This window comes from Staurois parvus, unplaced genomic scaffold (assembly GCF_062004578.1).
Source record: "Staurois parvus isolate SC_StPar_1 unplaced genomic scaffold, SC_StPar_1.0 ptg000193l, whole genome shotgun sequence".
Classification (NCBI taxonomy): Eukaryota; Metazoa; Chordata; class Amphibia; order Anura; family Ranidae; genus Staurois; species Staurois parvus.
Genome location: NW_028317989.1, coordinates 1 through 64,450, shown reverse-complemented (window position 1 = coordinate 64,450; position 64,450 = coordinate 1). Strand labels below are relative to the sequence as shown.

The window sequence follows — 64,450 nt, the reverse complement described above, 5'->3', positions numbered from 1 at the left end:
GAGCCTGATTTGCATTCTCCAGCTTTAGTAAATAAACCCCCATGTGTTCATCAGCAGCGCTGTACTAAATAAATAAAGTGTTTAAAAAAGTGTTCACACCAAATAAGTTTCCAAAGCAATGCTTCCCAATCTTCCACTGATACACCCTTACAAAAGTTGGATATGACGAAATGTACGTTGGGGCATGGCTTTGCGGCAAACTGGAAGTGACGTCCCGACAGTGTCCCCTCGATGGGAGCAGGTTTGTTACAAGCCTTCTATTGTTTGTCATTTTGTAAGTAGCATTCTCTGGTATGAATGTATTACAATATTGGAGCCTTTCTTGCACACTCCCTATGTGATAACCAGAGTTTGGAGCATGAGCAAGGAGGGGGTGATCACGTACGTTATGGTGGACGGCATTGTTTCAGTATCTCTAGCCTCAGCGACATGGGGCTGTCTGTTAATAACAGAGGCATATACATAAGGTGAGTTTTCCATCCACTGAGAGAGGTTTTTCACAGCACGGATGTATCAATGGAAGTCTGGGAAGCATTTCTTTGGAAACCTATTTGGTGTGAACACTTTTAAAGCGGTAGTAAACTGTGTTAAAAAAAAACCAAAAAACAAAGTGGTCCCCCTGCAGGTTCATGTCATAATGTACTAGTATGCACTACATTCTAGAACATATAGACAGACTTGCCTTAAATCAAACCACCCTCAGCGGTGTACTGTGACCGCTGACACGGCTTTCATCTTCACCTGGTCTTTCTTCTGGTTTCGAGGGCTCCAGCCTTTTGAATGGCCAAGCCACAATGTCAATCCCTTGCATGTGCACAGAAGTCATGCCTGCGGCACAGCTCTCTCAATGGATGGCATGCCATCCATTGCGAGCGCAGTTTGCATGCTCCAGTGATGTCACTGAGCTTCACATTGGAATATCTCCTAAACAGTGCACGTTTAGGAGATATTTATTGTACCCACAGGTAAACCTTATTCCAGGCTTACTTGTAGGTTCAATAGAAAATACAGACTTGCCACTTTAATATATTGTGGATTAACGTTTGGACACTTTTGTTTGGCGCAGAGGTGCTGATGAACACATTGGGGGGGGGGGGAATTCAATAAAGCTGCTGCCCCACTTTTGTGGCGTTAATCGCTCTTAATTCATGAAGTATTTGTGACACTTTGGGTTCTGCCAGTGACTCGTGCACCAAATTCAGATAGTTCCAAAATGCGACACTTTTACAGTGTCTTGAATGCACTAAATGTGGAGCTAATTAAGACCAACTTTGCCATAAAGAGAGAAAGATTTTGCAAAAGTGTCTTGTGCACTCTAAAAGGGGTGCAGCATCAGCCAAATCCAAGTGCTAGTTCTAGACAGGTACATGAATTTGGCGCAGTCTTTACCGCTTTTAGAATGCATGAGAGAGACTTATGCAAAATCTCCCTTCGCCAGTCTTTATGAATTCCAGGGATTGTGTTAATGCACTTACAGTACACATGTATCATTTTTTTACACTGGGCGATTTCATCTTTGTTTATAACACGTCAAGGCACCTCCGCACAGTGTTGCCCCTAACTATCTGATTTCCTAACCAGTGAAATACATATAACGATGCATGCATTAGGAGCAGGTATGCCTTGGAGGTAGCCCCATTACTCTTAAAGGAACAGAAACTCAACAGAAGCTGCGACAGAAGCTCAAAGCCCCCCAGTGTCTCTATCAACTCCAACAATGCAGCCACCCAGATCAATTTATAACTTGCACAGAAAAAGTGGAGATTGATAGGAGTCAAAGTCACGTTTATAGCTCAAATTGCAATCAGAACATAAAATCTGGTGCCATCAAACATATCAAAAGCCAACTTTTTTTTCTCGTTCATTTTGAATATAATAGTGGTGGGTTAAAACAGCTTGCAGTTTTCTTTTTGCCATCTGTGACTCATTACAAGATTTACTTGCTGTCTGGTAACGAGAGAATCTCTCTCCAATGTGAGGGGAATTTTCTCTTAGACAGTCATCACTTCGACAATTGGAAGAGTTCCTTTTCTGGTGACAACTCAAACATTTGGCCTTACCTTCACTTGAAGGCCCCTTTCACATGGGGGGGGACTCTGATTTACTCAGCAGGGGATCAGATCAGAGCAAGCAGATGACAGGTCTGTTTACATGGCTGCCCTTCAATCCGATCCACCTACATGGAAGAGAACAGATCCCCTTCCATTTGTTTTAGTAGACCGGTTTGGATGTAGGCAGGTGTAAACAGACACAAGTACGTTTATACCTGCTCGTTCATAGAGCTGAATGGACGGACCGATCAGGTCCACCTGAATAACTGATAGGCAGACCAGATCAGAAGAGTTGTGTTAAAGGGACCTTATTCCTGGTAACTTTGGTGATTAGACAATTTGACAGACTGTATCTCCCTCATAAGGACACAAACAGCAAAAGAAGCCTGATAATGTTTCTAACCCCTCACCACTCCAAATCTTTAAAAAAAAAAAAAAAAAAAGAGTCTAGTTACACCTTAAAGCAGATGTAAAGGCTCAAGGTTTTTACCCTATGACAGGGGCTCTGCCTCTATGACCAAAGCCACAGTGGTCTTGTTACTTAAGCCGGACAAGGTGGCTACCGAACCTAACTCCTATAGACCTATATCCCTATTACAGTCTGATGTAAAGATTCTGGCCAAAGTATTAGCATTTCGATTAAATAAAATCATCACCACTATAATAAACCCTGATCAGGCCGGATTCATGCCACAGACATCCACCGCTGTTAATTTACGCAAATTGTTTATCCATATGCAAACACCAGCTGACAACACGGGCTGCAGAGCACTTCTGTCGCTAGATGCCACTAAGGCGTTTGATAGCGTAGAATGGGATTACTTATGGAGGATTCTGGCGAGATACAGCTTTGGAGACCGGTTTATAAATTGGGTAAAGCATCTATATTACTATCCCTGTGCTGTTATCAAGCAAGGCGGAGCAACTTCCTTAACTTTTCACCTAGCCAGGGGCACCCGTCAAGGATGCCCCCTTTCCCCGCTTTTTTTCACACTGGCCATCGAGCCTTTGGGGGCAGAAATTAGGGCTAGTGCGGATGTTGAGGGTTTCAGATATGGTAATCACCAAGAAAAAATATTGCTCTATGCAGATGATGTATTGCTTTTGCGTGGTGATACAGGATCCTCTTTGCGTACAATTATGCATATCATCTCACAGTTTGGCTATTATTCAGGGCTAATAATTAACTGGTCGGCTCTGTTGCCACTGGATGGGGTCACCGATCCCCCGGTGCCTACTTTTTGTCCGGTTCTGATTACAACTTCCTTTAAATACCTGGGTATTCTCATTAGCGCTGATTTACTAGATTATTGTCGCTTAAATGTAGCTCCCTTGTTTACCCAATTTAAAGATAAGGTTAAGATATGGTCCAAATTCTGGTGATCTTTGGCAGGTAGAGCGAATCTTATAAAAAATTATATTAATGCCCCATTTGTTGTACTTTCTTCATAACTCACCAGTCATGATTCCGCTGAAAACCTTTTCTATCATAAATACCATTTTTCGCTCATTGCTTTGGGGGGGCCGTCCTCCTCGGTTTAGACTGGAACACTTGCAATGTCCCAAGGATAGAGGAGGGATAGCTTTGCCTAACCAATGGCTATAATACTTAGCTTGCCAACTGCAGCACCTCCATAAAGGTATTGCGGAAAGGGGTGCTGACTGCTCCGGTTGATGATTCTACTCTAATTTTGATGCTGCATTGCACGGCCTCTAGCTCCCTACTGCAGGTTCTTGAGGCTCAATCTTTTTGTAAACCAAATAAATCCTTTCCTACATATTGCCTAATGCATAAAATTTGGATTAAAGTTAAGCAATTACAGCAGATTACGGGCCATAAGGCCTATAGTCCCATATGGAATAATGCAACATTACCTGAACTAGCCAAATTACAATATGTCTCTAAATGGAAAGCTTATAGGATAACTCACTTAAAGCATATATTTAGCAATGGTCAACTTATCTCCTTTGATATATTGCAGTCCACATATAATTTACCATCTACAATGTTATTTTACTACTTGCAGTTAAAACATGCAGTCACTGCTCAGGGCCCGTCGAACTTCTGGCACTCCTCTCCTGTTCCTATTTTTAATTACTTGCACTCTACTACAACGACTAGGGGGCTCATCTCTGGCTGCTATAACTTTCTTCTAACAGACTATCTTGAAAAATACCCAAATAGGTCTAGTGAGCAATGGGAGCAAGATGTAGGGACTTTTGAGGATCACCAGTGGGAAGCTGCCGTGGAATCAATCAATCTTAGTTTGTTGACAGTTTCCCATTGCATTTCTCAATTGTATATTCTACTTAGGGCTCATTACACTCCAGCAAAATTGTGTGTGATGGGGCTACTCCAGGACCCCCCTATGTGGCAGATGTAAGCCGGACCATGGGGACTGCTATGGCGATGCCCAAAACTTCATAGATGTTGGGAGGAGGTGGTTACTACTCTTAATTTGGTGTTTCAAACTAATTTAATTCTGGATCCTAAGCAATGCCTCTTGGGTATCTTAGACTCGGTAATGCAGGATACATTTATATTAGAGGCCCTTTCCAAGGCCTTGTTCCAGGCGCACAAGGCGATTATTGTGCGCTGGACCTCAGATACTTCTCCCACTGTAGCTGACTGGAAGCAAAATATGGGAATCATTTTACAATATGATCGTTTAATTTACCAACATCGTGGATGTTCGGGTAAATTTGAGAAACTTTGGGACGCATGGTTGAACACTCCAGGTTAAGCCCCCTTTGATCTGATAAAGCATAGGCTGTTCTAATTGATTTAAATTATAATTTGATTGTTACTTTATAATGCCATCCTATGACCCTTCTGCATTGATTGGTGGGGGGAGGGGTTCTCTCTGTTCCCAGTGGGTCCATTGTTGTGGGGATACTTCTATTGTTCCGAATGTGTGGAAATTACTATGTGATCTGATTGCATACTACTACGATAACACTGTAAATTTTCAGAAACTCTTGGATTTCTTGTATAACTGGTAGCACTGGAAAGTTTCCTTTCTTACGTTCTTTTTGTTAATGATTGATTCTCTGATACCATTCTTTATGTGATCCTGTATTTTGATATTTGTATGATTTTAACATTAATAAACGTCATTCCTGATTTTAAAAAAATGTAAAAAACCTAATTTCGTTATAAATTTAGGCCAAAATGTATTATGCAACATTCCTTTGCTAGAAAAAATCCCAATATGTGTAAATTTATTGGTTTATGTGAAAGTTATAGGATTTACAAATGGTGGTATAGATACTGGGATTTTTTTTTCTACTTGTAATGAAGGCGATCAGCGACTTATAACGGGACTGCGGCGGACATTCTGACAGTGGATGGGAACTGACTTGGTGTCACTGACATCCCCATTGACACCAATACAGTGATTAGTGCTAAAAAAAAGCACTGACACTGTACAAATGGCTCTGGGCAGGAAGGGGTTAATATGAGGGACAATCAAAGGGTTAACTATGTGTAGGGAGTGTTTTATTAGGGGGCGGGGTGTGTGTGCTTCACTGTAAGCACACTGCTCTGGATGGCTGTGGATGTGCTGTAGATGGCTATCCAGAGCAGTGTGCCCGAGCCGACAAGTAGGAAGACTGTAAACAAAACAGTCTTCCTCCCCGTCGGAGATGTTCGGTAATCACTGGGCGCTGGTGGGTAATTACCGGCCGGTGATTGACAGCTACGGCCGCGAATGGCGATGCGAGTAGGGCGCGCATTCCCCCTACCCAGAACTGCAAAACCACGTATATACACATGATTTTGCGCACCCCTGCCACCCTGTAGCAGTATATCTGCTATAGGGCATCAGGAAAGTGGTTAAAATAGCTTCAAAATAGTTATAGCAGGTCTTGGATATCTACAGTCAGGTCCATAAATATTGGGACATCGACACAATTCTAACATTTGTGGCTCTATACACCACCGCAATGGATTTGAAATGAAACGAACAAGATGTGCCTTAACTGCAGACTGTCAGCTTTAATTTGAGGGTATTTACATCCAAATCAGGTGAATAATGTAGGAATTACAACAGTTTGCATATGTGCCTCCCACTTGTTAAGAGACCAAAAGTAATGGGACAGAATAATAATCATAAATCAAACTTTCACTTTTTAATACTTGGTTGCAAATCCTTTGCAGTCAATTACAGCTTGAAGTCTGGAACGCATAGACCTCACCAGACGCTGGGTTTCATCCCTGGTGATGCTCTGCCAGGCCTCTACTGCAACTGTCTTCAGTTCCTGCTTCTTCTTGGGGCATTTTCCTTTCAGTTTTGTCTTCAGCAAGTGAAATGCATGCTCAATCGGATTCAGGTCAGGTGATTGACTTGGCCATTGCATAACATTCCACTTCTTTCCCTTAAAAAACTCTTTGGTTGCTTTTGCAGTATGCTTTGGGTCATTGTCCATCTGCACTGTGAAGCGGCGTCCAATGAGTTCTGAAGCATTTGGCTGAATATCAGCAGATAATATTGCCTGAAACACTTCAGAATTCATCCTGCTGCTTTTGTCAGCAGTCACATCATCAATAAATACAAGAGAACCAGTTCCATTGGCAGCCATACATGCCCACGCCATGACACTACCACCACCATGCTTCACTGATGAGGTGGTATGCTTAGGATCATGAGCAGTTCCTTTCCTTCTCCATACTCTTCTCTTCCCATCACTCTGGTACAAGTTGATCTTGGTCTCATCTGTCCATAGGATGTTCCAGAACTGTGAAGGCTTTTTAGATGTCGTTTGGCAAACTCTAATCTGGCCTTCCTGTTTTTGAGGCTCACCAATGGTTTACATCTTGTGGTGAACCCTCTGTATTCAGTCTGGTGAAGTCTTCTCTTGATTGTTGACTTTGACACACATACACCTACCTCCTGGAGAGTGTTCTTGATCTGGCCAACTGTTTTGAAGGCTGTTTTCTTCACCAGGGAAAGAATTCTTCGATCATCCACCACAGTTGTTTTCTGTGGTCTTCAGGGTCTTTTGGTGTTGCTGAGCTCACCGGTGCATTCCTTCTTTTTAAGAAATTTTCCAAACAGTTGTTTTGGCCACACCTAATGTTTTTGCTATCTCTTTGATGGGTTTGTTTTGTTTTTTCAGCCTAATGATGGCTTACTTCACTGATAGTGACAGCTCTTTGGATCTCATCTTGAGAGTTGACAGCAACAGATTCCAAATGCAAATAGCACACTTGAAATGAACTCTGGACCTTTTATCTGCTCATTGTAATTGGGATAATGAGGGAATAACACACACCTGGCCATGGAACAGCTGAGAAGCCAATTGTCCCATTACTTTTGGTCCCTTAACAAGTGGTAGGCACATATGCAAACTGTTGTAATTCCTACACCGTTCACCTGATTTGGATGTAAATACCTTCAAATTAAAGCTGACAGTCTGCAGTTAAAGCACATCTTGTTCGTTTCATTTAAAATCCATTGTGGTGGTGTATAGAGCCACAAATGTTAGAGTTGTGTCGATGTTCCAATATTTATGGACCTGACTGTATTTCTCATAGGAGGAATGTGGCCTAATCCACTCTGCTACCTCCTAGCATAGAGATGTTTGGGTTCAAAATGCTGCCCAATAACTGTGGAAGGTAAATATGTCTATATTCTGGCTGTGCTATAATGATTTCATGAGTTATGAAATATACTGAAGTTTTAGAATCTTGGCTGATAAGCCATCTATCAGAAATGTGTATTTCAGTAAAGTATTTATGACCTAGGCTGTGTTAGGTCTCCGGATTGTTCAAGCTTGTGAGGGTGACATTTTTATAGGGTTTTCAGACTGGAATGGGGGATTGGATAAGGGAGAGGTCTGTGTCTGATCAATGGATTGACACCAAGCTCCTGGCATTAGCTAACAGTTTATATAGTATAAACTGACGGATGGGGGGGACAAGATGGTATAGGAAACTTGTGACATAACAAAATGGCTGCTACACACGCAGCTGTTCGTGTTCCCTATTTGCACGGGCATTACAGTACCTACAGGTGAGCTAATATTATATATAATATGGCAATTAAGGTAGTCTGCAATCATACTAAACCAAATTAACCTGGTATACACAGCCTTGATAAAGTACATAGTATGAACAGTGAAAGGATATTAATGGCAATGAAAAGTGTGAGGGACCGCCTATCGGCACCACTAGCACTCCACTGGTCAGGCGTGCCCAGAGCGCGGAATCTAAGCCCCAGGGTACGTGTTCACCAGAGCCCCTGATGGTGGGGATGGACTTGGAGTACCCCGAGACCAGGTCGCCACTACTGAGCACACCCGTCAGTGGTAGGGGTGTTCGCCAGAGGCTCCAACAGGGGAGAGCCTGATATGAGGAGGTCGGGTGACCCAGATGGGATGGATGGATGGCTGAGCAAATGCGAGGTCAGACAGGCCGAGTCAGTAACATAGAGGACGGTATGGTACAAGGGAGCGGGCAGAGAATCGTCGGGTCACACACCAGGTCAGCAACAGCAGGTCAGATCTAATGAGGGGCATTCAGAAGAGAGGTCAGGCAAAGCAAGGGTCTGGGCAGGAGAAATCAGCAGGTCAAGAACAATCCAGGTCAAACAACTTACTAGGTACAGGTCGCAGGATACAGGATGCAGGTAAGACCAGAATGCACTGAATGACAGCTCAGGGCCATTTAAATATCCCGCCCTGCGCTGCCATTGGTGCCCAGCGGGCGGCCGCGGCTTCTACTGCACATGCGCAAACTCGAACGCCGCGGCCGGCCCGGACCTAGTGCCCAAGTCCCTGCACAGGGCGGCGCACTGCGCCTGCGCCGGGACCATCGCTGTGGGGATAGTGGAGATCCCTGACATTGCCCCCCCCCCCTACGGGCAACCTCCGGATGCCCACCCGATCTCTCCACCACGGGTGGTCACGAAGAAACCTCCGGACAAGTCTGGGTGCATGGACATTATGGGCTGGTTCCCAAGAATTGTCCTCAGGGCCATAGCCCTTCCATTTAATAAGAAATTGGGTCTGGCCCCCCCTTCTTCGGCACTTCAGGATTGTTTCCACCTCAAATTCTTTTTCGACCGTTATGGCCTCCGGGGTTCTGGATTCTCGTTCTGGGAAGGCATCTGGGATTACCGGCTTCAGCAGGGACACATGGAAGACCAGGTGGATCTTGAGTGTCTCAGGGAGAACAAGTTCATAGGCCACTTCATTGACCATCCGCTTAATGCAAAAGTGTCCCAAGTTCTTTGAGGGGCAGAGCATCTTCAAGTTAGACGTAGCCAGCCAAACCTTCTCTCCGGGCCGCAACACCAGATCTCCTCTTCGTTTCCTGTTAAATGCCTTTTTGTAGTCTTCTTGGGCCCGACTGATGGCTTCCTGTAGTTTCTTGTTGTTTGAAGAGAAAAATGTGTTGCTGGAACTGGGCATTCCGGGACCAAATCCGGGAGGAAGACAGGGTGAAACCCATAGTTGGAGGAGAACGGAGACTGCCCCGTTGCTGAATGGCAAGCGTTGTTGTACGCGAATTCCGCCAAAGGGAGAAGTGGCACCCAGTCGTCCTGAGTAAATGACGTGTACCATCGCAAGTATTGCTCCAGGGTCTGATTGGTCCTTTCGGTCTGTCCATTGGTCTGAGGGTGAAATGCCGAGGAAAGGGACAGTTTGATATCCAGGGCTTTGCACAGTGCCCTCCAGAATCTCGAGGTAAATTGAACCCCTCGGTCCGAGACGATGTCTTCAGGGACCCCATGCAGTCTTACAACCTCTCGAATGAATACCTGCGACGTCTCGGCTGCCGATGGAGCCTTCCGTAATGGTACGAAATGGGCTATTTTGGATAAACGGTCCACGACCACGAGAATTGCTGTGTGGTCTAGTGAAGGTGGAAGTTCGACTATAAAGTCCATTGAGATCTTCTGCCAAGGCCGTTCAGGAATGGGTAACGGACGCAGCAGACCCCAAGCCTTATGCCTTGAAGGCTTGTTCCTCTGGCAGATGACACAGGAGCCCACGTAGTTCTTACAATCCTTGGCCATGTCTGGCCACCAGAAGGAGCGTCGGAGAAGCTCCAGGGTCTTGACCGGGCCAAAATGTCCTGCCATTGGGTGGTCGTGGCAATGTCCCAAGACTAGGGTTCGGGCTTCCTCTGGCACCACAATCCGATCCTCTCTCCATAGGAGTCCCCCCTTGTTCTGGAGGGGCGCCCCAACTGGGGTTGACATGGCTGTGGATGCTCCCATTATCCTGGAGCGAAGGTTCGTCTGGAGGGCCAAGAAGTTCCCTGTGGACAGAATAGTGTCAGGTACTGGGATCTCCTTGGCGTCCTCGTACATGCGTGATAACGCATCTGGTTTCGTGTTTTTTGATCCCGGCCTGTACGTGATATGGAAATGGAATCTTGAAAAAAACAATGCCGATCTCGCTTGTCGTGGGCGTAAACGTTTTGCGGTCCTCAGGTATTCCAGGTTCTTGTGGTCTGTGAATATCAGGATGGGGTGTGAGGCACCTTCCAGCAGGTACCTCCATTCCTCTAATGCTGTCTTGATAGCCAGTAATTCTCGATCGCCAATGTCGTAATTTTTCTCTGCAGGGGTAAGTTTCCATGAGAAAAATGCTACCGGGTGGAGCAATTCCTTGGCGCCCTTTCGTTGGGATAGAATGGAACCAACCGCGTTCTCTGACGCATCTACCTCTAAGATGTAGGGTAGGGAGGCGTCAGGGTGACCCAGAATGGGTGCCGAGGTGAATAACCTCTTTAACGCTTCAAAAGCTTCCTGTGCCTCTGGCGTCCATCTGAATCGGGTCCCAAGCTTGGTTAACTGAGTGATGGGGGAGACCAGACCCGAGAAGTTTTTGATGAACTTCCGGTAGAAGTTTGCGAACCCGATAAACCGTTGGACGCCTTTCCTGTCCGTGGGTTCAGGCCAATCCAGGATCGCAGAGACTTTCTGAGGGTCCATTGCGACCCCCGCGGTGGAGATAATCAGGCCTAGAAAAGTAATGCTAGACTGCTCAAAGCAACATTTATCTGCCTTAGCGTACAACCCATGCTGCCGCAACCGCCCCAACACCCTTGTTACATGTATCCTGTGCTCCCCCAGGGAAGATGAAAAAATCAAAATGTCATCTAAGTAGACGATAACAAAGATATCCAGGAAGTCCCTAAAAATGTCGTTTACGAAGTGCTGGAAGGTGGCCGGTGCATTGCACAACCCGAAAGGCATGACCAGGTATTCGAAATGTCCAAAATGGGTGCGGAAGGCCGTTTTCCACTCATCCCCCTCCCTTATGCGAACCAAGTTGTAGGCTCCCCTTAAATCCAGCTTGGTAAATACTACTGCAGCCTTTAAACTCTGGAATAGTTCCGGTACCAATGGTAGTGGGTAACAATTTTTGATTGTGACCCTATTCAGTACTCGGTAGTCAATACACGGTCTCAAGGTCTTGTCCTTTTTTTCCACAAAAAAGATCCCTGCCCCTGCTGGAGAAGTGGAGGGGCGGATGAACCGCTTCCGGAGGCTGTCCTCAATATATTCCTTCAGGGCCCCTAATTCGAGCTCAGAAAGGGGGAAAATTCGACCAAAAGGAATCTCTGAACCAGGTAACAGGTCAACGGGACAGTCATACGGGCGGTGGGGGGGTAGAGTATCTGCTCCCCGTTTACTGAAAACATCAAGAAACTCATGATAGGCTGTAGGAATCACTTGTTTTAAGCTGGCATCCCCTTCAGAGCACAGGAGGACCTGGGGGACCTCCGGGCCCGAAGTTCGGCAAAGTTCCCGACAGTATGGGGAAGGGAACGAGATTACCCCAGTTTCCCAGTCAATTTGGGGGTTATGGGCCTGTAACCATGGGAGCCCCAGAATGACTGGGAAAAGGGGTGATGCGATAGCATCTAGGCGGAGGAGCTCCCGGTGCTGACCGGCGATGGAAGTAACAATGGAAGGGGTCTCCTGGTTAACCACCCCTGATTTTATCCGGGAACCATCGGCCAAAAAGATGTGGAACCCCTTCTCCTTTGGATGGAGGGGGATACCCTGCTGGTGAGCAAAATTGATATCCACAAAACAGCTGCATGCCCCCGAATCAACTATGGCCGTCACCTCCACGGTCCTTTCTGAAAGCTGAAAGGAGAGGGGCACAACTAAGTATTGGGACGGATTCATATTGCCAATAGATAAAGAAGACGAGGTGAACTTACTCCGTTTCTGCGGGCAGGATCGTACCATGTGACCAGCTTCACCGCAGTAGAGGCACAGGTTCTGGGAGCGTCTGCGCTGGTGTTCCTCTGGCGATAGCTTAGGCCGTGCCAGGCCTAGCTGCATGGGTTCGGGAGCATCTTCAGACGGCAGGTTCTGGATGTTTGGCCTAGTTGTTTGACTGGACCCTTGGAATGACCCCCAGGTATTTCCGCGACCCTGACCAGACCTCTCCAACCTGCGTTCCCGTAGTCTACGGTCAATTTTAATTGTTAGTGCAATCAAGTCCTCTAATGTCTCGGGCACCTCAACCCGGGCGAGCTCGTCTTTCAGGGCCTCTGACAGGCCCATACGGAACTGGTGCAAAAGTGCAACCTCGTTCCAGTGTGTGTCCCCCATCCAAAATCAGAGGCGTATTCCTCTGCCGCTCGCCGACCTTGTCGGAGTGTGTATAATGTGGCCTCGGCCGAGGCTGCCCATTGTGGATCATCGTATAAGATGGCCATAGCGTTAAAAAAATTGTCAACCGAAACAAGATGTGGATCATTGTTTCCCCTTAGTCGGTGGGCCCAGTCTTGGGGTTCACCCTGCAACAGGGAGATAACAAACTCCACCTTCACTGATTCTGTCAGAAAGGTCCGTGGTTGCAGTTCAAAATAGAGCAGGCAGGAGTCACAGAACGACCGGAAGCGTGTGCGGTCCCCGTGGAAGCGCTCTGGTAAGGGTACTCGGGGTTCCGCCACAGGGAGTGATGCGGAAGGCCCGGGAGCTGGCTCATGGGCTGCTACGGCCGGGGGTGCAGGAGCCGGGGCTTGTGAAACAGGAACAGATATGGTGCAGACCTGGAACCGGTTCTCAATCTGCAAAGATCTGTCCTGTAACATGTTCACGGCTTGTGTCAGGGTAGCCAGGTGTCTGCAAACTTCCTCCATCGGGGAGGGTCCTCCTCGAGGCTCAGTCATGGCCTTCTGGTACTGTGAGGGACCGCCTAGCGGCACCACTAGCACTCCACTGGTCAGGCGTGCCCAGAGCGCGGAATCTAAGCCCCAGGGTACTTGTTCACCAGAGCCCCTGATGGTGGGGATGGACTTGGAGTACCCCGAGACCAGGTCGCCACAACTGAGCACACCCGTCAGTGGTAGGGGTGTTCGCCAGGGGCTCCAACAGGGGAAAGCCTGATATGAGGAGGTCGGGTGACCCCGATGGGATGGATGGATGGCTGAGCAAGTGCGAAGTCAGACAGGCCGAGTCGGTAACATAGAGGACGGTATGGTACAAGGGCGCGGGCAGAGAATCGTCGGGTCACACGCCAGGTCAGCAACAGCAGGTCAAATCTAATGAGGGGCATTCAGAAGAGAGGTCAGGCAAAGCAAGGGTCTGGGCAGGAGAAATCAGCAGATCAAGAACAATCCGGGTCAAACAACTTACTAGGTACAGGTTCGCAGGATACAGGATGCAGGTAAGACCAGAATGCACTGAATGACAGCTCAGGGCCATTTAAATATCCCGCCCTGCGCTGCCATTGGTGCCCAGCGGGCGGCCGTGGCTTCTACTGCGCATGCGCGAACTCGAAGGCTGTGGCCGACCCGGACCTAGTGCCCGAGTCCCTGCACAGGGCGGCGCACTGCGCCTGCGCCGGGACCATCGCTGCGGGGATAGTGGAGATCCCTGACAAAAAGTCTCATGATAACTCTATGCAATAACCAATCAAAAAGTGTCCCAGAGTGCATTCTGTGGTTAAACTCCTGGATGTATGTATGTGCAGGAGTTCCTGAATGGGCTAACCCTGGAAGGTGTTTATATAATACCTGGCTCCTAACTTTCACATTTAAGCCAGCAAATGTTGGGGCTCGTCTGTATGTGGGTGCACTTGTTACTGTCTCTTTAGAACTACGTGCAGTGAGTGGATGTCAGATACGGTCAGAGACTGCGGACGGGATACAGGAGACGGTCAGGGACTGGGGACAGGATACGGTCAGAGACTGCGGACGGGATACAGGAGACAGTCAGAGACTGCGGATAGGATACGGTCAGAGACTGCGAATGGGATACGGTCAGGGACTGTGGACGGGATACAGTCAGAGACTGCGGATGGGATACAGTCAGAGACTGCGGATGGGATACAGTCAGAGACTGCGAATGGGATACGGTCAGAGACTGCGAACGGGATACGGTCAGAGACTGCGGATGGGATACGGTCAGAGACTGCGGATGGGATACAGGAGAATGCGGACAGCATACAGGAGATGGTCAGCCAAGCCCGCCCCTGCCCGAGCACTGTCTAACTGTCTCCCTCGCCCTTGCTCTGCCATGCCCACCCCCCTACCCGGCTCCTCTAAAGTCTAAAGGACAGGCATGTTGATATACTGACAGGAAGAATCAATGAACTATCATGGCGCTCCACAGCTCCTTGGTAATTCATTCAGAACTACAAGCTGACAGCTCATTCATTCACAGAACACCATGAATGAATGATGCTGCTGGAGCCCCACACAGCCACATTTCTTTAAAGTCAAGTAGGATCACAGAACCTTGTGCGCTTACTTCCCTCGAGGTCTCCTGTGGGGCAAGTGGGATGATGCGAGGTCGCTTGTCCATTGTTTATGCTTTGTTGGTTGATCCCCTAACTAAATTATCTTACATGATTCTATGGGAACGGGATTTAAATAGTTTGTTGGATTTGGATACCTGGCGGACGGCGGCCCATGCCCTATCGAAGATTTCGATTAACACTGATCTTGTTGAATCTAATTACAAAACGCTACTTCGGTGGTATTTGGTTCCTGCTCGCCTAGCCATAATGTATCCTTCCGTTTCATCTGGCTGTTTCCGACGCTGTGGTAAAGAGGGTACCATGTTCCACGTCTGGTGGAAATGCCCAGTCGTGAGTAGGTTCTGGATCCGCATATTTAATTTTCTTTACTCAGTGACAGGAATTAATATCCGTAGATCGCCGGAAGTGGCCTTGTTTAATATACTACCCTCTGATGTTCCCAAAAAATCGATTAAATAATTTTATATATCATATTGGCGGCTCGCATTACCATAGCTAGGAGTTGGAAGCAATCCTTGATCCCGCTGGATAGGGTGAAACAAAAACTAAATTGGATAATGGTTAATGATAAACTGACGAGTATCGTCTCTGATGATGTGTCCAGATTTGAGAGGACTTGGGATCCTTGGATTACTTATATTACTGTATCGTGAGTGTCTGGCAGCTGACCCCCCCCCCCTCTTATATTTTTTTTCTTTTTCTTTCAATTAAGAGTACTTTCCTTTTCATCTCTCTCTTCCTCTCTTTTTCTACTATTTGTTGAAACTTTTTTTTCTCTGTTATTTTTGGTCCATTTTGACTTAATTTTTGTTTATTGATCTATGAAACCTGTATGTTTTGATGGCTATGACATTTTTTATGTGAATTGTAATGCTATTGTCTGCTAATTTTTTTTATTTACCTACCAGTGTTATGCTTATGATTCTGAATCTTGTTCCACCTTGTGGGTGGGCCCTTTCTTTTTCTCTTTTATTGTTTGCCATCTTGTTTTACGTTTTAATATGCTTGTTTCTCAATAAAAATATTGAAATATAAAGTCAAGTAGGAGAAAGTCAAATGAGATACTACAAAGTATCCTGGGATTACCACCCAGCAGAACTATATGTACTAGTCAGCTTTATTTAAGGCAGAGTGACTACACTCACCCCCATCCTAAAAACAAAATGACTTCCATGGAGTCTGAGAAAAGGAAAAAAAACCCTCTCTTCAGAGAGTGGGTATCTGCAGGGTATAAGGAACAGGGAAGGGAAAGGGAAAATAAAACAATACAATACAGAGCATAATGGCAACAACTACTGTACATCAATATTCAGTAGAGATATATTCTTCAGCCAGTAGGTAGCAGTGTTAATAAGTTTGTAGCTGCATCTATGATTAAACGCTACGTCTTTTCTCTATAATATAGTTCCTGTTTCCTGCTAGCAGAAAAGCAGAAGATAAACACTTGAGGACTGTGCACTATCTGTTCTGTACGGCTATATACAGAATCAGCAGAATTTCAAACAAACACAATAAGATAAGAAAAAAAAGCCCCTTAAAAGATAAAATTACAAAACCAGCTTTTGCTGCAATATTTTTCTACAATTTTTCTCTACTGCTTGTAGTTGTAATAAATCATTACGGTAGTATTGTGTGACATAAAAAGTTAGAACTGCCACTATTTTATTCTGTGGGGTGTCTGCTTTCAGAAAATATATCATGTTTTGGGGCTTCAGGCTCAAAATAATTTTTTTAAATGTGTGCAAAAAAATGCAAGCATGGCAAAATGGGTTAAGTTAGCTAAATTTAAGTCTGGTTATTTTGACTAGTGTGATCGCTTGGTACTATGCTAGTGCGCAGTTCAGCATACATGCACAGAGGATGTTTTAAAAATGCCCCTCCATTTGGCAGCCTGACGCTTGTCAAAGTGTCTAACGCTTTTACAAGCATTTAGGAGCCTTTGCAAGTGTCAAGCGCTTGGGCATTGATTAATTTAATTGGCCAGAATAATCATTTATTCTGGCCTTTGAAATGAATCAACACTACATCTAGCGTTAACATGCGTTTAGGGGCTTTAGACAAGTATACACGCATTAATCGTTTTTTTCTGCCACAACGCTGCTGCTCCTGGACACACTGGGCCTGGTTTTTTTTTTCCTGCTGCTACTGCTACTAAATGCTTCTAAAAATCTATGTGTGCATGGACACATAGGATAACATGGAGGGCCGTTTGGAAGCAGTAAAAAAAAACACCTGATGCCCATAAAAGTGGCTACAAATATGCCCTGTGTGCATGAGGCTTTAATGTCAGGCATATCTATACTGGATGAGGGTGCGTTTCCCTACGCACCATCTAGCCAATTGATGAATCTAAAATATATAACCTTTTATTCAAATATATAAAAAATGTATGCTCAGCTGTAATTAATGCCTATTAGAGAGGATTGTACTGCGCACAAAAATATGACTGGATTCCATTGCAATTATTTACCTTATATCCAAATGGTTATTAACACCAAACCAAATCAAATACCATACCTTTTAGATGAAGTGATGGCATAAAAAGAGAAACTGTAGTTTGATCATATGCTGATCAGCTTGAATATATAATGTCTATTAACTAGTTGCCGACCGCAGGTAGCCGAATGATGGCTGCACTTCGGCCATCCAGTTCTGGGAGGCCGACATATGACGTCCTCCCAGAAAGCGTTCTCCTGCACACCCTTGGGGGCGCGCACCTGGCGATCTCCGTGATCGCTGTGTCCTATGGACACAGCTGATCACGTGATGTGATAAAAAGCCAAACACAGCGGCCTTTTACCACGTGATCAGCCGTTTCCAATGACACGCTGATCAACGAGAAATGCAATTGGCGGTTCTCAGCTGCACTTTGCTCACGCTGTCAGCGCGTGAGGAAAGTACTGCCGAGAACAGGCAGACGTCAGAGCAGGGATCGGCACCGATCATCAGGGCACTGATCATCAGTGCCCTGATGATCGGTGCCTAGCAGTGCCACCCAGCATTGCCGCCCACCTGTGCCCATCAGTGCCACCCACCTGTGCCCATCAGTGCCCACCAATGCCCATCAGTGCAGACCAGCAGTGCCACCCAGCAGTGCCGCCAGTCAGTGCCGACTATCAGCACCCATCATCAGTGCCAGTTCATCAGTGCCACCTATCAGTGCCACCTCATTAGTGCTGCCTATCAGTGTCGCCTATCAGTACCCATCAGTGCTGCCTATCAGTGCCCACCAGTGCTGCCTATCAGTGCAGCCTCATCAGCGCACATCAGTGAAGGAGAAAAATTACCTATTTGCAAAATTTTATAATAGAAACAAAGAAACTTTTTTTTGTTTTTTTTTTCCTCTTTTTTTGTTTATAGCGCAAAAAATAAAACACCCAACAGCGAGTAAATACCACCAAAGAAAGCTCTATTTGTGTGAAAAAAATGATAAAAATTTCATATGAGTACAATGTTGCATGACCACGCAATTGTCATTCAAAGTGTGACAGCGCTAAAAGCTGAAAATTGGCCTGGTAAGGAAGGGGGTATAAGTGCCCGGTAGGCAAGTGGTTAAGGAAATGGAGTTACCCCATGGACAATAATCTATCTTGCTACAGATATGTAATATGGGTACACTCATCCTCGGGCTTAAATGTCTGCCTCCCATGGATAAGCCCCATACATCACCATGTCCAGACAAAAATGCACCATGTGTAGCTAGGCACAACTTCCAGCCACTATGTGAGCTGTTTTAATTCTTTATACTCCTGACAAATCTCTGTTTTTTGGAGCAAAACATGTATAGTTTTTTTTCTTTGGGTCTTTCTTTGGGAGCACTTTTTGAATGCATATGGTATTCACTCCTCTCCCCCCTTTTTTTTGGAGAGGTCTGTACTGCGTTTGCATCATTTGTATTCCTCAAGACAATGAGGTATTTTTGTCTGGATAGGGTGATGTATGGGGCTTATCCATGAGAGAATGTAAGGTAAATAATTGCAATGGTATCCAGTCATATTTTTGTGCTCAGTACATTCCTCTCTAATAGGCATTAATTACAGCTGAGCATACATTTTTTATATATTTTAATAAAGGTTATATGTTTTAGATTTATTAATTGGCCAGATGGTGCGTAGGGAAACACACCCTTGTCCAGTATAGATTTGTTATTTGCCAAAGATGATTTACAATTAGGGCTTAGTTCAATACTTAATGTCAGGCATGGTTCAGTTGGCACAGTACATATACTGTATGTGCGATTGCTAACCATCCCTGAACACAGAACTCTCAGTGCCTGTTTGCATTGCCTACACTCTATTCATTCTCATTCATTGCTTCACATGAATGAGGTGTGATTGTGAAGTGGTGCGGAATTCGTACAGAAAACGCTGCGAATTCCGCACTGCATCAATGTGAACCCAGGCTCTATGTAAAACAAAATCCAAAATTTTGTGTTGTCCCTAGAAAAGCAATAGAGGTGAAATCTTCCAATGGGAACACTACTCCTGATGACCTGGGGATCCCCTACGGACACAGCTGATCACGTGATGTGGTAAAAGGCCAATCACAGCGGCCTTTTACCACCTGATCAGCGGTGTCCAATGACACGCTGATCAGAGGGAAATGCAAGTGCCGGTTCTCGGCTGCACTTTCCTCACGCTGTCAGATCGTGAGGAAAGTACTGCCGAGAACCGGCAGTTGTCAGAGCGGGGATCGGCACCGATCATCAGGGCACTGATGATCAGTGCCCTGATGATCGGTGCCCAGCAGTGCCACCCGCAAGTTCCGCCCACCTGTGCCCAGCAGTGCGCCCACTAGCTCCGCCCACCTGTGCCCAGCAGTGCACCCACCTGTGCCCAGCAGTGCACCCACCTGTGCCACTCTGCAATGTCACACACCTGTGCCCAGAAGTGCCACCTACCTGTGCCCAGCAGTGCCACCCACCTGTGCCCACCCACCTGTGCCCACCAGTGCCACCCACCTGTGCCCACCCACCAGTGCTGCCCACCAGTGCCACCCACCAGTGCAGCCCAGCAGTGCTGCCAGTCAGTGCCACCAGTCAGTGCCCAGCGGTTGTGCCAGTCAGTGCCGCCAGTCAGTGCCCAGCAGTGATGCCAGTCAGTGCCATCTATCAGTACCCATCATCAGTGTCACCTATCAGTTCCGCCTATCAGTGCTGCATATTAGTGCCGCCTATGCGTGACACCTCATTAGTGCTGTCTATCAGTGCCGTCTATCCGTGCCACCTCATTAGTACTGCCTATCAGTGCCCTTTAGTGCTGCCTATCAGTGCCCATCAGTGCCGCCTATCAGTGTCCATCAGTGCTGCCTCATCAACGCACATCAGTGAAGGAGAAAAATTACCTGTTTGAAAAATTTTATAATACAAATAAAGAAACTTTTTTTTTTTTTTTTCAAATTTTTGGCAATTTTTTATTTATAGCGCAAAAAGTAAAGCGCCCAGTGGTGATTAAATACCACCAAAAGAAAGCTCTATTTGTGAGAAAAAAATGATCAAAATTTCATATGGGTACAATGTTGCATGACCGCGCAATTGTCAATCAAAGAGCGGCAGCGCTGAAAGCTGAAAATTGGCCTGGTAAATAAGGGGGTATAAGTGCCTGGTAGGCAAGTGGTTAAAGTGTTACTAAGCCCACAACAGTAAAATCAATCTGTGTATGCAGTACTGCATGCTTGTTATAATAACCTAAGGGATTATTGTTGTGTAAAAAGGCTGTTTAATCGTGTCTTCTCTGATCCTCCTCTCCGTCTACTTTTACCATTTTCTGATAGTACAGAGCTCTAGGAGTCACTCTGCACATGCTCAGTTTGGTGTGTATTGCTAGAGAGGTTTTTTTTTTTTCTTTTGGAGAGATCATGTGATCAGCACAGGGCCAATCAGCACTGTCCAAACCAAGGTTCTGGGGTCCTGCAGCCTCATAAGACAGTCAGAGGAGATGGAAAACTCCTCCTGCAAGCTTTAACCAGTGCTCAGCTGGACACTGATAGAAGTCACAAGACTGCTCTAACTGATGATGAGAAAAGGTATTTAGCAGTTTATATTTACTAAAATAACTGTATTTCCATGTTGTTTGTATTGTGGGAGACCAGATATAGTGAATGCAGGGTCCTAGTAACACTTTAAATACTATATTAACATTTTTGACTTTTTTTTTTTTTCTCATGCCATGTTCACATTGTAAACTGCTACATGTAGTCTAACATCATGGTAGCCCACACTGCCATTTAGTCTCCCTGCACACTGGGCGTTTTAATAACGATGGTAATGTTAGCTGTGTAAAGTCACGTTAAAAACATGAGTTTTTCAGCATTTTGTAGTGTTTCTGCATTATCGTTTAGGGGCATTTTGTCACTTTTTATGCATATGTGTTTTTTTTCTGCTCAAAAAAGTCCAAAAACGCTGGTTTGCTGCGTTTTATACTAAGTCCTCATGCACACTGGACATTTTTACAGCGGCTGTTTTTGGTTTTTGAAGCTTTTTCCTACAGCCAGTAAACTCCCCAGCATGTTATCCTATGTGTCCACTCACACAGACTGTAATCAGCGTTTGTTGGCTGGAGAAAAAACCCAGAGCTAGTGGGATTCTAGAGGAGTTTTTTAGCTGTAAAATCGCTCTAACGTGGCAAAACGCGGTAAAACTCAAACTGGCATTTTTGGACTTTTTTTGACCAAACGGCGCTAAACGCTAATGCAAATCGTTAGAAAAAGCTGAAAAACTCAACGTGACTTTACAAAGCTTACGTTATCAGTGCTATCAAAACGCCCAGTGTACATGGAGCCTTTCAGTTTTGCCGCGTTTTTCAGCGTCATGGCGTTTTTATAGCTAAAAAAACTCCACTAGAAACCCACTAGTCCCGTTTTTTTTTTTCAGCCAAAAAACGCTGATTACAGTTTATGTGGGCATGGACACATAGGATAACATGCTGGGGGGTTTACTGGCTGTAGAAAAAAACGCCAGAAGCCAAACACAGCTACTGTATCAACGTCCATGTGCATGAGGACTTGAAGTTAGCTCTGCTGCTTGTGATCCAAGCTGTCATGGGATAGGGATGCAGTCATGGGATGGGTGTATTAATTCCTCCGACCACTGGGTGTCGCAGTGTCTCAGCTGACGCGCCAGACTGCTGTAATTTCTTAGAACAAGGAAGTAGGAGAAAAGAAAGGAGAGAGCAGGTAAGTGCGGCCACAGCTCAGTAAGAGGGGCGGAATATACACAGACAAGGGGTAGGTGGATTCCTGGGGATAGACATTGAAGACTAAGCCTCTACAGAGCTAGGGGAAGCTTCTGTTAGAAAATGAAGCGGCGCTGTGCTGTGTGAATGGCAACACTTTGGAGAACTACAGGTTCCAGCGTGTGCAGGCAGTGAGGACCTGACCCCTGACCTGTCCTTATTGGGGGGTCCTGCTATCCATGCTTCCTCAGATGTCCTGCTGTACTGACATACATGTAACAGAAGTAGGGTTGCTACCTCACCCCTATAAACCTGAATACATATTAATGCATTCAATCATCTGAGGATTATGTCCTGCAGACAAGGCTCTAAGTGAGCTTAATTAGCACATTAATCAGCCCCAGAACCTGTGTAATTCATATGTATTTGGGTTTAAAGGGATGAGGTGGCACTCCTAAACAAAAGTGTTCTGTTACTTTCTTTTCCAATCACAAAGTCATTCCATTTATTTCCGTACTCCTCTCTGGAATATAGAAATCTTCTTTTCTGCCTAACAGTGTATAACAGAAAAGTATTCTAGGACAAGTACCAGCAGGATTAACTGATTAGCCTCAGTGGTGTGACATGGATGATATCGTATGAACTTATTGCTCCGCCTGGCAGTACTAGAGTCGTTGGTTCGAATCCCAGCCACGTCCCCACCTGCCTGGAGTTTGCATGTTCTCCCTGTGCCTGCGTGGGTTTCCTCCGGGTACTCCGGTTTCCTCCCACACTCCAAAAAGAAAACATGCTGGTAGGTTAATTGGATCCTGTCTAAATTGGCCCTAGTTTGTGTATGTATGAATATAAGTTAGAGACCTTAGATTGTACACCCCTTGAGGGTTAGGGACTGTCGTGAATGTACAATATATATATGTAAAAGCGCTGCGTAAATAGAAGGCGCTATATAAGTACCTGAAATAAATAAATACATTTCTCCTTATGTCATGTCACTGCTCTAAAGCAGGGCTCTCCAAACATTTCAAACAAAAGGGCAGTTTACTGTCCTTCAGAATTTAGGGGGGGCTGATTGTGGCCAGTGGGGGTAGAAAATATCCCGGGCCCAGCATCAGTGTGAATAAACATAGACGCAGGGTTGATGTTCAGTAGGAGGTGTAGAAGTGCCCCATCATTGGTAATAGTGGGAGGAATAGTGCCCCATCACTGGTATCAGTGGAACAATAGTGCCCCATCATTGGTATCCGTGGGAGGAATAGTGTCCCATCATTGGTATCCGTGGAAGGAATAGTGCCCCATCATTGGTGTCAGTGGGAGGAATAGTGCCCCATCATTGGTATCCGTGGGAGGAATAGTGTCCCATCATTGGTATCCGTGGAAGGAATAGTGTCCCATCATTGGTATCCGTGGAAGGAATAGTGCCCCATCATTGGTGTCAGTGGGAGGAATAGTGCCCCATCATTGGTATCAGTGGAAGGAATAGTGCCCCATCATTGGTATCAGTGGGAGGAATAGTGTCCCATCATTTGTATCAGTGGGAGGAATAGTGCCCTATCATTGGTATCAGTGGGAGGAATAGTGCCCCATCATTTGTATCAGTGGGAGGAATAGTGCCCCATCATTGGTATCAGTGGGAGGAGTAGTGCCCCATCGTTGGTATCAGTGGGAGGAATAGTGCCCCATCATTGGTATCAGTGGGAGGAATAGTGCCCCATCATTGGTATCAGTGGGAGGAATAGTGCCCCATCATTGGTGTCAGTGGGAGGAATAGTGCCCCATCATTGGTATCAGTGGAAGGAATAGTGCTCCATCATTGGTGTCAGTGGGAGGAATAGTGCCCCATCATTGGTGCCAGTGGGAGGAATAGTGCCCCATCATTGGTATCAGTGGAAGGAATAGTGCCCCATCATTGGTATCAGTGGGAGGAATAGTGCCCTATCATTTGTATCAGTGGGAGGAATAGTGCCCCATCATTGGTATCAGTGGGAGGAATAGTGCCCCATCATTGGTATCAGTGGGAGGAATAGTGCCCCATCATTTGTATCAGTGGGAGGAATAGTGCCCCATCATTTGTATCAGTGGGAGGAATAGTGCCCCATCATTGGTATCAGTGGGAGGAATAGTGTCCCATCATTGGTATCAGTGGGAGGAATAGTGCCCCATCATTGGTATCAGTGGGAGGAATAGTGCCCCATCATTGGTATCAGTGGAAGGAATAGTGCTCCATCATTGGTGTCAGTGGGAGGAATAGTGCCCCATCATTGGTGTCAGTGGGAGGAATAGTGCCCCATCATTGGTATCAGTGGAAGGAATAGTGCCCCATCATTGGTATCAGTGGGAGGAATAGTGCCCTATCATTTGTATCAGTGGGAGGAATAGTGCCCCATCATTGGTATCAGTGGGAGGAATAGTGCCCCATCATTTGTATCAGTGGGAGGAATAGTGCCCCATCATTTGTATCAGTGGGAGGAATAGTGCCCCATCATTGGTATCAGTGGGAGGAATAGTGCCCCATCATTGGTATCAGTGGGAGGAATAGTGCCCCATCATTGGTGTCAGTGGGAGGAATAGTGCCCCATCATTGGTATCAGTGGGAGGAATAGTGTCCCATCATTGGTGTCAGTGGGAGGAATAGTGCCCCATCATTGGTGTCAGTAGGAGGAATAGTGCCCCATCATTGGTAATAGTGGGAGGAATAGTGCCCCATCATTGGTTTCAGTGGGAGGAATAGTGCCCCATCATTGGTAATAGTGGGAGGAATAGTGCCCCATCATTGGTATCAGTGGGAAGAATAGTGCCCCATCATTGGTATCAGTGGGAGGAATAGTGTCCCATCATTGGTATCAGTGGGAGGAATAGTGCCCCATCATTGGTATCAGTGGGAGGAATAGTGCCCCATCATTGGTATCAGTGGGAGGAATAGTGTCCCATCATTGGTATCAGTGGGAGGAATAGTGCCCCATCATTGGTATCAGTGGGAGGAATAGTGCCCCATCATTGGTATCAGTGGGAGGAATAGTGCCCCATCATTGGTATCAGTGGGAGGAATAGTGCCCCATCATTGGTATCAGTGGGAGGAATAGTGTCCCATCATTGGTATCAGTGGGAGGAATAGTGTCCCATCATTGGTATCAGTGGGAGGAATAGTGTCCCATCATTGGTATCAGTGGGAGGAATAGTGCCCCATCATTGGTATCAGTGGGAGGAATAGTGCCCCATCATTGGTATCAGTGGGAGGAATAGTGTCCCATCATTGGTATCAGTGGGAGGAATAGTGCCCCATCATTGGTATCAGTGGGAGGAATAGTGCCCCATCATTGGTATCAGTGGGAGGAATAGTGCCCCATCATTGGTATCAGTGGGAGGAATAGTGCCCCATCATTGGTATCAGTGGGAGGAATAGTGTCCCATCATTGGTATCAGTGGGAGGAATAGTGTCCCATCATTGGTATCAGTGGGAGGAATAGTGTCCCATCATTGGTATCAGTGGGAGGAATAGTGTCCCATCATTGGTATTAGTGGGAGGAATAGTGTCCCATCATTGGTATCAGTGGGAGGAATAGTGCCCCATCACTGGTATCAGTGGAAGAATAGTGCCCCATTGCTTGTGTCAGTGGGAGGAATAGTGCCCCATTGCTTGTGTCAGTGAGAGGAATAGTGCCCCATCAATGATGGTACTGGGAGGAATAGTGCCCCCGTCATTAGTATCAGTGGCAGGAATTATTCCACACTGTTGGTGTCAGTGGGAGGAATAGTGCCCGATCACTGGTATCAATGGAAGAATAGTGCCCCATTGTTGGTGTCAGGAGGAATGAAGAGTAATGCCCCATCATTGATAATAGTGGGAGGAATAGTGCCCCATAATCAGTGTCAGTGGCAGGAATTATGCCCCACTGTTTGTGTCAGTGGGATGAATAGTGCCCCATTGTTTGTCAGTAGGATGAATAGTGCCCCATTGTTTGTCAGTAGGATGAATAGTGCCCCATTGTTTGTGTCAATGAGAGGAATAGTACCCCATTGTTGATGTCAGTGAGAGGAATAGTGCCCCATCAATGATACTAATGGTAGGAATAGTGCCCCCATCATTAGTGGCGGTAATTATTCCACACTGTTGGTGTCAGTGGGAGGAATAGTGTCCCATCACTGGTATTAGTGAAAGAATAGTGCCCCATTGTTGGTGTCAGTAGGAGGAATAGTGCCCCATCATTGATACTAGTGGGAGGAATATTTCAAGTGACAGGAATTATGCCCCACTGTTGGTGCCAGCGGGAGGAATAGTGCCCTATCACTGGTATCAGTGGAAGATTAGTGCCCCATTGTTGATGTTAGTGGGAGGAATAGTGCCCCCATCATTAGTATCAGTGGCAAGAATTATTCCACACTGTTGGTGTCAGTGGGAGGAATAGTGCCCCATCACTGATAGTGGGAGGAGCAGTGTCTCATATGATTGTGAGGAAAAGTGCCCCAAGGGCCAGATAAAGGCTAGCAAAGGGCCGCAGTTTGGAGACCACTGCTCTAAAGCAAAAACCAGGGGTGTAACTACAAATCATGTGACCCCATAGCACAGTGGAAGAATAGTGCCCCATTGCTTGTGTCAGTGAGAGGAATAGTGCCCCATCAATGATGGTACTGGGAGGAATAGTGCCCCCGTCATTAGTATCAGTGGCAGGAATTATTCCACACTGTTGGTGTCAGTGGGAGGAATAGTGCCCGATCACTGGTATCAATGGAAGAATAGTGCCCCATTGTTGGTGTCAGGAGGAATGAAGAGTAATGCCCCATCATTGATAATAGTGGGAGGAATAGTGCCCCATAATCAGTGTCAGTGGCAGGAATTATGCCCCACTGTTTGTGTCAGTAGGATGAATAGTGCCCCATTGTTTGTGTCAATGAGAGGAATAGTGCCCCATCAATGATACTAATGGTAGGAATAGTGCCCCCATCATTAGTGGCGGTAATTATTCCACACTGTTGGTGTCAGTGGGAGGAATAGTGTCCCATCACTGGTATTAGTGAAAGAATAGTGCCCCATTGTTGGTGTCAGTAGGAGGAATAGTGCCCCATCATTGATACTAGTGGGAGGAATAGTTCCAGTGACAGGAATTATGCCCCACTGTTGGTGCCAGCGGGAGGAATAGTGCCCTATCACTGGTATCAGTGGAAGATTAGTGCCCCATTGTTGATGTTAGTGGGAGGAATAGTGCCCCCATCATTAGTATCAGTGGCAAGAATTATTCCACACTGTTGGTGTCAGTGGGAGGAATAGTGCCCCATCACTGATAGTGGGAGGAGCAGTGTCTCATATGATTGTGAGGAAAAGTGCCCCAAGGGCCAGATAAAGGCTAGCAAAGGGCCGCAGTTTGGAGACCACTGCTCTAAAGCAAAAACCAGGGGTGTAACTACAAATCATGTGACCCCATAGCACAGTGGAAGAATAGTGCCCCATTGCTTGTGTCAGTGAGAGGAATAGTGCCCCATCAATGATGGTACTGGGAGGAATAGTGCCCCCGTCATTAGTATCAGTGGCAGGAATTATTCCACACTGTTGGTGTCAGTGGGAGGAATAGTGCCCGATCACTGGTATCAATGGAAGAATAGTGCCCCATTGTTGGTGTCAGGAGGAATGAAGAGTAATGCCCCATCATTGATAATAGTGGGAGGAATAGTGCCCCATAATCAGTGTCAGTGGCAGGAATTATGCCCCACTGTTTGTGTCAGTAGGATGAATAGTGCCCCATTGTTTGTGTCAATGAGAGGAATAGTGCCCCATCAATGATACTAATGGTAGGAATAGTGCCCCCATCATTAGTGGCGGTAATTATTCCACACTGTTGGTGTCAGTGGGAGGAATAGTGTCCCATCACTGGTATTAGTGAAAGAATAGTGCCCCATTGTTGGTGTCAGTAGGAGGAATAGTGCCCCATCATTGATACTAGTGGGAGGAATAGTTCCAGTGACAGGAATTATGCCCCACTGTTGGTGCCAGCGGGAGGAATAGTGCCCTATCACTGGTATCAGTGGAAGATTAGTGCCCCATTGTTGATGTTAGTGGGAGGAATAGTGCCCCCATCATTAGTATCAGTGGCAAGAATTATTCCACACTGTTGGTGTCAGTGGGAGGAATAGTGCCCCATCACTGATAGTGGGAGGAACAGTGTCTCATATGATTGTGAGGAAAAGTGCCCCAAGGGCCAGATAAAGGCTAGCAAAGGGCCGCAGTTTGGAGACCACTGCTCTAAAGCAAAAACCAGGGGTGTAACTACAAATCATGTGACCCCATAGCACAATAGTCATGGGGGACCCCAGTAGCAGTTCGCAGTGTCAACTGTGTCAGTACAGGGGTTGAGCATTGACATGACTCCACATTGGGCATGGGCAGCACAGTAGCTAAATGGCACTTCTGCCTGGCAGCACTAGGGTTGTTGGTTCGAATCCTAACCACGGCACCACCCACCTGGAGTTTGCATGTTCTCCCTGTGCCTATGTAGGTTTCCTTTGGGTACTCCAAAGACATGCTGGTAGGTTAATTGGCTCCTGTCTAAATTGGCCCTAGTATGTGTATGTATGAATGTGAGTTAGGGACCTTAGGTTGTACACCCTTCTGTTTGTTTTTTTTTTTTTAACTGCTTCTTACAACACAGAGTGGAATTTGTGACTAGTGACCATTCTGAGGTCTGACTTCAGGCATTCTATACTGGAAACTTAACAGTTTAGTTTTCCTTAACAAACTCCCTATTGGCCCTATCCTACTCCAGGCCCCATAGCAGCTGCATGGGCTGTCATGGATGTGCTGCTGGCAACGACAAGAGTAATATCTTTTCCATTCAGATGATTATCTGCCTTAATGGAGAAGTGTGGGATTCTAAATAAAACCACCATACATACCTCCATGCTGCAGCTGCCCCCTCCATCTCTAAGGTCAAGAACTGCTAATCACTCAGTTCTTGGGTCGGTTGTGAGCAAAGAGTGGTGACTGTCTGTCACTGCTTTCTGCTCTGCCCCTCCAGTGCTCCCTGGAGCATCGGGCTGGGGAGGGGCGGGAGTGGCTGGCTCAGGCTCTCAGAGGCATGCTGAGAGGCTGAGCCAGCTGCCAATCGGGCATCTGGGTGGATTCTGTCATTATTGTCAAGAGCCTGGAACGGCTCTGTGATGTCAGCCAACAGTGGGTTTTAGCCCTCTGCTGGCTGATTCTGGGTCCCAGGAGAGCACAAGTAAGTGTGTTCCTGAGACCCAGAGGAGAAGTATTACTAAGCAAGCTTTGGCCATACTTCTCTTTTGATAAACCCTAAAGAATGGACTGCCACCTTTTTAAATACAAAAGTGGGCTTTAACCACTTCCAGTCCGGACACTTTCACCCCCTTCCTGTCCAGGCCAATTTTCAGCTTTCAGCGCTATCACATTTTGAATGACAATTGCGCAGTCATGCAACACTGTACCCATATGAATTTTTTAGCATTTTTTTGAGACAGATAAAGCTTTATTTTGGTGATATTTATTCACCAATGGGATTTTTATTTTTTTGCTATATAAATGAAAAAGTCCAAAAATTTTGAAAAAAAGTGTTTTTCTTTTAAAATTTTGCAAATAATATTTCATTATAAATCTTTGCCAAAATGTATTCAGTTATCTTTTTAGTAAAAAAAAAAAAAATAACCCATATTAGTTTATAACCAAAAATTATAATTTGTAAAACAATTTGTTTACATTTTTATTTTATTTTTTTATATTATTTATGGGGTTTTTTTTTCTACATACTGTCACCCTAGCAATACAGTGTCACCATGGTGACACTGTACTACTTGTGGGGGGTGATGAAGAATTATTTTTTTTGCACTGATTGCTTTTACTCCCATAAAGTCTCTGGCTGCATTCTTGCAGCTATTGAGAACTACTGTGTGAGCTGTGATTGGTCACAGCTTGTCACATGGTACAAGGCTGTTGTGAATAGCCCTGTACCATGTGACCTCTGTGATCATTCAGATTTCACACGTAGTAAGCAATGATGTCAGAAGTGACATCTTGCTTGCTACTCTGCATGTGATCACTGATTGGCCAATCAGTGATCACATGATCGTGACCTCACACAGAGGTCCCATATCATGATCGGTGTTCCACTGTATCCGGAGGACACAGTGGGCACCGGATCGTGGTACTGCACGCTCCCAGGGAGCGTGCACAGTCCAAAATGGCGGGCGGCGTTTATAAACGGCAACCCGCCCCTGGACTGCCGCCATCCGCCCATTTATATACAGCGGCCGAACGGCAAGTGGTTAAGAAAGTGGGGTGGATTTACTAAAGGCATAGAGGCTGTTCACACAGCAAAGCAAATGTTAGTAAATATTGTGAAGCTCTGTCCACTTTGGTAAGTAAACAATCTTTACTCAACCACATCTTAAAATCAGAAGTTCTAAATCTTGCTTGAGATTTCAGGAGCAGATCTGTATTTTCATCTGTACTTTTAGGGTGTATAACATCCAGTTAACCTGCCCTGTAATTATGTGTGTATTAAAATGGAACAGGGCTTGACAAATTTGCTTTGAAACTAGGAGCCAGCTAAAAAAATTAGGAGACGTTTTTCTTTTTTTTGCGTATCCTTGGTTGTCAGCACCCAGGGCATGGCAACTTTTGGGCGACAAGCTTCACATGATGCTATTTGCTGACCAACAGTCACAGCAAAACCACACACGTTTTAGGTGCCATTAAAAAATAATGGCACCTAAACCTGCATTTTGCAATCACAGCGATTCTGCCACTCCCAAAATGCCCAGGTGTGAATTGAGCAACCCTGGCTCACAAATAAGTGATTCTGGATGCATTTTTAAACTCACAGATTTGCATGACAGTCTAGATATTGTGTGTTCCTATTGAGGTGGTTCACACTGATGCGATCTTCACACATTGCGTTTTGAGTGCCATTACAAAAAGGGTCCTGTGTTAGTTTGTAGCAGTGTGTTCCAGACTGGCAAGTGATAGAGTAGAGTGGAATGTGGAGATAAGTGTTCACATAGGATTACTATTGGAGTTTTTGCATTGACGTCAATTGGAGGCGTTTTTGCATTGATGTCAGTGGGAGGTGTTTTTGCATTGAAGTCAGCGGGAGGTGACCTTGCATTGAAGTCAGTGGGAGGCAGTGTGTGAATCCAGGTGCCTGGACGCAATTTCTAGTCGACATGGCGACCTGATGCCTGGGGTTTGTTGATCCCTGAAACAGAAATATATACACACCCTGTGTAAAACCTTCATATGAGCAGATAGCGGTATGTTTGCCTGGTATGTGCTGTGCATTTTATTGAATTCAACATATTATTGGTGGTATAATTATAGTAATTGTTAATAATCGTACCACCATTTACAGCTTTATACATTAAAAATGTATGTAGTTATGCAGAATGAGACTTCTTTCAAACCATAAGTGCATAAAAACCCACAAAAAAGCTAAAAATGTGTACTACCGTGCAGATAGTGTCAATTCCGGCCGGGGGTGCCTTTTACTTTTAAAGGGCACTTCTTTGTGACATTTCCTTTTATGTGCCGCAGCTGCATTGCAGTGCATAGAAACACAGAAACAGAACTGTTGCGCAAAAGAATGTGGACACGTTGCAGAGTTCCGCATTGCAGTTCACCTGCAAGCTTTATTTAATGTGAACAGGGCATATAGAAAACAATTATTTTAGCTGCAGGCGAAGGGCACAGGTGTCCCATCCAGCTCCGCTGCAGGTAGCCTGTCAGACTCTATGAGAGGTGCAAAGCTGCTGTGTTTGGATGGGGCACCTAGTGGTACGAATGTTTAGGGCAGTGTGTGCTGTAGAACGAATGTCGGGAATGTAACAAGTCAGCTTCCTGGTCATTCATCCCTGGGTGCATACTGCCCTACAGATAAATACTGATAGGTGCACCATCCAGCGTCCTACTGTTAGTGAGGGAGATATGGGAGGACCCTATGAGCATGCTCTAGCAGCGTGGAAAGCCTAATGCAGACAGCGCTGACATAATGATGTCAGCTCTGCCAGTATAGAATCAGATGCTTCTTGGAAAGTAAATTAGCAGAACACACTGGTGTTTGTAGCAAGAAATAGTGGATGATCATTGGTTTTGTGCTGCACTGCAACATAATTTTTAGTGATTAAAATCAGTTTGTGTATGTAGTAAAGCATGCTGGTTATACTCACTGTGGAACCTAAGGGGTTAATCCTCGTGTAAAAAAAGGCTGTTTGATCCTGTCTTTTCAGATCCTCCCCTTCTTCTACTGAATCCAATCCGTCTGCTGATAGTACAGAGCTCTAGGAGTACAGAGCTTTGCACATGCTCAGTAAAGTAGTGTATTGATAGAGAGTTTTTTTTTTCTTTTGGAAGGGTGCATGTGATCAGCACAGGGCCAATCAGCACTTTCCAGACACAGGGTCAGGGGTCATGCAGCCTCATAGGACAGTCAGTTCAGAATGAAAACTCCTGCAAGATTAACCAGTGCTTGGCCAGACACTGATAGAAGTCATAAGACTGCTATATACTGCTAATGAGAAAAGGTATTTAGCAGTTTATATTTACTAATATAACTGCATTTCCATGTTCTGTATACTGTGGGAGACCAGTTATTAGTGAATTCAGGGTCAAGGGTTTAGTAACACTTTAACTGACTTAGGGCTCATGTACACGGGGCGTTTGGAAAACTCTTCTGAACGATGGAAACTGACTGCTGCGTTTGCATACTGCGTTTAGCCGCGTTTATGCACATTTGCGTTTAGAAGCTTTTTAAAAGAAGACCTCAGAAGACCTTCCCAAATGCCCAGAATGCACTAAAAATAGTACATTTACTAAAAAAGTCTACTAAAATACCGCAGGAGGTATTTTATCAAGTCATGCGGTATTTTAGTAGTGAAAAGCATGCATTAATGTTTCAGCTGTCAGCGGGATTCCCACTGACAGCTGAATGTAAAAGAAAGAATTGCCGGCAATTAAAATATAATAAAAAAACCGGCGTGGGGTCCCCCCTCCCATCCATACTAAGCCCTTCAGGTCTGGTATGGATCTTGAGGGGAAGCCTCACGCCAAAATTAAATTAAAAAAATGGCGTGGGGTTCCCCCCCAAAATCCATCCCGAGCATGCAGCCCAGCAGGTCAGGAAAGGGGGGAGCGAGCGAGTGCCCACCCCCCCTTGAACAATAACAGACCACATGCCCTCAACATGGGGGGTGCTTTGGGGTAGGGGGGCTCCCCCCCCCAAAGCACCTTGTCCCCATGTTGATGGGGACAAGGGCCTCTTCCCCACAACCCTGGCCGGAGGTTGTGGGGGTCTGCGGGCGGGGGGCTTATCGGAATCTGGCAGCCCCCTTTAGCAGGGGGGCCCCCAGATCCCGCTCCCCCCTCCCCCACATGAATGAGTATGGGGTACATGGTACCATTACCCATTCACAAAAAAAAGCTGTAGTGTGAAAAAAAAAGACAGGAATTAATTTGGAGAGTTGGAACTTGTAGTGTTCTGGATTGGTCTGACTGTAAGATTTCATGAAGGGGTTGTTAGGGGGGTTGGGAACTTTTCTTGAACGGCTATAGGAGAGGGCAGTTGTTTAGTGGCTATGTTTACTATATTTTTTTTGTTTGTTTTTTTGCATTGGATTTCCACATTGTGGCATTATGCATTTCTCTGGATTGTGACAAGTCATTGCCAATGTGGGAAGAAGAGTGAGGTATGACAGAGACTACAAATTCTATGCCAGGCAAGCCTTGTGAGGTTTTTGAAACATCTCTCAGGGCAAAAGTTCATTGTGGAAGTGAAGAGCATAGGCTAAATTAATATGTGGCGACATAATTTGATCAAGAGAAAAATCTGTATACAGTGATGTGCCATGAATCCAATCCCTATTATATCTCATGAGAGAAACTATTATTATACAGCATTTATATAGCGCCAACAGTTTGCTCAGCGCTTTACATTATAAAGGGAGACAATACAGCAACAATACAGTTCAATACAAGAGGGTTAGGAGGGCCCTGCTCCTTGGAGCTTACAATCTAAGAGGGAGGGGCTAGTGGTACAAAAGGTAATAACTGTGGGGGATGAACTGATAGGAGGAATAGAAGATTCTGTTATTAGCTGAAGGCAGGATAGGCTTCCCTGAAGTGATCGCCTAAAGGTTGGCAGAGCAGGCGATAGTCTGATAGATTAGGGTAGAGAGTTCTAGAGGACGGGGGACGCTGTGGAGAAGTCCTGGAGACAAGCATGAGAGGAGGAGATAAGGGAGCTAGAGAGCAGGAGGTCGTGGGAGGAGCGGAGAGGGCGGTTTGAGTGATATTTGGAGACAGGATTGGTGATGTAATTTGGGGGCAGAGTTATAAATGGCTTTATATGTTATTTGTTATTATTTTGAATTTTATTCGTTGGGCAATGGGAAGCCAGTGGAGAGTGTTGGTAGATATGGAACGGTTAGTAAGGTGGATGAGTCTAGCAGCAGCATTCATGATAGACTGAAGAGGGGATAGCCTGCCATTAGGTAGGCCACTGAGGAGGGAATTACAATAGTCAAGGCGAGAGATAACCAGGGAGTGAATAAGTTGCGTAGTAGTTTCAGAGGTTAAGAACGGGCGAATGTTGTGGAGGTGAAGTCTACAAGATTTTGACAGTGATTGGATTTGGGGCTGAAAGGACAGATGGGAGTCTAGGATTACACCTAGTACCCTGGCATGAGGGGAGGGACTGATGGTTGTATTATTGATCTTGATGGAGAAGTCGGGGGAGGGGGCACGGGCTGGAGGGGATAGTATGAGCTCAGTTTTAGAAAGATTGAGTTTGAGGAAGTGGAGTGACATCCATGCCGATATGTCACTTAGTAGGTTAGTAATGCGAGAGGAGACTGAAGGGGTGAGGTGAGGAGTAGAAAGATAGATTTGTGTGTCATCAGCATAGAGATGGTACTTAAAGCCATGGGAGTTTATCAAGTGACCAAGGGAGGAGGTGTAGATGGAGAAGAGAAGGGGTCCAAGGACAGAACCTTGAGGGACCTCTACAGAAAGAGGAAGTGGTGAGGAGGAGACAGAGTTAAAGGTAAGGCTGAAGGAGCACTGCCATAGGAAGAGAACCAGGAGAGAGCAGAGTCTCGGAGGCCAAGAGTGTTTTGAGCAGGAGGGGATGGTCAACCATATCAAAAGCCGCAGAGAGGTCAAGTAGTAAGTATAGAGTAGTGGCCATTGGTTTTAGCAGTTAGTAAATCATTAGTGAGTTTTAGTAGGGCAGTTTCAGTGGAGTGTAGTGAGCGGAAACCAAACTGTAAAGGGTCAAGAAGGTTGTTGTCAGTGAGGTAGGAGCTCAAGCGATTGTAGACTAAGCATTCTAAGAGTTTAGAGGTAAACGGGAGCAGGAAGATGAGTCTTAAGTTCAGGTTGGTGGGGTCCAGTGAGAGCTTTTTAAGTATGGGAGTGATGTGGGCATGCTTTAGAGGGGTGCTGACAGCACCATTAGAGAGAGAGATTGAAGATGAGTGAGGGAGCATAGGACATAAGAAGAGGGTGACTGTAGTAGTTGACAGGGGGCAGGTGGTGAGACGGGCTTCTGAGAAACCTTTAGTGACCTCTTCAGTAGTAACAAGGTCAAAAGAAGAAAGTGTTGAGAGATATTTAGTAAAAGGTATGCTAAGTGGGATAGATGTCTGTGCAGTGGAAATGCTCCTACGAATTGTATCAATCTTGTTTTTAAAATGATTAGCAATCTTGTAAGCAGTGAGTGAGGTACTGGGTGGAGGTGGAGAAAGTATAGAGTTAAAAGTAGAGAAGGGACAACGAGGACTGGATGGCTAGGTATTAATAAGAGTGACAAAGTAGGCTTGTTTGTCAGCATAGAGGGAGGAATTGTATGTTAAGAAAGCAGATTTATATAGGGTGAATGCTTGCTGAGATTTGGTTTTACGCCACAATTGTTCCAGTGCACGCTTTGCCTCTTGAAATTTCTGGTGTCGTCAGTCTGCCACGGTTACCCCACGAAAGTAGGGTAGCCAGGCAGAGAAGTCATCAAGAAAGCGGGACACCGGTCCAGGAGGCCGGTAGATCACTGCAATCCTCAGAGTAATGGGAGAAAACAGCGAATGCAGTGAGTCTCGAAAGAAGAGAAGGATAGAGAGGGAGGGTTAGGGAGGACTTGAAAGGTGCTCAGTGGGGATAGAAGCCAACCAACTCCACCTCCTTTCCGACCACTGGGTGAGTGAGTCCAGAGAAGGCCTCCATAGGAAAGTGCTGTGGGTGAAGCAGAGCTGCTTGAAGCCAGGTTTCTTTAATTGCTAGTAGTTTAAGGAAACAGGAGACAAAAAGGTCATGGACAGAGGTGAGCTTATTACAGACAGAGCGGGCATTCCAGAGCACACATGAAAAGGAGGGTGGTTTTTAGGAGCACAGGGATTGAGATTAAATTGAGTGGATTGCAGCTATTCCTGGAGGAAGGAGGGTGCCTGGTGTGGGGTGAGATACTGGAGGACCAGGGTTCGGGGAGATATCCCCAAAGGTTAGGAGAAGGAGGGTGAGGAAAGTAAGATTGGAGCGGGATGTATATGAGTGCACATGCCTTCCTGTCCTGATGTTTGGTCAGCAGGTGAGTAAAGTATTAGCAGGAGGTGATGAGAGCAGTAGTAGGGAGATGGCAGAAGTGAGGGTGATATGTGTAAACTTTGGGGTGGAGTAGAGAGGTAAAGAAATTACATTTTGAGAACAGAGGATAATAATATTAAAAGGAGGAGTAGAGGGGGCATATTAAAAAGTACATGGAGTGGGAATCAGACTTGTAGGAGACGTTTCCCAGGGTGTTTGCTTGCAGTCCATGAATTGTGCAGTAGAGTTCTTGTATCGTCTTGAATTATCCTGCTTTAGTTAAACTGCTGTGTTCAACTGCTGCTTCGCACTCCAGCAGAAAATGTACTTACGCTGGACAATGCCCCCCTGTCTGCGACTATACCCCCCATCCGTGACCTCCCCCATAAGCTGGTCTAAATTTATAGGGAGATTATCAAAGAGCAACTCTTCCCCGCCCCAATTAGGAACTGATAAGGATCACATGAATTTTGGGGGGGGGGGGTCAACGACAGAACACACACTTGATTCTCTGATCACAGAAAGGCAAAAGGGGGTGAGAATCAATCACCACACAAAGATAAATAGATATAGACTAATTATCCTGAGTATTGCAGGGAGACAGTTTAAGGTAGAGATGAGATAGTAGCATTTACCCTAAGTTTTCAGAAAGCCAGTGCATCAGAAACCAAATTTCACAGTTAGGCAAATTCAGTCCATCATTGGTAGGGTGCTGCTGTAAAGTATGAAAACTATTAGTCGCTCTTCTTCCAGCCCAAATTAACTCCCTGAAAGACCTGTAGAGACTTTTAAGGTTAGTATGCTTCAATAAAGTAGGAATGGCTTGTGATGATGAAAACATTTTGGGAAAGCCACTGTTTTAAACTAGCCCTTGTAATCCTATTTCTTAGGTCTCTATGTTGACTATATTGACAAAGCCATGGCGATGGAGCAGCTCAGAGATGTTTTGGAACTTGCTTTAATTAACCACCCAGACACAGTAACAACTGACCTGCTTGACAAGATGTTAGAAGTTCCTTTCAAAGAGCGATATCTTAGGCTGGATCTACAGAGTCTTATTCCAGGAGGAGCTCAGGTAGATGGTAACTCCATCCTTTTGTCCTTTTGATATAATATATACCAAGAAAACTTGAACCTATGAAGACCTTCCCTCCCTGCATTTTTACTGTAAGTTGCACCCATGAAGCTGCAGTTATTATCCTAACCGTTGTTTGTTTCCCTCTATATGGACTCAGGGACCAGCTCTGCGGTCTGTAATCACAGCTCTCAACATACTAGAGAAATATGGGAAAAACCTCCTTTCACCAAATCGACCCAAATTCTGGAGAAGTGTCAAGTTTAATAATCCTGTATTCAAGACAACAGTGGATGCTGTTGAGGTGATGTTTCTTTTTTTTTAAAGTGTCCATAAACACACATCATTAAAAAATAAATAAATTATTACATGCCATTCATACTCAGTCACTATGAGATTTGTTTTTTGTATTCTGCAAAAAATGTGGTTGATCCTGTTGTTCTCTATCTCCCCCTGCTGCCCATATCCAACTGCAGTTAGGGATTTTGCAGAGCAGTGTTGGCAGCTTGTTCACATGCTCACTTTTCAGTGTATTTCTACCCTGAACATTTCCTCCCTACCACATCTGGGCAGCCCATGTGACTATAGAGTCACACATGTGGGTGTATACACAGTAGTAAATGACAGCCCACTACCTCCTTCATGCCAACTAACCAGTTAAACACAATGGGGGGGGAATGTTGCATCGTAATTGATGAAGGCTTCACCTCCCATGTATTCTAAGGCACGGGCTAGAGGAGCGTTACACAGCCTGTGACTGGTAGAAATCTACCCTCACCATGTTATTGACAAAAATAAAATTTGATTTCTTTTTTTGTTTTATTTTGTTGTTAAAAAAAAGAGGTACAAATACAGTGTACAGGCAGATGCCCAAAGTCTGGGTAACCAACGAATCAACAAAATATCCATCTTGTCAATGCAGTACAGACCGCAAGGTATCATTAGTAACATACGGTCAGTAGTGCAAGACTATGATAAGAGCTGTGGCCACAGGGTGGGTATGGCAAAAATGGCCTTGGAATCTAACACGGAATCAATTTGTCATGGAAGAACTAGCTTTCATAAAGAAAAGGGATAACAGAAAAAAAGAGAGAGAAAGAACAGTGTAAAAATCCCCCCCCCCCCAGGGAAAAAAAGGGGCGGGGTTTAGGAGGAGGTAAGGAAGAGGGGAGTATAAGGGGGTAAAGGAAGGGGGAGTGGGGGTGTAGGGAGTATCCGGTCCACTACTAGGCCTCTTACACAGCTGCCAGGCTCGCCAAGGAAATCCTTGGGTATCGATATGTGAGCCATAGACTCTCAAATTTTTAGGAATTTGGCATGAGTGCTAGTAAGATTACTGGTCAGTTATTAAAGATGCTATCTAGGCGAGATTCAACTTCTGAGAAATGGGTAAATTGCTTCTTCCATGCTTTAGCAATTGTGAGCTTAGCGGCTAGCTAGCAGTTCAAAATGAACCAATTTAAATTAAAGTTCCAGTGAAAATAAAAAAAATAAAAGTCGGCACATGCAAAAACTGTAGCTGCTGACTTTTTAAAAATGGACCTGTCCCTCGATCCTGTCCTCCCCCCCAGTCTGGTTCACCGGCCGCCCTATGTTCCTGGCGCAGGCATCTTCAGTATGGGCACACGGCTGTGACCGCTTGCGTCTTCACAGCCAGGTGCTCACTGCACATGCTGAGTAGCGCTGTACTTTGTGAATGGTCCCATAGTCTTTTGGGACCTGTCACATTTCCCAGAAAACAACGGGAAGGGAGGGGCAGAGGACAACTTCCCCTTCTGATTGCCTAGGTGATCGCAGCGGAACTGGGAGCTGGTACCTGTCAGTTTCTGGTACCTGCTCCCCAAAGGTGCCAATCCTTAACGGGCAGAACTTCCCTTTTTGGTAGAGCTCTGCTTGAAATTGGTGTTTATAAAGATTTGATTTCAAATATATGCTTGACAATATAAAACAGTTTTGATATTAATTGTTTATTTTACTCTTCTTTTCTTTTGAACATGTGACCAGCAGTGGAGGACTAGAAGCTCCTCCTACAACTGTCTCCTTGCTGTCATGTGACAGCTGCATATTGATTAGGGAAGAAAGGTACTTTAAAAAAAAAAAAAAATTATATATATATACACATACATACATACATACATACATACACATATATATATATATATATATATATATATATATATATTTATATCATACACTCACACATTATTTTATATATATATTTTTTTTATTTAAAAGAAACATATTGCCATTGTCCACATACAGAAAGAGAAATGTAACAGTGTGTGTTTAGTATTAGTTAAACTTCTTTAACTCTCATAACTTTATACCTTTTTAAAAGGTCATTTTTACTTTTCCATTCTGAGCCTGTTTATTAAGCTATGCCTTTGTCATTATTTAACCACCTCCAGTGCGGGCCATTTCTTGCACTTTTTGTTTAAATGTAACAATCAGTATTTTTTGCTAGAAAATACTTAGAAATCCCCCAAACAATAAATATATATATATATTTTTTTTTTTATTTTTTTTTTAAGCAGAGGCTCTAGAGAATAAATTGGTGGGTTTTGCAATTTGTGTAATGTGGTATTTGAACAGCGGTTTTTCAAAGGCAATTTTTTGGGAAAAATACACTTTTTGACTTTTAAAGCCAAAAAACCCCACAATATGTAACCCAATTTTTTTGTAAAATATAAAATATGATGTTACGCCAAGTAAATAGATACCAAACATGTCACGCTTTAAAATTGCACATGTCTGTGCAAAGGCGACAAACGACGTACATTTTACTATTCATAGGTGACGTTTTAAAAGCCTTTTACAGTTTACCACTTTAGCTTTACAGAGGAGGTCTGGTACTAGAATTACTGATCTGATGTTTGCGGTGATACCTCACATGTGTGGGTCAACCACTATTTACATGCGTGCGGTACCAACGTGTATTTATATTTTTATTTTTACACTGTTGCTTAATTATTTTTTTTTTGTTATTGCTGTCACAAGGAATGTAAACATCCCTTGTGACAGCAATAGACATGTGACAGGTGCTCTTTAGGGAGAGATCTGGGGTCCAAGATCAGTGCTTTTGAATGCTTTTAATTTTTTTTTAAATGGCGCAGTATACTTCTGAGTAAACCGGAATTGATGTCAGGTAATCGCTTCCGGTTTACTATAATGGAGAGATGATCAAAGCCGATCCCAGCTTTGTTTGGCTGTCTGGATGTTTGGCAATCGAACGGTTAGCTAGCTGCTCCAATTGCTAATGCAAGAAAGCCAACCGCCGGCTCTAAAAAAAGATCCCGGGGTGATGCCTGCAGCTGCCGGTATAAGCACCAAAAGTCCAGTGACGTACAAATACATCGCTGGACGGGAAGTAGTTAACTACTTGCTGACTGCCTGCAGTCTGCAGTGCAGTACTGCGGGCGGGTAGCAGCTACAGGCAGAGCAACGTACTGGTATGTCACACTGGCTGTACTAACACAGGTGAGAGCTATGCACCTGCTCGGGCACGCTGCGCCCCCCTCCCCCAACCGATGTGTGCACCAGACACAGCAGAATTCAAAAACCTGTAATCATGTGATTGCTATACGATCCTTCGTATAGTGTCCCCAAAAACGCAATGTTAGCAGGATCAGCCCAGTTCGCTGCCAGCACTAGGATTTAGCCCCTCCGCTGTTTTTCACAAAAAATTAGCATCAATTGATTACGGGCCAAAGCAATTGATATGTACAACAATAGATCATCGCCCACCCAAATTCTGTTCTTGCCTGACAATTCGTATGGAAACCTGTCACAATTTCTGAATTTAAAACTTTTTTTGGTCATAACCCTCAAAAATGGGCATTACAAAAAATAATGAATTGCAGTCCACTGCCCCGATTCATCATTTGCCCATGTTCTCTGCTTTTACATATATACCCAACAAGGACCAGCAACATACTGAGTATTGAGTGGTTATACCAGGATCTTGCCTGCGGATACAAGCATCATCCTGGTATAATTTTTTTTTCAGCTGGTGGTCAGCTTTCATGTAAAAGCAATCCTAGCAGCTAGTTAGCCGCTGGATCACTATTACAAGCACCGTGAAGGAACATTTGCCTCCCCCCCTCTTTGTGTTATCAGATGTTTGAAGGACAGAGGAGAGATCTAGGTTTTAATAGACCTCAGATTTCTCAGAAACCTATCACTGACTGCATTGTACTATGTGGTTTGGTGTCTTCAAATGCACTGCTTTGGTGATCTGCTTTTGGGGTGCCATTAACATTACATTGGCATCCACAACAGATTACAAAGTCAGTATGTTTTGAGGTGTGAACTGGCTCATACAGAGTGTTTGGGGTGAACTTGAGCACATAGTATGAAAGGTGGCCTGAACTGTATAGTATCTGCTCTCCAGTTTTCAAGGAAAGCAGCAAAACATTTTAATTAAATTTGTAATTTTAAGGACAATTTCACTAGAATCAACGTTACCTTTTTTTGAAACAACAGGTTTAATTACCAGTCATGTTCCAGCTCCGACAAAGCTAGAAGGTGGCAAGAGAGGCCACTTCACAAGTATACTTTGTGTGAGAAATGGAGTATCCGGATGCACTGTCCCTTTGCCCTGAATAGGCAGAGTGTTAGAGTTTGTAGATAAAGTTATACTGTTGTTGATCCCAGTATGCAGCTCACTATTGGCTAAAGTGGAGCTAAAGTCTGTGCTTCTTACCTCTCCTTCAGAACTCCAATGTCCAATTTTTCTCTAGTGTCCTTTATCTCTACTAACCCAGTTTAACGTCTTATAGGGTGGACGTCACGTGTTGTCATTGTATGGATACACACACTCTCTTCCGGATGGCCTCAGCTTTCCAGACTCCGTGACAGAGCCAGATACAGCTGATGTTGCTGCAGTAACTGCTGATGTCATTATTCTCCATCGGGAACTTAATCTTCTGATATCAGTTAGTGTTGCACTGTTGTAGCTTAACACTGTTATTACTATTCATTTTGCAAAAATTTGCTAATCACCCCCCTCTCCTCTTTTTTTTTTTTTTTCTGATATTGTTATGGGTTTCCATAACAGAATTCTCACCCACACCAGGATGAAGCTGCTCGAGAGCTATTGGGAGAAAAACTACCACAGGTAGGCTGACATGACTGTGTAGCGTAGATCATGATAATATGCTGTGCATAGGCTTATTGTGTGAGCAAGCAAGTCCTTAAATTTTTTTTGCCCGAACGCTTTTCTGTCATAGAGAAATGCACTGCTGTCAAGTGTAGACACTTTTAAAGTGGATGTAAACCCGACATGCAATATGAACAAAGCAAATCCCTCTATGGTGTGTCAATCCAGAGCACTAAATGTCATTTCTGTCCACTCTCCCTATTTCTAATGCTATTTGCATTAGTTACTTCTGGCGAGTTTTCCTGACACCAAGAGAAAAAGGGGACAGGAATCTCCAGCACACAAACTGATTGACAGCCTTAGCTCTGTTCCTTTGTCCCTTCCCTCCAATCAGCTCTCAGAGCTCTCCTAACTGAGCACTGCAGTGTGTAATTTCTCTGCCTCCTGTTTTCTGACAGTTCAGACAAGCTCTATAAATTCTGAATTTTGAATGGCTGTAGAAAAGAGAAGACTGCAGATAAGCAGGCAAAATTTATGTAGGAGGATTTGTTTCATCTCTGTCACCCAAGGCCAGTCACTTCACTGGGTAAATGTAAGGGTTTACAACTACTTTAAGTGCAGTAGCATCCAAGTCTCCATCGTTGGGCAAGTCACGCCTACTTTTTGGTAGTGGTAAAGCTTGTTATCTCCTTCCTATTTCCCATACATTCATATTGATCCATCACTATGATGTTAAAAACAAGCTTTGGTGCTACCAGGAAGTGTTGCCAGCACAGTGCACCAGTATTTAACATTACATGAAAGACTTGGAGATTGCTTCATCTCTAGATGGCAGTTGATAACAGCCGTTATTTGTTCTTTTGCGTGACATTTGTACTTTAAAGTTCTTTTGAAAATATTTTTTTTTTTGTGTCCCCGTAGCCATCCTTTGTTACAGATGCCATTCCTGTCTCTCAGCCTCACTCCTCAGGTAATCCATGTAGTGTGTTTGTAGCTATAATAATTTCCATCTTTTCAACTTTTGCTGCAAATGCTCAGTGCAAAGTTGCTGAATTCGTAGTAATCCAATTTTATAGGAATCAATTATGTTTTGGAAAAGCTGCTGTTTCCAGTGATTTCTTCATGCTGATACCATAGTTTGTAAAAATCATCTATTAACTTTTCTATCTATTTTTTTATTGAAAATATGGTCGAGGTTCCCTGATTGGTAGAAATGAGTAACAGGCAGCTCTTTCATTATTGAATACCATATGTGCTGCCTAGCTGTGAACATAAAGCAGATAGCCCTGTGTGAGCAGTGAAGAGCATATATTGATAGTGCACACAACATAGTAATTGCATTTGTTCTGTTATTAAAAAAAAATTAATGAAAGTATAGTAAAAAGTTAAATAGGCAGTTTCTGAAAAATAGTGGTCAAGAATATGTGCTGTTGATTCTGTACTAAAGTGATAATAAAGGTTTTTTTTTTTTTTTTTTTTTTTTTTAAATAACACATCATACTTACCTGTTCTGTGCAGTGGTTTTGCACAGAGTAGCCTGGATCCTCCTCTTCTCAGGTCCCCCGCCAGCGCTCCTGGCACCTCCCTCCTGTTGGGTGCACCCACAGTAAGCAGCTTGCTATGTTGTAGGCACACGCTGCTCCATGTGTCCATTTGCACATGGAGCCATGACTTGGCCCCACCCTTCTCTTCTCTTTGACTCACTGTCTGTGTTTGACATCAACGGGAGCCAATGGCTCCTGCTGCTGTCCCAGCCAATGAGGAGAGGGAGTCCCGGGATTGCCGAGACTCCAGTGCACCTCGCTGGATCGAGAGGGGATTAGGTGAATATTGGGGGGGGGGGGCTGGGGATCTGCTGAAGAGAGAAGGTTTTTTACAACTTCATGCATGGAGTGCAACCACTTTAAGCTGGCTATACAGTCATTTTTTCGTTCTGCCATTGGGCTAAATGAAAAAAATCTTACAAATCCCTCCATCCACATGAGGTGGATAAATAAACTGTCCCCCCCATCAGGCCACTGTATTCTGACAGAGGCACATGCCACTTTCGGGATACACTGGTCAGTGTCTGCAGCTAATTAGCTGCAGCTGTTGATCAATGCAACATTTTCAACATGTTAGTTTGACAGAAGACAATTAAACAATTGGCTTCTGTCAAGCGAGGGGAGCCCATACAATGATTGGATTTTGATTAGTTTGTTGAAAGCTTTACTCTGCAGGTGAATGCATAGTCATTTTTTAGATGTCTTCTACCTGTTAAACAGTCAGTTTGTGATCTGTGTTATTGTCTTAGAAGGCATGTCAGCTGGATGCGGCCTTTGTGGTGTGAAGAATGTCTCTGTATTGTGCACTTCATGTAACGAGACCCTCTGTTTAGCGTGTGATCAGCGAATACACTGTCACCCCAATCGATCACATCACCAGCGCTCTCCTTGTGGTATTTCCACTGCTCACAGGTACTGGCCATTTCTTGGTTTTAGTTATTGTAAGTTTGGCAAAAGACCATCTAGCAGACCTATTGTTTTCTTTTCCTTCAAGGGTTAAGGAAGAGGAACTTATTTCACACCTTTCCTCTCGCCCTCCGTGGCAATGTATGACTTGCAGTACTGTAAATAGAGGTGGTTCTGTACTGTGTATCACTTGTAAACGTCCTCGTGGCTGTAACAACATGTCCAGCATGTTACAAGAAGCTTCTTTGCAAAAGGATATGTGGGAGTGCCAGGCATGTACCCTACAGAATCCCTCCTCTGCTGTGCTGTGCGCAGTTTGTGATCGGCCTCGGCTAGCTCGGAAACCATCTAGAGAAAATCATGAGTCCACTGTGTCATCATCCAAAGATGGCATAGATACTAGGGATCGCTACAGAACTATGCCCCTTCCTCAAAAGACTAGCCCTTTCTTGACAGAGAAAGAAACACCGCAGTCATTTGCATTTGGTAACAAAATGGAGAGTGTGGAAAGAGCTAACCAAAAATCAAGGATCTACCTTGCAGGAGATATTGGTGCTTTCCCAAAGGATAGCTTGGATAACACATACACATCTGAGAAATTCATCAATGACCCAGTCCTTTCTTTAAGAAGCAGTCTGGCCAATGTTACTGAATCCTCAAAAGGAAGCATTGAGCAAGGAATAAAAGTGAGAAAATTAGAGGTAACGTATGAAACAGCTAGCATCCAGTTTATTTGCTGTGATCTGTTCAATTTATTTTTCTGTGACCATTGTTGTATAATCTTCAGGGCTGGGAGTGCTCCCACTGTACCTTTTACAACATACATAGTGGACGTGTCTGTGAGATGTGTGACCGCACAAGTGAAGTGTCCAGTCCTGTTGGAGAAAAAGAGATATTGGACACACAGAAGCAATTACTAAAGAAGGAGGAGATAAGACAGAAGCAGCTAAAAGAAGATGGTGCCAAATTAGTGGCCCTAATTAAGGTATTAGTAATTTTGTCACTGTACCTTGCACATTGCATGACTGATTACAGATCTGTACATAGGCACCAGCCACTTCACAAATAGTAAATCTATCACTGTCATACTTATAAGCTGTATGAAGAATACAGATAATAGAAAAACCTGTACTGTTAAATACTGCCCAACAATGTACTTCACTACTGCTGCATCTTTTTTTTTTTTTAATATATAACAGAGTGGTGGATGTGTATTTCTGGAATGCTGTTCTTAAATGGCACTGTAGAAAACACACACAGCTGGTGCGCCCTTGAATGGATGTGATCTGAGCTGTCAAGAGCCTTGGGTCCTGTACTAAAAATCAGGAACTGGGAAGCCTGGTACCTGATCGTTATGGCAGCCTCTGATTGGCTATCACAGTGATCAGTCTCTATGCAGCTTGCCCCTGTGTTTTTTGGGTTTTTTTTTCTCTTCTTGAATGTACAAAAAGATACATTGTCTCCTTCTAGAGTAGAAAAATGTAAAATGCTTGTTGAAAAAAAAAAAAAAAAAGATAAAAATAGGTAGACCAGGGTTTGATCTAAGTCAGTGTTAAGGTCAAAGGTCAGATACAGTATATTTTAGGTGGGATTAAAAAACAAACAAACATTTTTTTAATTAGTATCAGTATGTTTTAGGTAGGATAAAAAAAAGCAAAATGTGCACTTTATTTCTGGGCCCTACTACAGATACAAAGAACACCCACATATGTGGTATTTCTGTGATTGTCAGGAGTAGGAGAATTTATTTTGGGTTATTCTTTGGTAGTTGGCTATGATATTAGCAAGAAATATACAGCTAAATTTAAAAATAAATGATATATATATTTTTATTTGCTATTTTGTGCCAGTTTCCTTTTGATAATAACAAAAATCTAGAGATTGAATTTATCACCAAATGAAAGCCCAATTTGTCTTAAAAACTAGGTATAATACACCTGGATACACTAAGTAGTTGCAATGATATGCACAGTTTTACGAACACATGTCAAAGGTGCAAAACTGTGTTCAAGTGTTAGGATTTGTTTTACCTTTGTCATGAAGGGATTAAGGAGCAAGAAGCCTTAACAACCTGCAAAAACACGTTAAAATCACATGTACATGCATTATTGGTGCTCTTCCATTAAAGTGTTTGGGGAAAAAATTGTGTTGCAATTTACACAAAAATAGCACTGGACCCTTTTCCAAAAACGCACCATGCTGTTTCTGCAATGATGTGAACAGGCACAACAGTAAACCATGTGATTTCCATTGAAATGTGATTCTGTGCATCACGCCACACCTGAAATCACACTACTTTGAACCAGGCCTAAACCAGTCACAGCCATCACAATTGTGAGGCTAGTTTCACACTCTCACCATGCAAAAGGACAGACAAGAGGAGGCACTCCATAGTGTAAGGAAAACTCATACAAATGAGCGCAGAGAGGCCACTCCAGGTGGAAACATGTGAACAGTTAATCATGAGCTCACCACTGCTGCCTTGTTAATCATATGCATGATGAAGAGAACTGGAAAAAAAGGCGCTGTGGAAAATGCTCTCAGACAAGCACCTTAGTGGAGGTGCATCTTTATTGGGTGAGATAAAGTAGCAAGTATAATAAAATTAACCAGCCTGAAGTGGACAGTGTGATTCCAATGGACGGCCCGTCCGCTCTGAGGGGAGCTGAGATCAGAGAATGCTCCTGTCGGCTTCAAATCACGTGGTGTCAGCGTACCAGCGTCCTGGGTGGTGTCACCATGGCAAACGAAGGCAGTGTCCGGCGTTGGCTTCAGCTGGGAGCATATGTGGGGTTACCAAGACGACATGTTTCGTGCAGTTGCGCTTTGTCAAGTCTCGACTTGACTTCAGGCTGGTTAATTTTATTATACTTGCTACTTTATCTCACCCAATAAAGATGCACCTCCGCTAAGGTGCTTGTCTGAGAGCATTTTCCACAGCGCCTTTTTTCCAGTTCACTCCATAGTGTAACTCCATTTTATTAAAAACAAACACAATTGGATAACACTCACATAAAAGTTGTATGAAGAGCGCAGCATCCGGAGTCAGCCAGTGATGTCACAATTGACATGTGGATGTGACGTCACCCCAGCCCATGGAGCACACTGAAAATAAAATTTGGTGGCTAGTACATACCAACAAAAGAAAGCTCCTTGTGTCTCAAAATGATAAAATATTATTATGGGTACAGTGTTGCATGACAGAGTAATTGTCAGTCAAACTATCACAGCACTGAAAAATGGCCTGGTAATCAAAGGGTATATACAGGTTGGTATTCAGGTAGTTAACAATTATCTGTTAAAATAGTAGGGGAGGTAATGTGAGAAGCTATCTAGCTTTCTGAGCTGAAGGGTCTGTGTCAACAGGCTTTGAGTTTTTGTCGATGGCATCAGCTTGACAGTGAGATGCTTCGGAAACCATTCAGAATTCGTTGATAGGTGCATTTAACCTGCGATTAGCCTCTGATCTGCAGTTTACGCGCTTCAAGCAGTTTGCGCATCCGCTAGATTTGTATGGGAATGCAAAACCCATTTGATGCAAACACAGGCATTCAGGAATACAGTGAATAGGATATATGTAAATTGGTAAAAAAAATTCAGAGTATGTATTTCCTCTATGTGCTATCATATGTATTTTATGAGCCCTATAAAAGGGTTAGCTAGAACTGTGTTTCTAGCATGAGATGTGTTCGTATTCGTACTCACAGAAAGTGAGGTTTAGGAAGGTGTGCAGGATTGCTTGTGGATTAATATGCATGCTTGACAGTTGCCACCTACAGGTATAAGAAGCTACATATACAGCAGATTACGTCAGTCCGACTTCTAATACATCTTGGGAATCTTACAGCAAGATCTCCCTGCTATAATTTCTGACTTTATCCTTGTCCATCTGGGAGTTTTGGGTGCTCCTGCCCACCTTTATTATTTTTCCGTCATGCAACACTGTACCCAAATTAATTTGATACCATTTTTGGGTCAGAGCTCTCCTTTGGTGGTATTTTAGCAAAACTTTTTTTTTTGTTTTTTTTTTTGTTTTTTTTACTATATATAGTCCATAAACTCTGAAAAAAAGATCTGTTACCCTTACTTTCTAATAAATTAAAAATTCCAGAACAGTACAACCACAAAAATTACACATTTTTTTAATCAAAATTTTTTTTTTTTGGAGATGAAGAATCATGCTGGTATTGAGCGAGTTAGGAGCTTGGTAATGATGCACTATATACAGCACATACACGTCATACGCTTAAGGGAGTTGAGATGAAGGAGTTAATGTACAGGTCACATACAGAGGGAGGATGGAAATGAGGGGTTTAATGTGCAAGCATGTGTAAAGCAAGAATAATGGAGATGAATGTGTAATATACAGCTGACATACAGAGGCAAGCTGGAGATCAGATGTAATGGGGTAAAGGGGGTGAAAGGATTACAAATGCACCCTTATTTGCTGCTGCTGTGATGTGTTTTTTGCTCTGAAGCTAATGAATGACTGTGCACAGCCATCCAGAGCAGTGTGTTTAAAGTGAAGCGCGCCCCCCCCCCCAACCCCCTAGTAAAACACCCCCAGCACACAGTTAACCCTTTGATCGCCCCTCTTGTTAACCCCTTCCTGTCCAGTGCCATTAGTACAGTGTCAGTGATTTTTTTTTTTTAGCACTGATCACTGTATATGTGTCACTGGGGAGGTCAGTGACACCAAGTCAGTTCCCCCCAGTGTCAGAATGCCCGCTGCAGTCCCGCTATAAGTCGCTGATCGCCGCCATTATTAGTAGAAAAAGAAAATATTCCAGTATCTATACCACCATTTGTAAACGCTATAACTTTCACGTAAACCAATTAAATTGCACGTGTTGGAATTTTTTTTTAACAAAGACATGTCGCAGAATACATTTTGGCCTAAATTTATGATGAAATTAGATTTTTAAAAATTTTTTTTACTGGACATGTTTAACCGCTTCCATGCCACCCTATAGTAGAAATACTGCAACAGGGAGGCATGGGTGTGCAAAATCACGTATATATACGGGATTCGCACTCCCCTAGTTTTTGCGCCCCTCCCAGATAGCCCGTCAGTACACCAGTAATCACATTTAACCCCTTGATTGCCAGGACCACGCTCACATACACAATAAACCTCCATTGCTAGTATAGTGTTTGAACGGATCAATATCTTTGATCAGATCAGCACTCTACTAGAGTTGGCATTAGTATAACGTCCCCAAAAACGCAGCGTTAGCGGGATCAGCCTCGGCACCTGCGTTCTTAGCCCCTATGCTTACCCCCCTCTTCTCCCCCAGCAAGCGCAGTGTCAGTAGGAACATTGTCACGTGATACATTGCACACAAAACCACAGAATCAGGCCTGATCTCTGTTAGTACTTGCCAGTAAATGTTTTTGTAGAGGTTCAAGCATTCCCTGACAGCTAGGTGCTCTTTTTGCCGTGAGTCGCACTAGGTACCTATAAATTTAGCGGCCAAAATGTCAATGGAAAGGTACTCTGGTGAAGAGGCCTACAGGATTCTGAGCATGTCAGATGGGAGTGAAGGGGAAAACTCACTGACACAATCAGCCTCAAAATACGAACCTCTAGACAGCAACGGCACCCTGACAGATAGCTCAGACGATGGAGAAGAGGTCCCTGCTAAGATAAGGCGACCATGTTCCCAGGTTGCTGAGATGTTACAATCGGATGATGACTCTCATATGCAGCAGAGTGCCAGTACTAATGCAGCTCTACCTTTTGGTGAACTGGAGAGCACCAGCGGCCTAGTACATCCTGGTCTTTCACATACCAGCACTGTAGTATCACTTGGTGAAGTGGCGAGTCCCATAAGTGCAGTACAAGCTGGTCCCGCAGCCACCAAGAATTCGCACACAGGCCCGTAGAGCCCCTAGTGTCCTTCCGGATGTGGTTGCAAATCCTGATTGGTAGCCCACAAATTCTGCAGAATCCGTACTTCCCCCATTCAATGCCCAACCCGGAATTTAGGTGGAAACAGCAAATTTAACTCCTCCCTTTTGATTTTTTTGGAGCTGTTTTTCAGAGAAGATCTGTATGCATTGATTGTGGATCAAAGCAATTTATATGCACAACAGTTTATCGTCGCCTACCCAAATTCAAATTTTGCCAGACAATTTGCATGGAAACCCATTATGGTTCCGAATTTAAAGTTTTTCTGGGCCTAACCCTCAACATGGGCAATACTAAAAAAAAAAATGAATTGCGGTTGTATTGGTCCACAGACCCGATTCATCATATGCCCGTGCTCTCTGCTGCTATGGCCAGGCATAGATATGAGAGTATAATGTGTTTTATGCATTTCAATAACAACACACTCTGTCGTCCTCGGGGTGACCCTGAATTTGACCGGCTCCACAAAATTCAGCCCCTCGCAAATCACCTTAACCAAAAATTTGGAGATGTCTATTCTCCCCAGAAAAGCATCTGTGTTGATGAGTCCCTCATAAATTTTTTGGCCGCCTTGCATTCAAACAATTTCTACTGTCATCCTATTTCCATATGTGGTACCACTTATACATGGACAATTGTCATCCTTTTTCCGTATGGGGTATCACTTATACAGGGACAATTTATATTCAAGCGTGCCACTATTTAGACATTTGCAGATGTCTATACTCCCCAGAAAACCATCTGCGTTGATGAGTCCCTCATTAATTTTTTGGCCACCTTGAATTCAAACAATTTTTCTCCAGCAAATGTGCCAGATAAGGGGTCAAGATGTAGAAGACCTGTGAGAGGGCATCAGGCTATACAGATAAGTTTCGTATTTACGGGGGAAAAGATGGAGCCCCCAGATGCCCAGACTACATGGGGAGCAGTGGCAAAATAGTGTGGGACTTGGTGTGATCCTTTTTCCATATGGGGTACCACTTATACATGGACAATTTATATTCAAGCGTGCCACTATTTAGACATTTGTACAATCTTGGAATTTGCGCATGTGGTACCATGCGACCTAATCGCCGGGGCTTCCTCCAACGGCTTGTAAATACCCGTATTAGAAAGGGGGAAAAAGCATGCTTGAGAAATGAGGAAGTCATTCAGCTTCAGCACCGACTTGTTTATTCTGACAGCAACAGGGACTTGCTCTCAAAATATACACAAGTAGGTATGTGCAGTGCTGTTGAATAAGAGTTTTCATCCGCAGTTACAAAAAGAGCACATATGACAAAACATGGGGGCCTGGGGTGGCCAGGGGGTGGATGCTTTGGCATATATAGTTTATAATATTTTTTGGCACATTTCATGTGTGCCCACCATTAGAAGTGGGTAGATGCAGGGCAGTATATTCTAATAATGGTGGGCATGCCAAACACTTTTTCTGGCAGAGATTTCTTCTCTTACCAGTACCAGCAACGTACTGGTACATCATTGGACTTTGAGTGGTTAAACCAGAATGATGCCTACAGCTGCAGGCATCATCATGGTATCGTTTATTTTTTCAGCCAGCGATGGGCTTTCATGTAAAAGCAGCGAGAGCAGATTTCCCCCCTCCCCCGCTGCCTTCCACGGCCTTCTCGGGCAGTCCTGTGCCATCGAGGGAACCTGAGAATGCAGCCGGTGTTTCTGCCAGCTGACCATAGAGCTGATTGGAGACCGGAATGGTGCCAATCATCTCTATAGTCTAAGAAATCGGAAGCTATGAGCATTTCATCACTTCAGTTTCGCAGGATATAAACAGCGCCATTTGTAAATTGGGAAAGCATCTGATCACACCGATCTTGGTTTGATTAAATAATGTAAGGGCAGAGGAGATATCCAGAGTCTGATAGACCCCAGATTTCTCAAACAAGATTATATGACTATGCTCATTAAAGTTATAGAGGATATTTGCATTCCATATGATAGCAATTAAAAGTGATAAAAAAAATTGAAAGGAACAGTGTAAGAATAATAAAAAAAATCTAAATAACTTTAAAAAAAAAAAACCCTTGCCCCCCCCCCCCCACCCCACATGTACACCTGCGTACGTGAGCGTTGACCCTGTGCCAGTATGTAAACAGCGGTTGCACCATGCATGTGAGGTATCGCCGTGAACATCAGATCAAGGGCAGTAATTCTAACACTAGACCTCCTCTGTAAATCTAAAATGGTATCTTGTAAAGGCTTTTAAAACGTTACCTATGGATATTAAAAACGTATGCAGTTTGTTGCCATTGCACGGGGCATGCGCAGTTTTAAAGCATTTCATGTTTGGTATCTATTTACTCAGCATACCATCATCTGTTATATTTTATCAAATAATTGGCCAATATTTGTGCGTCTTCTTTCCAAAAAGGGGTCATTTGGGGGGGTTTGGTGCTATCCTGGTATTTCAGGGCCTCCGAACTGTGATAGGTAGTGAGGAAGTGAAGAGAGGAAGTTACGCACCTTCAGGCTTTCAAAGTGGTCATTGGATTTCAGGCTCCTGTATGTGCCTAAGACTCAATATGTCTTTCAGCAGATAGCTTAGGGTGTCTACTTTCCAAAAAGGGGTCATTTGGGGGTGTATGTACTTTCCTGGTATTTTAGCACCTAAAGAAATGTGATGGGCAGTCAGAAAGTAAAAGCTGTGTAAATTCCATTATCTATACCAGGGGTGGGCAAACTTTGTGACTTGAGGGCCGCAATGGGTTGATATATTGGACCCGGGGGCCGGACCAAGAGTAGATGAATGATGTGTATGTGTCATCCATAGTAAGTATAGTAATATTCCCCCATAGTAAGCATAGTAATTAATCCCCCATATAGTAATTCATCCCCCCATATAGTAATTCATCCCCCATATAGTAATTCATCCCCCATATAGTAATTCATCCCCCATAGTAATTCATCCCCCATATAGTAATTCATCCCCCATATAGTAATTCATCCCCCATATAGTAATTCATCCCCCATATAGTAATTCATCCCCCATAGTAATTCATCCCCCCATAGTAATTCATCCTCCATATAGTAATTCACCCCCCATATAGTAATTCATCCCCCATAGTAATTCATCCCCCATATAGTAATTCACCCCCCATATAGTAATTCACCCCCCATAGTAATTCATCCCCCATAGTAATTCATCCCCCATATAGTAATTCATCCCCCATATAGTAATTCATCCCCCATATAGTAATTCATCCCCCATATAGTAATTCATCCCCCATAGTAATTCATCCCCCATATAGTAATTCATTCCCCATATTAAGTCCCCCCCCATATTAAGTCCCCAAGTCCCCCCTGTGTCAATTCACTTACCTTTGCTCCGCGCGTTCCTCTCGCCGTGTTCCCGCGCCGTTCCGGTCTTCAGGGCGGACTGTGAGAGGAGCCTAGCTCCCCTCCCCTCACGTTCGTCACGCTGCCCCGCCTACACACACCCTGACAGCCCATCCGCGGGCCGGATTAAAAGGTCCGCCGGGCCGTATACGGCCCGCGAGCCGTAGTTTGCCCATTGCTGATCTATACCATAGTATTTTCGGTCCTTTTTTTTTAGCGCAAAAAATAAAAAGCGCAACGTTTGAAAGTGTGAAAAAAAGGACGTAAATTTCATTTGGGTACAGCATTGTATGACCGCGCAATTACCAGTTGAAATAGCGCAGCGCCGAATAGCAAAAAAAAGCCTGGTCAGGAAGGGGGGTAAATCCTCAGGAGGGCAAGTGGTTAACTTGCAAGGACACTAATTGTCATTATATGCAGAGCAAAGGTCTCCTCTTAAAAGAGTTATAAAAGAACCAAAGAATTCGCAGTGTGAGCATTCAACTCTTCTTGACATTGTAAACTAGGGGTAGGCAAACTTAGAGTGAACAACATGGGAGAAGTCAAATATCACCGGGCACAGCACACTATTTTTAGAAGCTATATAGCAAGGCCATCAAAAAGTAATGCAGTTTTGAAGAAAACTTGGGGCCAGTTCACTCCAGGATGGCACAGTGATGTGGCACACACTCCTGTGCATTTCCCACGTTTTCCCGTGTGGCGCATTTTGACAGCCCATTCATTTGAATGGGCTGCAAATCATACTCGAATGCAGAAAAGGTAGTGCATGCACTACTTTTAAAAGCACTCTGCACCAAACAGCATGGTACTTTAAAACCCTGCGAAATCTGAAGGTGGTGCTTATGATTTTGAACTCCTCTATGCAACTAGTCATCTAAAATGACCCACGTGTGGTATCTCATACTCAGGAAGCGTAGCAGAATGTGTTTGGGTGTAACCAAAACTGTGACCAAAATCAAATTTAATTTTCCAAAAAGTTGTGCAAAATAATTAGTTCTTCAAAATACTCACCATACCTCTAAATACTAAAGGGTGTCTATTTCCAAAAACAGTTTTTTGTTTTTTTTTCAAAAAGTTCTTTTTATTAGGTAATTTTTTTTAATTCTTTTTTTTTGCAGAAACGGTAGTGCATGCACTACTTTGTAAAAGCATTCTACACCAAACACCATGGTACTGTGGAACCATGCGATATGGTGCCTGCAAATGCATTGTGTTTGCTATCTACATTTGGGGTGGCGTTACCAATACACTGGCACCTGCACGCAGATCACAAAGGCTGTGTGGTCACCCAACAATGGAATACATTTTTGCTGCACCACATTCTGCTGTGAATCAGCCCTTCGAAAAATATAATACAAATGTCAATGCAAAAATGTGAACTTATCCAGGTCAGGAGTAGCTAAAATTCACAAGTCAGAAGCATATAGCGCAGCGTTCACAGGTCAGGAGTACATAGCGCAGTGTTCACAAGTCAGGAGTACATAGCGCAGTGTTCACAGGTCAGGAGTACATAGCGCAGTGTTCACAGGTCAGGAGTACATAGCGCAGTGTTCACTGCTTCTGTGTACAGCTCAGGAAGAAGTTGTTTTGACAACAGGGTCAGCACGGCGGACGCTCGATCTACTTGCTTGCGATCGACGGATTGCCGACCCCTCCTGTAGACATTCTGTGAGTGTCCGTTTACACTGGAGCAGAAAGATCATTGTGTAAATATAAACGTCCTGGCTGTTAAAACTCCATCTGGATATTTCCAGTAAATTCACCTTGAGAGCTGCAGGGGAGTAGGGCCTGGACATACTCCACACACCCAAAATATTTAGAGGGAGATTTGTGGCACACTTAGCAGGCCCATAACTGTTCTTCCTTTTCATTTTTTTTTTCTTCCAACAGGAGGGAGAGGCACATGGTGTGTCCCCTGAAGAGGTGTACAGCGCCGTCCAATACTCTGGTACAGAGGTGCCCCTAGGCTGGCTGCAAACAGAACTTCCCTATGTACTGGAACGGGTGATTGAAGCTGCCCAAAAAGCAGCACCTGACCTGGGGGCTTTTACAGCAGAAGAGGCTCGTTCCGCATGGGTGGCTAGTGGAGGTGATATGGAGGATGCTATGAACTTCTGTATTATACAGCGGAGGAGTAAGGTATAATGATTAAGACATACAATAAGACTCTTTGAGCTCTCGTTTATTAATGTTGAGAAGAATAGACTGACCACCATCCATCTTTTTGTTTATTAATGTCCATCCTGTTTCAGTATACATTACCCAGTTATGTCTACTGTTGTCAGTATCAGGAAACCATCACTGGAGTGCATGCTTGTAGGCAAGAAGTTGCTTCAAAGAAGCTACAGGAGATCACCAACACTAAGATGTAGCAAGGAATAAAAACAAAGTATTTAAAAACATAATGCAAGTTTATGTTACATATTTTGAAATATAGTTTCCTAATAGCTGTAGAATTTGTGTAAGTTTCATCTGGTTTGCATTGTTCATCAGAAGACTTTGTTCAGCATTGTGGTCTGAGATCTTTCTTTATGGACGTCCAGGTGGAAGAACTAGGCACGTTGGGTTTCCAAAACCAAGATAAAGTGGTTGCTGCCCTTTTTGAAACTGCTGGGGATGTTGGAAGAGCACTCTGTACACTACAAAAAACACTTTTAGAGCCCTTTCTTCAGCGTGTGTGGGAAGACTCAGAAGTTCCCTTGCAGCTGGATTCAAAGGATAAGCAGGTATGTCTGTTGTATAACCACGATCAAGTGGTTCTAGAGTCAAGATTTTTTTACATCAATGCATTACCTGCATTAAAGTGTTTTTAAGAAAAGCGCCACACCCTCTAACTCCAAAGCAGCAAATTCCCAACTCAAAATATCAAAAAAATGTTTTGCTTAAACAAATAAATAAAAGGAATGCGCTAATTAAGTAAATAATACAAAGTGAATATAAGAAAAAATATAAAATAAAATAAAAAAAATTATTAAAATAAAAATAAAAAATTATGCAAAAAAAGTGTCCATAAATAATGTCCAAAAAGATTTTTAATTAATGTCCACACTGTGTTAGAACCACCACCAAAAAAATGTTTTTAAATCACCCAACTGAGCTCAAAAAATAAAACAAATACCTTTTTGCTCTGGGCAATATATAACAAATCAATTCTTGGATACAATACTAAATAAATCAACGAACAAATTTTCCTCCAATGAAAAATATTACTGTATGAATCAACGAACGAATTTTCCTCAGATGAAAAACCACCATTCAAGGATATAGCAAGGATATATCGCAATCCGATTCTTAGATCCGAGAAACAAACAAATTTTCCTCAGCTGAAACTCCACCATTCAAGGGTGTAGGTAATTTCCAGGAATATATCTCACGACTCTTTCGTATATTTCCATACCATAGGGACCATGTTTAAAGGTAAGAAAAAAGAATCATGGTGCAGCAAGTTTTAAAATTATAATGAACTTTTAAATGAACGAATAAAACTCACAAGTCAGGTGTCTCCACCGACACCAGTTTTACAAGCATGTGTTTAGGCAATCGTGCACTAACGTATCTTCGTTTGCTCTGGATCTCCTCCTCTCACATCCAAAGAATGTCTCAGACGTCAGCATCCAGCAGGCCAGGCGTTTCATCTGAGGAAAATTTGTTCGTTTCTCGCATCTAAGAATCGGATTGCGATATATCCTTGCTATATCCTTGAATGGTGGTTTTTCATCTGAGGAAAATTTGTTCGTTGATTCACACAGTAATATTTTTCATTGGAGGAAAATTTGTTTGTTGATTTATTTAGTATTGTATCCAAGAATTGATTTGTTATATATTGCCCAGAGCAAAAAGGTATTCGTTTTATTTTTTGAGCTTGGTTGGGTGATTTAAAAACATTTTTTTGGTGGTGGTTCTAACACAGTGTGGACATTAATTAAAAATCTTTTTGGACATTATTTATGGACACTTTTTTTGCATAATTTTTTATTTTTATTTTAATAATTTTTTTTATTTTATTTTATATTTTTTCTTATATTCATTTTGTATTATTTACTTAATTAGCGCATTCCTTTTATTTATTTTATTACCTGCATTAAGATAATAAATCTTCACCTTGCTGTTTGTCCCCTAAAATACGTACCTAAGCCCTTTCTCGGTCAGCACTGTGCCTGCCTGCCTGCAGCAGTGCTGGTCTTTCCCCCAGCTTTCAGAGGACTGATTGATAGCAGCGGGAGCAATTGTCTCCCACTGCTGTCAATCAAATCTAGTGGGGGCATGTTCAATAAATGTGTGTCTATGGATGCATATAGCCTCGCTTGGGAGCGTGCCCTCATGTGTGCCCCTACAGCACATGGCTTGTTATGGGGGCACATTCAGGAGAGGAGACGTGGACAGCACTGATGAGGGACCCCAGAGAAGGAGGTAAGGGGCTGCTCTGTGCAAACTTCTTTTTTCATTTTAGGTTTACAAATTCCAATCTTTAATATCACTTTAAACTATAACTTTGTAGCTTTATAATTTGTTGATATAAAGAGTGTAGTAACTGTTTGTGATCCCATAGGCACTTCTACGAAGATTGCTTGCAGAACATTCTCTACACAGCTGGGGCCGCGCTGAACTGGCTTTGTCGCTGCTGCAGGAAGGTGAAGGACGCTTTAGTCTGCAGGATGTGGTTGAGGCAGTAAGAGAGTCTCAGGACCGTGATTTCATCAAGAGGATGCTAACTCAGGAGTGTGCAGTCTGTGGATGGGAGCTTCCCCGCAACAAGGTGAATTATCCACCTTTTCATGCATGCAGCATGCATTTCCTTAGTGATGACAGCTAAAGTCAGAGAGTATTAGAATGAATGTAAAGCAAATTTCCATTTTTGGACAATAGAGTTGACAGTTGCATATGCAGTGCTTCACTTTTACACATTATTGTATACTAGGACACCTAACAGGAAGCATTTCAGACTTCCTACATTAATAGTAGCATCTGGATGTTAATTACCTAGAGAGATTACAGGCCCTGTTTATCAAGTTCTCTAAAAGAGAAAGACAGATAGTGCTGTCTATAGCTTTAACTAGTGAAGTTTGAAATAAGGAAGTATAGAATCTGCTTGGTTGCTATGTGAGTCTATTTTATTTCCATATCATATTTCTTTGTTTATATTTCATCATTTTATACTGGCCCTAAAACTACAGTGAGGTGGACTTACGAAGACTGGAGTAGCCAAAATGTGGAGCAGCTGTACATAGCAACCAGTTAGCTTTTTTTCTTTCATTTTCAAAGCTTCATTGAACAAACTGAAGTTAGACGCTTATTGGTTACTATGCACAGCTTCTCCAGATTGTCTGTTCCAGTTTTAGTAAATTCCCCCACTGGTTGTTTTTCAAATTGCATATACTTTTACAGCTGCTATGCTAGTTATGCACACTGCAGTTTTTAGGTAACTGCCTTCAACCAGCCTTGTAATTCAGAAAAGACTGAACAAATCAATACAACCTACCACTAACTATTCTGTTGAAATGTAAAACCATCAGATCTATTGGTAATAGGTTGCCTTCATCCATTCAGTAACATTTGCACTTGAAAGTGATTGATATCACTTGATGATTGCTCTGTAGATCACCTGAAATATGACAACTTCTAATGCTTTAGTTGCTGTAAGCTGCAGTGTCCTACATTTTCTAGGAACTGGTACAGTGACCACGTCTGGCTGTCTTTTTACACTTCTGCTTTATTCCATAGATGCGCTCTCTCACTTCATGTGAGTGTTGTATCTGCCCTGACTGCTTTCGGATGCACTTTACAGTTGCAGTAAAGGAGAAACACATCAGAGACATGGTATGTCCAGCATGTGAGGCGCCTGAAATTAGTGATGAGGGTGAACTCCTGCATTATTTCTCTACATTGGACATCCTGGTAAGTTTAAGCAAAGAGCTGTTCTTGTGGGACGGCATATCTGGGGACACTGAGCAATTTTGCTGAATATCTTACTCTCCAGTTAGATGCTTTGTAGAAGATACACAAAACAAAAGTACTGATTGATAAGCTCTGGGTTACATCTGCATTGATAGGCAGCAGTAAAAAAAAATTTCTTCTCATAAAGCTGCATTCAGGGTGTTATATCTTCAGTTGTCTCAATACTTATGTTTAATTAAAAGGAATAAAAAAGCCAGAACATTTTTCAGCTGTTAATAGAGCATGTTCCTTCACATCCTGTCCTGGAGAAGCAATAGGAAATAAGAGGTTATCTCCTCTAAGGTAACAGGAATTCTCATCTTAAGCCGGTCACAGATTCCTCTATTTACATAAATGAGGTGGATGGAGCAATCTGTCCCTGCCAGTAGGATTCTCTGCTGAGTATGCTGATTGGCTGCAGATGTTGATTAACAAAGGTTTTCAAACTTGCCTGTTCAACAGAAGTCGATGTAACAAATGGGAAAGGCCACACAAGGATCAATATTAGTACGGTTCCTGCTGAACTGGCTGACTTCGATCCGTCTATAGGCCAGCTTGAAACTCTGTCACTAGAGTAGGTGTCCCTATTAGATGATTTACCCTTCTCATTCTTGTGACAATTTCCCCCTACTTTCTGTCCTGTTAACAACAGACATTAGAACAAAACAGAGGAGTGAAGTAATAAAAACTTGACAGAAGATGCAGGCATCTAACCCTTCCCCACTCTGTTCAAAACTAAAAAGGTTTTGCATTTACATACATTAATTGCATTGTAGGTGTGTGCATAGATTTTGTAATTTTTGTTTTTAAATTTATTCACTCTGTATTCTTCAGTAATAGCTCAATTTACTGTTTTTCCATTTGCTGTCATAAGTGTTCATTAACTCCCTCCCACTGCAGTCTGTATATTATTCCCTGGCATCTGGAATACATTAATATACATTCTCATCTATATAAACCAGCAGTTGACACTTCACACACATTCTGGTTCTCAATCTCAGCTGACAGTCAAGTTCTTCATTGATGTTTAGAAAGCAGTTAAACTGGTTTCACAAAATGTAATCATTATGTCATGTTGGCTCTGACAGAGTGATCACATGCAAGCTGAAGACTCCTTTAAGAAAAATAAAAAACTTTGGCCTGCAGATGAAACAATGTCAATATAACCTAGGCATCTAGGTATCAATGACTTTCAATCACTTAAGGGTTAAACACAAGTTACTGTACATATTGAATTAGGATATTCCGTGGTGAACACTCAGTTTGAGTGGAACTAGTGTGGTTTTATTTTCTATGGAGAAGTACTTTGATGGTGTCTTCTATTTATCTTAGTTACGGGATACTCTGGATGTAGATGCATACAATTTGTTCCATAAAAAGCTGACGGAGAGAACCCTGATGAAAGATCCAAAGTTCCTCTGGTGCACTCATGTGAGTAATTGCTGAATAACTGGCTTAATAAAGACCAAACTGATGGGCTCCAGGCTTCTAAATGTCAACATTAGTGGTACAGTATTAGGTTGGCCATCGATGAGTCCAACAGGTTGAATGAAAAAAACACCCAATTCCCTTCATCCAAAATTTGAGGTGAGATGGGGAAATCCTCCCCATTGTGTTTTTGTATTCTGACAGATAATTTTCATTATTCAGACATAATGTAGCCACGGCACTGATCAAGCAGAGATTCTCCAACAGGGTGTTTGAACAGAAGTTTATCAGAATGATTTCTGTTCAATCAAAATGGCCACACATGGATCGAAATTTGGCTGGTCCCTGCTGAACTGGTTGAATTTCGATCCATGTATTTAGTTATGCTGATTCCAGGTTCACCCAAATAGTTTTTTCAAGTCCTGAAGATATTATTAACTTCATGATAATTGAGGACCAAGTATTTGTCAGATTTCTTGCAAAGTATGGAACAAAAACTAATAAATCTGTTCCATTCAGAAATCCCAAAAGTCATAACCAAACAAGGCTATGTGGGATGTATTTAAAGCAGAACTACACTGTATCTGAGGAGCACAAACAAAAATCGCCATTTAATTCATTTTTAATATTCAAATTAAACTCACCCAACCTTTGAAGTCTCCATGCTTTATTTTGCTGAGAAATCATGTTGAAAACCACGCCCTGAGCATATCTGGCAGTGGCCATCTTGAGTAAGGGCAGATGATTCATGTAACAATTACTTCCTGCAAATCTTGCCCTTGGCATAGGCATACAGACAGGAGGGTGTTCTTAGTGGAGAAAACCCTCCTGAAGACTCCTGGGATGTATGACATCATTTGCCTAAGCATGAAAACTAGGAAATGACTAAAGAAATGTAAAAAAACAGTTTAAAACAAGTAAATATGTTTTACTTTCCTATCTATTTACTAATGCTAGCAGCATAAAGATTAAATATAGTCCATGTTGATTGAGAAAGTGAAGTTCCACTTTAAGGGACTGATAACATTTTGTGTTTTGCTGAGAAAAAATTAAATACAAATGTGAAGAAAATAACATACTGAGATCCTTATTGAGACATACTGAGATTAGTGTAGTGCAATATGTTTTTAAAAATCCCTGCATATTTTTTCAATTTTATTAACACATGTAGGAAGGCCTGGTGAAGCTAATGGTAAACATGCAAAAAACATTGCTGTTGTTCAGCAGCTGTAAATTTTCTCTTCATCCTTATTAAAGTGGACATTGCAATAACTTTGCAGGTCTACATAAACAAATTCCTGGCATGTCACAATATAAAATGACACTGTCATGTTTTAGAAACTCTACACTTTTTTATCATTGAAAAGCAATCCTTGAGCTCCAAACCAGTGACTTTTCCTAGGCTGAGATGATGCCATCAGTCTGCTTTAGGCAAGATGAAGCATTTCCTAAGTCTCCTTTAGTTTGTAGATGTTACAAAGGTGTAAAGCTGGAGCAGAGGGTGGATCTGTGTCTCTCTCCCCCTTCCTCTCTCTCCCTCCCCCTTCTCTCTCTCCCTCCCCCTTCCTCTCTCTCCCTCCCCCTTCCTCTCTCTCCCTCCCCTTCCTCTCTCTCCCTCCCCTCCTCTCTCTCCCTCCCCCTTCCTCTCTCTCCCTCCCCCTTCCTCTCTCTCCCTCCCCCTTCCTCTCTCTCCCTCCCCTTCCTCTCTCTCCCTCCCCCATTCCTCTCTCTCCCTCCCCATTCCTCTCTCTCCCTCCCCATTCCTCTCTCTCTCCCTCCCCATTCCTCTCCCCCCCTCCCTCTCCCTCCCCATTCCTCTCCCCTTCCCCCCCCTCCCTCTCCCTCCCCATTCCTCCCCCCCATCCCCTCCCTCCCCCCCTCCCCCCTCCCCTCCCCATTCCTCCCCCCCCTCCCCTCTCCCTCCCCATTCCTCCCCCCCTCCCTCTCCTCCCCATTCCTCCCCCCCCTCCCTCTCCCTCCCCATTCCTCCCCCCTCCCCTCCCTCCCCATTCCTCCCCCCCCCTCCCTCTCCCTCCCCATTCCTCCCCCCCCCACCCTCTCCCTCCCCATTCCTCCCTCCCCCCTCCCTCTCCCTCCCCATTCCTCTCCCCCCCTCCCTCTCCCTCCCCATCCTCCCTCCCCATTCCTCTCCCCCTCCTCCTCCCTCCCCATTCCTCTCCCCCCCTCCCTCTCCCTCCCATTCCTCTCCCTCCCCCCTTCCTCTCCCCCCTTCCTCTCTCTCCCCCTCCCCTCTCTCCCCCCTCCCTCTCTCTCCCCCTCCCCCTCTCTCCCCCCTCCCTCCCCCTCCCCCTCCCTCCCCCTCCCTCTCTCCCCCTCCCTCCCCCTCCCCTCTTCCCCCTCCCTCTCTCTCTCCCTCCCTCTCCTCTCTCTCCCCTTCACCCCCTCTCTCTCCCCTTCACCCCCCTCTCCCCTTCACCCCCCCTCTCCCCTACACCCCCCCCCCCCTCTCCCCTTCACCCCCTCCCCCCTCTCCCCTTCACCCCCCCCCCTCTCCCCCTTCACCCCCCCCCCTCTCCCCTTCACCCCCCCTCTCTCCCCTTCACCCCCCTCTCTCCCCCTTTCTCCCCTTCACCCCCCCTCTCTCCCCCTTTCTCCCCTTCACCCCCCCTTTCTCCCCTTCACCCCCCTTTCTCCCCTCCCTCCCCCCTTTCT

At 44.1% G+C, this 64,450-nt stretch overlaps 1 protein-coding gene across 1 annotated transcript; it reads left to right on the top strand.

The window, feature by feature from the left end:
- Nucleotides 1-21,883: 21,883 nt before the first annotated feature.
- On the top strand, nt 21,884-61,780 carry LOC149461731 (E3 ubiquitin-protein ligase RNF31-like; the record flags this gene model as incomplete). The annotated part of the gene is made up of 14 exons (XM_089677864.1): nt 21,884-21,962; nt 37,418-37,602; nt 37,763-37,906; nt 42,381-42,536; nt 42,659-42,718; nt 43,622-43,670; nt 44,994-45,156; nt 45,239-45,851; nt 45,938-46,135; nt 56,306-56,554; nt 56,959-57,141; nt 58,965-59,171; nt 60,137-60,310; nt 61,682-61,780. Coding segments are annotated over exons 2-14 (2,451 nt in total), but the record flags the coding sequence as incomplete, so codon positions are not given.
- Between the last annotated feature and the right edge of the window lie 2,670 nt (nt 61,781-64,450).